The following is a 72,089-nucleotide window of genomic DNA, read 5'->3' on the forward strand; positions in this document are numbered from 1 at the left end:
TTGAGCAACATCACATATCACATCAAAACAATCCCTATCTTCCACGAGTGAAATTCTGGCGTCGTTACATAGAGGATGTCTTTATGATATGGAAGACACTGAGGACTCACTCAAACTATTTCTAGACTGGATAAATACTAGAGACACCTGCCTGAGATTCACATGCATATCAAGCAAAACACAACTTGACTTTCTTGACGTCACAATTTACACTGAAAACAACACCCTAATGACTAAAACCTACTACGAGCCAACGGCAAGGAACAGTATACTTTCCTATAACAGCTTCCATCCTCGTCCCTTGAGGGAAAACCTATCATATAGCCAGTTCCTACGCCTAAAAAGAAACTGTAACTCACTACAGGTTTACAAAGAACAAGCAAAAACTCGAACTGAGGGATTACCCAACAAGGATCATAAGGAAGTGCCAAAAGAGAGCCCGCAATCAACCTCGAGAATGTCTCCTAGAATCCAATCCACAAGAGACACCTAATGACCTCTTTACATGCGTAACAACATACTGCACTTCCTCAAATGCAGTGAAGAAAATCATTAACAGAAACTGGAGGATCCTACCATCCAATAATTTTGCAAACAAAAGAACTAAATATATTAAGGATCTCCTAGTACACACCAGACCTGCACCACATGTGACGAGAGATACTCTAACTGCGGCCTGTATTTTGAACCCAGTAACTGGCCACTATCCATGTGGCTCATGCTCAGTATGCAAACTAACTAAGGTGACCAAAACACTACAGCTCATACCTACGTTAATCTGGACCTTACGACAACACACTAATTGTAAAACCTCTCATGTGATCTATATGATTGCATGCCCCTGCAACATGAGATACGTTGAATGACATGTCGAAAAATAAAACAACGCATCTGTGAGCACAGAAGCAATGTAAACTGTAGAAGATCAACCACGAGAATGAGTAAGCACTACATAGAGAACAACCACAGTGCAGACGATCTCAACCGGGTGGTTTTGGAAACATTGCAATCAAAAAACGACAATGCAGAGCGGATCCTCTTTGAAAAAGAGCAACGTTGGATTCACAGTCTTAGGACGGACGCGGTAGGTTTGAATGATGACATTCCCTGACACACCCTAGCCTGATTGGACAATAGTAGAATAACCTACCAAATATGGACCACTCTCTGAGAGACCCTACCAGGTGAATTTCCAATTTAGACAAAACCACACTATGCGCCAAACACCATACCCTTCATAAACTATCCCCAACCCATTGATGCTGTATAGATAACCCAAAAGGAGAAGTCTTTCCACTATGTCCACCTTAATGCCAACCACTTGCTGCCAACTTCAGCCTCTTTAAAAACGAGCGATACCTCTCTATTTATGAACATTGTCCGACCACTCAGTTAACATCAGACAAATTGTCCAATAGCCCTTGCATGATCTAACAAAATTAACCAAAAGATCTAGCAAAAATACAGACCCCGACCATGACATCTTCCCTTTTCATTGTAAATCATACTGAATTACCACCCGTAAGATCTTATAACAATAAGGACTATGCTCTCGGCATTATACCATTTTTCAGTATGAATAACATCAATATTACCAACGATGACATATACGCAAGTCCTTTCTCTATTGCAAACAGGACCGCGTATGTAAATATGAGCTGGTAACGGGCCCGCGTCACCCGGGACACCATTGCCAGAGCAAGCACAAGTAGGTAGCCTGTGAAGAACCGGTGAGCAACCACGAGGCACGCCGGAATCTACGGGAAGAATTTCAAGTAAGATCTTACTAACTTCTTATTTCCATAGAATTCAGCTTTGACTAGCCAAACGGCGCCCGGATGAAAGCAGAGCACAACGAGCCAAAGGTAATAATCACGAGTCTCCTTTGGAGACAGTTATTGAACGGGAATGTTGCATGGGGCACGGCTTTACATATCTGGCCGACATCCACCATACATTAATTACTTGTGAAAGCTTTTCTCTCGACTACCTCTTTTCAAATAGTGAGAAACAATAATAACGAGAGACAGTTGCAATTTGCCCACTCGGCATCCTGTCGAATATTCAAGCATCTAAGGCATGTACGATATATCGCAAATATGCGTCTTTGATAATGAGACATCTATCATAACGATATTTACATGGAAATATACTCAATGACTAAGTTGTCCGACTACCACACAGGGCACATTTGAACAATGACTACACGACAAAACATGCAGTTTTAACACCGAGCATATCTCTTCTAGACATCTACAATTTCTCCAGCGCACAAACGCTGCCTCTTACAGTTCTGATAAAGGTAGTCACCATTATAGATAGCACTTCCTTCTGTTGCACTCTACACCTGGAGCACAACCTTTTGCTACATTATTTTTCTTAGTGTACCTTTTGTATTAAGTTCACAGGTGTAATAGAGCTCACACTCAATTATATAGATGAGTTCGCACACAAAGTAGATACCGGCCCTTGGAATAAAAACTTGTCCATTTGGACCCATTTCGATAATAGTACCAGTATGTATTTTCTCTTTTACCTACAGTTACAGATACACTAGATCTGGCCTCCCAACACACAGGTGGCGGACAGGCCATCTCTACAGGAGCCACAAAGCGTCTACCTATACACCTTTAGTCCTGAAGAAAGCCTCTAGACTCCAACACGAGGCTGAAACATGTCGACCCACACCAGTGAGGTGGGCTCATAATCAGATCCACCTACGCATGCCTTCTGTTTTTAATTACCCATATCACTGCTTCTTCCAGTAAAACCTAACGCTACAGTGATGTAGGGCCTTTTAATTTTACTTCACTGTCACCAAAGCACAAAAAAGCCCTCTTGTCAATGTTTTCATCTCTGGACACTACTGGTAAACCAGTTGGTCTTCCTCCAGGTGGAGGTTTAGCATACCTACAAGGATAACGACCCAATGATGATGCTTCTATAGTACCAATAGGCGGAGGAACAAGATATCCTGCCCACGCCAGTTGAGTACGTATGTGAGGGTTTTTATCAAACTTCCTAGAGAAGTCTAAGTCCCTGGTATGCATGACAAGTGATCGATCCTACCCCCCTTGATTTTTCTTATTAACCCTGGAAGCCGGATCGACAGTAACTTCTCTTACCCCCTTCTGATTGATATATACATCTGATTTTACTGCAATGTTGCAGAATGCAGCATTTAATTTTCTGTGTTGTCTGACCTTTGCACAGAAAACCGCAAGGACACTGAATGGCTTATATAACTCCAGATGAGTTTCAGTTTGTATGTTCTTTTAGGGTTTGGGTGTAGTTATTGTGTGTGAAGGTTTTGGTTTCATTAGTTAAGGGACACGCCTTGCAACTGCCACATTTGTAATGGCCCCTGATGGGAGCGATATTCCATAGATGTTTTCAGGCATTTGTCATCTTGACAGGTAGTAAGGATTTCACCAGTGTGTTCCTGAGGCTCTTGCCTTTCCGGAACGCATGCAGTGGAGGTTTAAGCATGTTAAGGTCGTCAGCGACTATGTGCCAGTGCCTGTTGATCGTTTTCTTGATTTGGTTACTCTTTGCGTAAAACGTAGTCACAGATGTGAGTCTATCTTGACTCCCATTGTCCTTCTCCCTGGGTGTCAAGAGGAATTCTCTGTGGTTGTACCAGGCTCTTTTACAGGCTTTTTTCAAAAGCCTGATGGGATACCCTCTGTCTTTCAGTCTATTCATTAAGTCAGTGGATTCAAAGAAATAGTCTTCCCTTTTGGAGCAATTACGCCATACCCTTAAAAATTGACCATAAGGCAAGTTGTCTCCTAGGCTCCGCGGGTGATGGCTCGAGTATCTTAAGAGAGTTTCGGCATACTCCCTTCGTTGAAGCGGACGCACCGCTGCTCTGCGGCGAGTAACTTGCAATGCCGTCCTACACTGTTACCGTGGCGACTGGAAGCCAGTGGTTTGCAGGCACCGATGACTACGTTTACATCACGCTCATCGGCACCGAGAGAAGCAGCAAAAAAAACCTTCTCGATAAAGCGATGTACAACGATTTCAAAAGAGGAGCGGTAGGTTACTCAATTTACAGGGGCATATTTCTACTTAGCAATGTCGGTTGTTTCTCCCTGTTAATGTTGTCGCTTGTCCGCCTCATAAATGCGATAATATATTTTAGAGCGGAGGTCAAATTGATATACAAAGTACCCCGCATGACGTTTATAGAAGAGGCGTGGTTTGTGTAACTGAGGGTGTGGCTGAAAAAATGTGGACAAATTCATAAATTAACCCTTCCCCGTAAAAAATACTAATATTAGTAACCAACAGCGTTATAAGCATATTTATCCCAGACAACATGTCATTGGTGACAGGTCTCAAGTTTCCCAGCTCTGTGATTGAGTAGCCGTTCAAGAGAAAAGCTTTACTATTAATGCTGGTATTTGTAGTCCTATTCATTCAGGGTACGAGTCCTAAGAAAAGAAGTGGATGGAGTTGGACTAACCAAGTTAGGCAGTATGCAAGTGACATCATGATGAGCTTATAGGGTGCTACATCACAGCACATCACATGTGGCTTTACAGGATGTGCCATCACAGGAAATGGTATAAAAGCCCATACCTTCACAGGAAGTGACACTGCAAAAAGTGACATCAGATCTTAAGACCTCACACCTATGTTTAGCAGGTCTATCATGAGTAAATTTGAGCCCATTAGTAGAATTAACAAGTGAGATTTTGCGTAGTGGTTGGGCCAAAAAAAGGGATGCACACTTGATGCAAAATCTGGGCATCAATTTATACATTTGTTTTTTAAGCTCTGCCACAAATAAATTGGCAACAAGGAGAAACGTGAGTTTGCTCTGCTTAATCGGTTGCAAAGTCTGCATTTTAAAATACCTTATAGGGTTAAGGCACCTGCTTCAGAGTTCTCGGCCTGTCCAGTAAATCTTAGAAAATAATAATAATGGTGAGATCTCTCGAGGTTTACACATTTGCTGGAGAGTTCTGTTTTGTCTAGTCTTAGTTTTGACTCAAAGAAGCATAGTGGATACATGTGTCTGCTGCAGAGCACATCATGTAACATGCACATGACAGATTTCGATTTAATATGTAGATAGGTGAGTGTGTTACTGCTGTTAACACAGAGATCTTTTGTTACTTGCAGTTGTTATTGTTATTGTTATTGTTATTATGGGTTTATATAGCGCCGGGTCACCTACAGGTCTCAGGGCGCTTTGACCACAGAACATAACATCCGAGAAAGGGTGGAGTGCCTAAGCTGGACTAAGTGCTGTTCGGAACAAGCTGGTCTTCAAGGCTTTCCTGAAGCTTTCCTCTAAAATAGCACAGTGAGGTATGAAGGGTATGAAGGGCTCCTACACCTTGTAACCCTTACTGTCTTATGCAAAACATCGTGTACATTGATTTACACACATATCCTTTATTGCCAATGTACATTGTGTATGTGTGATGTAAGGGCCTCTGACATCGTGCATTGGGATGAGTAGCGCTATAAAAGAAATACAACTACTGATATTTAAAATATTTGTGTCATACTGAGACAGGCCAGCACATCTGACATTCTTACTGTCCATGCATATTTGTTTTATACAGGGACTGAACAAAGCCAAAACCATGCCTCTCTTAAGTACTTGTGAAGTAATAACAAGCATTGCGCCTTTTTCCCCTCCATTAGAATAGCACAGGTGTGAGACTCCAGGTAGCTTCCGGCCAGGATACTCGAACACGGGTCCCATGGCTTCTTATCTCGGCCTTTCTTTTGGGCCCGGCTCAAATTTAACATAATAAAGCCCACCCCTGCGCATTGCTACTCCTAACAGAAGCAGGCCACGTCAAGGCACTGCTGAATCGGTCAGTTCAGCAGTATTTCAAGTGAGGCCTAACTTCTTGGCAGAATGGACCTCGTCCACCATGTGAAAATAGTGGGTGGATGCCATATACCCGCGTGTACCTCTGACATGTGCCCTATACATTTTCCATTATAATTTCAGAACTGATAGTGTCAAAGTGAAAAAAATATATAAATACTCATGCATGGACCTGAGAAACTAACCTTGCTGGGCTGACTGCGAGACAGTGATTTCCTGAACTGCAACAAATAAGTGGCACATATTAAGTTTGAGATGTACCTAATAAGCTGTTTGGGCAACACTTGTACAACACATCTAAAATTATTAACTTTAGACAAATAGACCATGCAACTTTGGGAAAGGCTTGTCTACTGTTTTACTGCGGATACTCTACAGATAATCCATCTTTTCTTTATAACTGTAAGTCAGGCAATGTCTTAAAGAAAATTTTGCATATGACACATGTTTTTGAGAAATGTCAAAGGCCTATCTACGCAGGGGGCATCAGGGGCTGGAACAGTAACCAGATCGAGGGCCCAAATTACCTCAGAACATGAACTAGTATCAGGGGTCTCAACTACCCACTCATTTGAAGAATAGTTTTTGAATAAATATTTCACTTTATGAATGTTTAAAAAAATCTTTAACATACAACATGCTATTTCCATGCTTTGGGGACAAGGTGTTCGAACCACCACATTCCTACCCCTGCAAACCATATTTTTCGTGACATTGCGAGGAAAGTCATAATTATGTTATACCTGGCACTACCCTCCTAATCTTACTCATCCAAAACGACTATTAGCGCTCTTAGACCTGTCTGGCTTTTTGGCGAAGTCCCTCCTAATTTTTATTTATTTTGTCCCCTTTTTGCCCCTCATACCCTTATTAATTTTTGTGTCTACTGACTTTTTGTAGGTGTTGGCCAGGGGGATAGGTGTTTTTTTTCCCCCCTCATAATCTTTTACCTCAGGCCCAGAGGCCTGTTCTGACAGGAAAGTTGGCACCACCTAAAATGGTGGCCACCAACTGCCCCAACTGTCACCAACAGAACTTGGCCATAGCCTAACATAGGGCATTCCAGAACCTTCTGGTCCATTCTGGACCACTGAAGGGCAGCCTATATAAGGCGGAATGCGGGGCAGCCATTTTGTCTACCTGTGGAAGTCAGCTGGAGGACAGGTGGTAGCTAAGGGTGGGAAAAGGTTGGACTTTGGATTGACCTCCTGGACTTGGAAGCTGTCTATTTGGTCCAGCCCACTACTCCCCTTTTAGTTATTTGTCTTGGCCCCGCTGTGGGAAGTTCCTGGAGACCCTGGGCGCCTAGCTTGCCCCTTTTCTAAGTCAGGGAGGGGAAGAATTAAGGAGAAGGAGACAGCAGCCTGCGGAGTGCGGTCCTCTGCCCAGCAAAGGATCCTAAAGAGATTGGTCCAGCAAGAGGATCCTAAAGAGACTGTTAGCACGAGTCCCAATTGGAGTGGGGCCAATCCTGGTGCCCCCTCCCCTTTTTGCTCAAGCTGTTCATCGGTAGCTGACCGACTCCTGGGAACCCCCCCTCTGCGCTACACCCCCTCTGTGGCCCTCTTGGTACCTGTGGCAGCGGAGCAAGGAGTCGCTCTGCGAAGGAGCCGGCGTGTGGAAGCTGAGGAGCGGAGGCGGCAAACTGACAGGCCGTTCTGCCCATTACCGGCGTGAGGCAAGTGGCGCCGTAACAGACTACAGCCTGAAGGTAAGGAGCGGAGCGGAGGAATCCCCGGACTGTTTCCGGGTAGGCGGAGAAAGGAAGAGGCGTCCCCTGCCCTGCGCGATCGCCGAGGAGAGACACTCTCTCACCGCGCATGCCAACTGGAGCCGCTGGGCGTGGTAAGGAGAGGCCGGCGGTGGAGGCGGGAGTAACCCGGCGCTTGCCTGCGCAGTACCGCTCGTCTGAGGAAACCCTCGGGAACGCGAGCGAGGGGCTGGGCGCCAGCAGCGGAGTGTCCCGTAATTAAGGATTGTCCCAATTGGAATTTCCCCACGCCAGCGCCGCGTCCCTAGAGCGGGGAGTGTTGTGGTTGAAGTTTCCCCACGCCAGCGCCCAGTCAGCAGTGTGCTGGGCGTGGAGTGGTGAGATCGGCGAATTGAACCCTTAAGAAGCCCCAGAACAGCAGCGACGCGTGGAGACTGGGAAAACATCGTCTCCACGCTACAGTAAGGAGAAGTGGGGGTAGACTTCTCTAAACAGTGCCTGCAGTGGTGTACAGGAGGAGGGGGGCCTGCTGAAGAGAACAAGGTTACATGTCATCCTAGTGAGTTAAGGTTCAAATGTGGCAGAGGGGATTACATCTGCAAATCTGGAATACTAGAGTCTGATCTAAAGTAAAGTGCTGGTATTGCCTCTTTGAAGAGTCATAGGAAGTCATAATTACAACAGGTTAAACAAGTACAGTGCTTAATGAGGTATACTGTTAATCCTGCTTAATGTGGATTTGATATAATTGAAAGTGTCATTATTGATTACCTGGCAAATGTAATGCACCTTAGAATTCAATCGATAAATTGCTTAGCAGTTTCAAAAGTAATTGCTGATCCTAAAGTACAGTATATACTGAGTGCAAAAGTGTGATAGGGGTTCAAGAATATAGTAACTGCTTTAAAGACAACGTGATAATCTGCTAGTAATTTAAAAAGTGTAACTGCTGATCCTAAAAGTGACTTGAAATGTTTTGAGCTATTTATATGTGAGCTACTTATATTCGACAACAAAGAGAATATTATTTTTATATAAAGCAGTACGTATTTTCATATAATTTTGGTGTAGTGTTTTCTTTTTGAGTGCTATTGCGTGGAATTACTTTTGGGTGGTCTGCAACCTTTACACTGTGCCTCTGATATGCTAGTCTTGCCCTAGGCCGGGCTACCTAATTCCAACAAGCGCCAAATGGGAGATGGATCTACACTCCATTCTGACAAAAAATCAGTGGTTATGGGCCAAATAACATGTGAAGGAGGTCTCTAGGAACCCAAGGTTCAGATACACGCAATTGATTTCTTCCACCGGACCTACCTGACTCCCAAACGTATCCTGCACATGTTTGTAGGGGCGTCCTCGGAGTGTCCTCGCTGCTGTATGCCGGACATCGGCTTTTTCGGTCAAGCTTACATCACGTGCGCTGTAGCGATCTGTTGCATGTTCTTGTGGGGTCTGACTCCTCCCACGCTTTTGGATTGGCTTTTGAATGTGTTGTGTAAAAATTGAAGACTGAAAATGGCTAATGGTGGGTGTATGTCTCACATTTTTTCAAACATTCACTCCCGTAGCGTATGTCCCCGCGAGCGAGCAGCGGCACGCAAGGTGAAGGCAGGAAGCACGCTTTGCTTCGATAGTGTATTTTTTCTTTGTATTTCAATTGGAGCTTTGCACCTCTACTTTTACTCTTTTGATGTGACGAAGCCCGTACTACTGATGTCCAGGTGTGGATCTGTGTGTGTGTAGCTGTGTGTGTGTAGCTGTGTGTGTGTAGCTGTGTGTGTGTGTGTGTGTGTGTGTACGTGTGCGTGTGTGGCTCTGTGTGTGTGTGTGTGGCTCTGTGTGTGTGTGTGTGGCTCTGCGTGCAATAGGTCTCACATTTGCAAGAGATTAAGCAAATGGCATTGTAAATGACAATGCCATTTATTTATCTGTTTTCAAAACCAACACATACATAAAAATTTGGTCATTAACAATGCCAATAGCTCTAACTTTTGCAAAGGTGAGACCGTTGCATTGTAAATGCTTGTTTTAAACTTGGATGAGCCCCTTTTCCGCCAGCGCACGGGAAGCAGGAGGTGTGTAGTTGACCTTCTCCATGGCCCGCATATTTCAATCTCCTCACTTAATCAGGTTATTTTCCACAATACATAATGGTACATACCTTTTACTTAACGCGATGTTGTTTTAAGTAATATATTCTCCTTCCACCTCGGTTGGACATGGTTTTTAATCACCTTCTTTCTATATTTCCATTGTAGAAAGTGGGCTCCCTTTAGTCTACAGTCGCTGATGACTAGGAGACAGGGTGTCTAAATCACTGTACACCTGAACAGCACGTAACCCCTGGTGATCTTGGGCCAGTTTATTCACTCATGGAATTATCACCTGTGTAGCCAGGACTGGCACCAGGTGGAGGTCAGTAGAGACACAACCCCTTTCTCCATCCAACTATGCATTCTACTCATAGGTTGCCACATACAGTCCTGATGAAGACTCGCAGCTGAGGCTACAATCCCCCTCCTTGCATCTGCCGAGTTGAAACGTCAACACTCCTGCCAACCAGACCTGACCATTTATCCATCTGTTATACCTTCAAAATGCATTGAGTGCATACTGTGATTTACAGAGTACATGCAAATGAAAGTCTAACAGTGGACAGGTCAACATGTCTGGTCTAGATTTACCAGTAATTTTCAAAGTATCTATCTGTTCCTTTTTAATCCTTGACTTGCACTTTCACAACCCATCACCACTACCCCACTACCATTTTCTCTTTCTGCGCTCAAACTATGTCTAACAATTGGATACATATTCAAAATAAATGTGATTTTTTTAAATATAATTGTGCAGAAATCTTTCTTTTCATCTGTGTGTTCTCCTGAAATGTGCATAAAGAGGTATTTAATGCATGCATGTGGAAACTTGTGAAGGTACTAGAGACCAGTGTTGTTAATTTGTACACAACACACATTGTAAAATTGAATTGAATTCCTTGAAAGCATTGGTCAGGGACCATTTTTTCATTCCCGTACTGTACCCAGGTCCGGTTGACTTTTGGGTTACCCCATTATCTATAATGTATATCTAATTTAGGTCTGGCGTGAAAATTCTGCTCATGGCATGAAATTACATGAAATATTCTGAATGATGTCTTGACAAACTCAAAATTAAAGTTTGGTGACGATGCAAATCGTAATGTCCTTGATTATACAGTACAGGTCACCAATATCCTTGACTCTATAGCTCCATCTAAAACGGTGGTACAAAGCTCTAATTTTTCATGAAAAGGAGAATTACTTCTTCACTAAGGTCACTTTAACTAAAAATTATTTCAAAGAACTTTTCAATTCAATAAAAGCTCTTATTAATCACTCTAATATTAACAGTAGTTTAATCACTCAATCTTTTTTCAATAAGTAAGCTGAGAACTTCCGAAATAAAGTGAACCTGGTCTATCAAGAAATTGAACCATATTGTCAAGGAAAAACTATGTTGTCAGCTATTCCAGAACCTTTGGATGAGCCTCCTTTCCTGCTTCAAAATGTCTCGAAACTTACTATAAATAAGATAAATAACGTGGTCTGTTTAATAAAATCAGGAGCCCTGTCCGATCCTGCCCCGCAAAATAATTTGCGTTTTGCACCTACAATTTCTGCAAGTAATCTCACTGTGATTTTTAACAATATAATCAGTATAGTCAGCTTTTCTAAAGCACAGAAATCATCAATGGTCATTTCTCTGGTGAAAAAGAAACCCCAGCCAGCCCACTGGATCCTAAAAATTGCCATTCCATTTCCCTTTTACCTAGCCAGTTGAAACCTTAGAGAAAGAGAAAAACCTGAAACTCACATTATATTTAAATAAGCATGAGCTCCTTGATCCAGCTACATTGAGATTTAGAAGCAACCCTAGTACAGAATCGTCACTTATCACTGCCATGGAAAAGAATCAGATGATGTAACGGAATCCGCATCTCAGATAAATCACTTATTAGACTGGGCTAAGGTGGATGTGCGCATATGCTCCCAGATCTGTTACTGGGGGTTAATGTTTTGCCAAAGTGCAACATTCCGTCCATCACCTTGTGTGTTTTACTGGGGGCATATTCTTTGCACACAGGCATTCTGCTGCAAAGGAATCTGCATCTAAGATAAAGTACTTAAGAGACTTGGCTCAGGTGGATGCGAGCATAGACCCTGCACCCAGGCATTCTGTTGCAGTGGAATCCGCATCTCAGATAAATCACTTATTAGACTGGGCTCAGGTGGATGTAAGCATAGACCCTGCATCCAGGCATTCTGTTGCAGTGGAATCCGCATCTCAGATAAATCACTTATTAGACTGGTCTCAGGTGGATGAGAGCATATACTCTGCACACAGGCATTCTGCTGCAACGAAATCCGCATCTAAGATAAAACACTTATTAGACTGGGCTCAGAAGGGTGAGAGCATACACCCTCCACCCAGGCATTCTGCTGCAACGGAATCTGCATCTAAGATAAAACACTTATTAGACTGGGCTCAGGTGGGTGCGAGCATAGACCCTACACCCGGGCCTTCTGGTGTAACAGAATCCACATCTAAGATAAAACACTTATTAGACTGGGCTCAGGTGGGTGCGAGCATAGACCCTACACCCGGGCATTCTGCTGCAACGGAATCTGCATCTAAGATAAAACACTTATTAGACTGGGCTCAGTTGGGTGCAAGCATAGACCCTGCACCCAGGCATTCTGCTGCAACGGAATCCGCATCTAAGATAAAGTACCTATTAGACTGGGCTCAGGTGGGTGCGAGCATAGACCCTGCAGCCAGGCATTCTGCTGCAACGGAATCCACATCTAAGATAAAACACTTCTTAAACTGGGCACAGGTGGGTGCGAGCATAGACCCTGCACCCAGGCATTCTGCTGCAACGGAATCCACATCTAAGATAAAACATTTATTAGACTGGGCTCAGGTGGGTGCGAACATAGACCCTCACGCACTCATTCTGCTGTAACGGAATCCACATCTAAGATAAAACACTTATTAGACTGGGCTCAGGTGGGTGCTAGCACAGACCCTGCACCCAGGCATTCTGCTGCAACGGAATCCACATCTAAGATAAAACACTTATTAGACTGGGCTCAGGTGGGTGCAAACATAGACCCTCACGCACTCATTCTGCTGCAACAGAATCCGCATCTAAGATAAAGCACTTATTAGACTGGGCTGAGGTGGATGCTAGCATAGACCCTGCACCCAGGCTTTCTGCTGCAACACAATCCGCATCTAAGATAAAGCACATATAAGAGTGGACTCAGGTGGGTGTTAGCCATAAATACCCCTAGACCTCACTCTGAAGGTAAGAGCATTATTCAAATGGTGGGACAGTTTCATTATGTTAAATAATATTAACCAATAATTAAGGTTAATGATGAAATTAGCATTCAGCACTGTGCCAGATAGACCTGCACATCATCTACACCTGGACACAAACCACTGCTGCTGCCCCTGATAGGAAAACTAAATGGTGGTCCTCAGGAAAGCGGGGGAGTGAGTGCGGGGAGGGGATGGGGCCCCTACAGACAGTGCACACACAGGAGCAGTCTACACAACTGAAAGAGCGTATTCTCAGCTCCTGAAGGAGAAGAAGGATGCAAGAGGTTTCGGAGCAGCCTGATGTACCCAAAACCATACATACCCATCACCTATCAGTTAATGTATGTGGGACAACACCTGAAACCTCTGGTACTGTCTCTAAGAGCAATCTCTGAACTCACTAACATTACCAGAGTGAAGACTTACCAATCGCGTCAGTCAAGAACAGTTCCAGCAGGAGTAAAAGTGCACAAAAGGCCCAGAGCACGAGGAAACATCTGAAGCATAAAATATCTGTAAGAGGAGAAAAAACATGTGGTCAGAGAAGAGACTGTTTACAGCGAGGAGGAAGAGTAAAAGTGCACATAGAGCAGAGGGCATGATAAACCAATGGGAGCATAACATCTCTGTAGGAGGAGGTACAAGTGTTCACAAGGTGCAGGGAACGGGACTCTAAGGTTGGGAGCAGGTGCAGGGCTTAGTTGGATATGCCATACTCACAGGGCCTGTAAGGAATCGAACCCATGACTTAGACCTGTAGTGCCTGGCATCACAGGTGATCTCAGAACACTTAAGACTTCTAGGCACTAGATAAATGGGCACCAAGCTGTTCTCAATAATGGTGGCACAAGGTGTGACACACAATATGAGGGATAGGAATGGGGTAGGCCCAGGGAGTAGCAGTCTTCAGCAGGGAGGATCCAGAGCAGGCACAGGGAGTGTAATTCTACAGGAGAGGTGGGAGCAAGTTCAAGGCTTATTCAGCAATCCTAGGAGGGATTCAGCTTTACATCTAGGCCCTCATTACATGCGGCCCATCTGAGGAGGTGATAGTCATCCCACCTTTACAGGTGACAAGCAGAGCTCTACAAATCAACCTTACATGACATTACCTTTTAAAATCCAACTCCAGGTCCTCGTATTTTAAAAGGTGCAACATGTATCCCTGAATACTAGTTATAGCCTTAAAAATGGGCATAAAAAGCAGATATTGGTGCTTTGTGCACCAAAATCCGTATGTACTGGTGTTCTCTTCCTTCATATCCGGGCCACTGTTAATGATGTTGGCTCAAGGACAAGCAGGGGTCATGCATGTGCACCATGACATAGGTCTGTCTCATTGTAATCCGGTCTAGTTAGACCTGGAGGGGCTTAGACCAACAAGAGTCACTGTTCCTATCAGAAAGGAAAAAAGGTTACTAGGGTCATCCTACTATTCTGTTTGTGGGGGGCAGTGTGTCCTAACCATGATGCCCTCACACCCCGAAGAATGTCATGCTTCATTATTGGTCAGCTGATCCTCGCTGGGCCGGCGCTGCAATGCCTTATGGGTCCCCCGAAGGGTCAATTTTTTGGAGATCTGTTGATAAAGCTGTGTGGGTGCGTAGGGATAAGAGGCAGTGAAGCTCAGTAATGAAACATGACCTCCTTCAGGGTGTGCGACGGCATCATGATTAGGACACACTGTCTCCCACAAACTCCGATAGGAATAGTAACTCTCGTTATAAGGTTCTCTTCGGGAGCATGAGTCACTAGACCTTTAATTAGCTACCTATGTCCCCCCTCTTCTTAATTGTGCATTTCTAGACCTGGAGAGGCACATCGACTGCAGTCCTCTTAATGATAGAGGTCTACGGATTTTATCAGGAGTTAAGTGAATATATTAATTTTGATTGCAGTGTATTAACCAAAACACACACATTACATGTGGGAAATGCTTTGCAATAACAGGTTTGATTAACATATTCATTAGTGATGTAAAACTCATGTTTAATCTATTTTGTGCATTTAAGTGCTATAATAATGCATGTTTTTGTTGTAATGTACATTGCATGCTGCTTTTCTGCTTCATTTTAATGGCTTGCAGTGTGATGCTTTTCTGCTAGGTAACAGTTTGAAAGGATAAATATTAGCACTGGTGGTTGGGGGGACAGAAAACACATATATTCTGTGTATTTACATTTTCTTTTTGTGTTTATCGTAGTTTTGGTTGGTTGCCAATTCTAAAATGGCTTCACTTTTCCCGGTTTTGTGAAGAGAGAACGCTAACATAATTTTGCTGAAAGAAACTCGTCCATGCTCTGTGCTACACTGACAACTTTGCAACCTCAGCTAACTATGATTCGAGGCCACTTGAGATGAACGCTGGTGAAGTGGCTGTGGGCCAAAATGATAACCACGAGAACAGCTGAATGTCTGCCAAGGACAAAAGTCAAGTGCCTTCAGAAAATGACCATGTGGAAACAGATGAATCACTGAAAATGAACATTTAAAAAGGCCTGATGAGGAACAGGAACTGTCAAATGTGTATTTATCAGTTTGTCAAACAAGGTTATTCACGGACATCCTGGAAGTTAAAGAATGCATGGACAGTCAAATTTGTATCTGTCAGCTTTTTAATCAGGAAGCTACTCATGGACATCCTGAAAGTTAAAAAATACATTGTTGATTAACGAACATCCTGAGGACTAATAATTACAATGTCATGACCAATCAGAGAAAGGAAAACGACAAGACTTGAAACATTTGAGGGCAGAGAGCCAGCAAATACAGTATAAATATCAAAGCAAAATTGGGGTTTAATGTCACAGGAGCTGAACGCAGAGAGAGATGCTGTTTGCACTGCAGCTGTTTGCAGAGATGCTGGGAGCCTGAAACTATGTAGGTTGGAGATTCGTAACGGGACACTAGGCCTGGGAAAGAGACTGCGTCCGAGGAGGCCTGGGTTAGTAAGTATAGTTGGGGTTTTAGTGCTGGGTAGGTAGGTTTTAGTGTAGAAATCTTTAGAATTAAATGCATGTTTTAACTATGGTTTCTCTAATTTTTTCCATGAAGAATTTCTCTTTTAGTTACATGAACAAGGATTGATTAATCTTTTTATTTAGGGAATAATGGAAATAATGTGAACCTGAATTTTCTCTTCATGTCTTTTATTAAACAGTTTTACTTGATTTATTGCCTGAATAAATAGCAATGCTCAGTGAGAATTAACAATGACAGAATAAATGCTAATTTTCTTTTATGCAAATTAATTACATACAATCTTTTAAATGATTTCAGGTGTATGTGATTCTATATAGTCAATTAATTATGCAAATCAATGTATTGTTGCAGTGAGGTTAAGCTGGTCTTGACAATCACAATCAACTTGCTCAACTAATTGGTCCATCACGCCGCTTTGCTCACTAGGCTTTCTGCGCGTTGCGCTCTATCAGGCGCGCTGCTGATATTTTAACTTACCTGTTATTTTATCTCTTTTGGACTTAGTTTCTTTCCCCTGTTTTTAACTGGGCTACATTCTCCCCCTCACTTGCAGCATAATTATTTGTGCACCGCTGCTTGGCGGGTCCGGTTCCTGGGACGGTGAAGTCAGGTGCCATCTTAGGGTGGTAGGGACACTTTGCGGGCGCCATTATGGAGCGGTCTAGCGCTCCGGCAGCCTCGCTGGACCCTTATCTAAGGCGACCTTTCCTGAGGGCAGTCTGGACGAGTTACCCTCACGCCTCTTTGCTCACTAGGCTTTCTGCGCGTTGCGCTCTATCAGGCGCGCTGCTGATATTTTAACTTACCTGCTATTTTATCTCTGTTGGACTTAGTTTCTTTCCCCTGTTTTTAACTGGGCTACATTCTCCCCCTCACTTGCAGCATAATTGTTTGTGCACCGCTGCTTAGCGGGTCCGGTTCCTGGGGCGGTGAAGTCAGGCGCCATCTTAGGGTGGTAGGAACACTTTGCGGGCGCCATTATCGAGCGATCTAGCGCTCCGGCAGCCTCGCGGGACGCTTATTTAAAGCTCCCCTCAACGTACAGCGGTTTTGCGCAGCGTGCGCGCCTTCCCTGCGCCTGAGTCGTGCCAGAGTCCTGCCCGTCTGCGCCCGTCAGCGCTAAGGAGGCGCGGGTTGCAGCAGGACTCTAAGCTCTAGCCTCATCACCATAATGTCGCCTACTATTACATATCAAAGGGAGGAACTGCTGGCCATCAGAAGTCGGGTTATTAACTGTAGCCATAGCCCTCTTGGCCCACTATGTGGTCCTTATCTGTGTACATACAGAGGCTGGTCCTTAGACACTACTGTCCCTATCCGAGTGGTGGAGACGCCTCTTTCGCACAAGAGCACGACAGGATTGCGCAAACTCAGCATCTGGAACCTAAATGTTAGATCGCTGGTTAAACATCATCAGGAGATATACGACCTTATTAAGGACGAGTCTCCTGATTTATTTTTCTTGACAGAAACCTGGCTGCAAGATACGGATACTTCCATCCTCAACCTGGCCTTCCCCCCGGAATATTCCATCTTCACGCTTAATCGTGCTACAAGGGGTGGAGGCATTGCGATGGCCATCAAGTCGTGTTATCCGTGCGAGTGGAAAGTCGTAAAACTCCCAGGATGTGAGAGTGCCCTCTTCAAAGTTTCGATTAGCCATAACTTCACCTTTTCTGGCATCTTGATTTATCGCCCTCCTGGCTGTGATTCTGCTTTTAGGGCAGCTCTCCCTGATTTAATTAGCACCTTGGCACTAGGATGTGCTAATTTCAGCATTCTCTGAGACACAATCTCCATTTTGACTGCCCAACCTCCCCTACTATCAGTAGTATTCTGGCCGAGTTAGAGGCCTTGCAACTTAGCCAGCTGGTCACATCTCCTACGCACAATGGAGGGCATATCCTTGACCCTTTTTTCACCAACCTAACAGGAGCTAGGGCTTTATGCCCTACTCAGATTGCCTGGACAGACCATATGTTGGTGAAAATGCTCTGCCCCACTCATGAGCATCCTTTTAAACCTCAGGAAAGAACAGTACCCATGCGACACTGGAACAAACTGAGATTGGAGGATCTTTACCATCTGCTGGAAGAGGCTCCGTTGGGCTCCATAATCGATGCGGAACACGGATATGATCTCTTCTGTGAGTTGATTACCCACCCCCTCGATTTATTGATCCCCATGGTTTGGTCTAAGTGTCGCACAAAAGAACCCAGCCCTTGGTATGATAGTTCTCTAGCTCTTCTGAAAAAAGCCTGCAGACAGGCGGAGAGGGAGTGGCGGAAATCGTTTGACCCTAGGAAAAAGGCATGCTACTTCGCCAAAATCAAAATCTACCACAGGGCGGTGTGTAGAACACGTGCAGCCTTTTATGCCCAAGAATTCTAAAATAGCTCCAATCCGTCAAAACTCATCTTTAAGGTGCTAAAGGACCTGATGGCTAAAAGGGCAAAAGCGGAAGAAATCTGTTCGGATTCCCACTGCGAGGACCTGGCCTCCTTTTTTCTCGAGAAAGTTCAAGCCATTTATCGAACCTTCCCGAATGGTACTCACACCTCGGAGCTGGTCAGCTGTAGTCTGGGTGGATGTGAGCTTCTTACTACCCTGTCCTTTCTATCAATTGAGGCCTTCAACACTTTGAGCCTTAAAATCAAATCAGGATCCCCTGCAGATCTGCTGAAACCGGCTCAGTTTAGGATTATGTCCCCGTTATGTCGTACTCCGGTGCTCTCTTTGATTAATTTGTCTTTCTCTTCAGGTGTAGTTCCCAGTAGGTGGAAACAGGCTGTAGTCACACCTATTCTGAAGAAGGCTACCCCTGACCCCCTCAAACCCGGGAACTACCGCCCTATTTCCCTGCTTCCTTTAGCTGTGAAAGTAGCCGAGGCCCATGTGAACGGAATTCTTTCTGACCATCTTACAAGGGCTAACATCCTCGATCCCACCCAGAATGGTTTCCGTGCGGGTCAAAGCACGGAGACGGCCCTACTCTCTATGGTCGAACATCTGCGTTCTGTGCTTGATGGGGGTCGGACGGCGGCACTCTTGCTATTAGATCCTAGTGCCGCGTTCGACACGATCTTGCACAGGATTTTGTTCAAGCGCCTGGAAGAAGTAGGTGTCACGGGCTCCGCCCTCTGTTGGTTTCGTTCCTTTCTAGCTGAACGGTCTTTCAAGGTTGCGATCCCGCCCGGCCAGTCTAAATCATATCCGTTGGAACTGGGTGTCCCGCAGGGCTCTTCGTTAAGTCCCACTCTATTCAACCTTTACGTGAGGCCGCTGGCTGCGGTCGTCAAGCAGTGGGGCTTGACAATGGTCTCATACGCAGACGCCATGCAGCTGGCGGTCACGTTGAGTGGGAACTCTGACATGGAGGCTCCCAGGTTCAGTGGCGGACTACGGGCAGTGGCCAACTGGATGAATACCAACTGTCTCCAGTTAAACGCCAAAAAGACCGAGGTCATGGTGGTCGGCAAGCTGGCGGAGCTATGGGGTGACTTGTGGTGGCCTCCTGAACTGGGTGTGACCCCTACCCCAGCATCGGAGATAAAAAATCTAGGGGTTTGGCTGGATCTGACCCTTAGTTTCATCTGCCACACTAAGAAGGTGGCGGCTACCTGCTATGGCATTATCCGAGGTCTAAGACCTATTCTGAAATGGTTCGATGCGCCCATCAGGCAGCTAGTGGTTCAGGCGTCAGTGTTGTCCCGGCTAGATTATGCTAGTTTGCTTTTGGTGGGAATCAATCAGTCGGAAGTCATCCGGCTGCAGCGAGTTCAAAATGCTGGAGCCAGAGTGGTGATTGGCCTGCCAAGGCAGTGGTCTGTTTCAAACACGCTGCGCTCTCTCCACTGGCTTCCTGTGAACCAGAGGATAAAATTCAAGGTACTTTGCCTTGCTTTTAAAATCCTCAAGGGTTCATCTCCTCAAATATTGGAGAATCTGCTGGTGCCATATCTACCCTCGCGAACCCTCAGATCCCTGGGCCAAAATCTGGCAGTTGTCCCGCGTTTTAGGTTGAGCAGAGTCGGTGGTCGTTCTTTTCGGGTGTTGGCGGCGAAGTTGTGGAACTCTCTCCCCCTCACACCCGGGCTCTCGAAGACCTCTTGCTGTTCAGACGCGCCATCAAGACTATTCTATTCGTTTAGCCTATACCTTTCTGCTTCACTGTTGTTCCATTTTCTGGCCTTCTAACTGAGTTGTGTGTTGTGTACCTTGCAAAGCGCCGGGATACCCCTTTGCTGGGGCAGCTGAGCGCGGTATAAGTGCAGATAACATAACATAACATAACATAACATCGACCTAATTGGCGGGGTACATTGATGCATAGATTAGTTTAGGAGGATTATTAAGGCAAACAAATGTTTGTGTTAAAATCTGTGCTTAAAAGGGATCCTGTCATAGGAGAGAATTCACTCAACCCATTTTGTTTATAGATATATTTGCAAGGGTCTGGAGTAAAGTGTGTGTGTGACTAGGTGTGTTGTACTTCAGTGTTATGGGCCCCACCGGATTGACCTTCAACCCTGAATTGGTGATATTTCTGGGTGAGCGGTGCATCAGATTACTTGGTAGCAGAGTAAAGGTTATTATTGACTAGTTTGGTGATTAGTGATGGTTATTTTTACTAGCTTAGTGTATATAAAACCCGTATATTCAAAGGTTAATGTATAAAGAGTTTGATGTACAGAATTATGACTAACATCTGTTGAGTTCGTATTACGTTACATGTGGTCCTGAAAAGGCTTCAGAGGATCGCGGGAAGCTCGTGCCTCTGTCTGCAGGCAGAGGAAGTGTGGCAAGTGAAGTCGCACAGTGCATTAGTCTGTTTCTAAGGGTAGTATCGTCGTATACTATGGTGGCATTTGCGCATATCACAAGTGGTGTTGTCGCACATCACAAGTTTAGGGACCTTAGATGTGAAAGGATAAATGTACATCGAAGGGCAGTCTATGAAATTTTAGCTTTCAAGTATAGGGATCATTGTGTATTCTGTTTTAAAACTTATCGCTGGGAGAGTAGTAGGACTTAACCCGTGCTTGGAAGAAGGGTAAAGTGGGTGTGCTACTTTACTAACGATAGAGGAATTCTGTGGTAGGGTAGACGTAAGCGCTGCCTACTGGAAATACAGAACTATTGTATGAATGAATAGGGATTTCTGTGTGAATGTGTGTAAATGAAATAGCAGTATGCCTTCTAGTGAAACTCTGGATTAGACTCTAAGGAGTATTGAAGTCCCTGTATGTGTCTTATTCCTAGAGAAACTGGTTTGTTTTTGCCTTACAGAAGGGTAAGGCAGAGGGTTGTGCTACTTTATTGATGAGTCTAAGATCTTGTGGAGGTAAGCTCGTCTACTCCAAATACGGTATACTTGTGCGATTGAAAATCTATCACTTTGTTTTAGCGAAACAGATGAATGGAATTGTTTTGTGAAAGTTACTAACAGATTCAGTTGTATATTTTGTAAATATGGCTTATCGATAAACCTTGTAAAGGAGGGGTTAGTCGGCTCTGCAGAAGCCGGAGCGCTGGTGACGTCAAAAGTGTCACGAAGGGATTGGTCCTTGTGACCAAGACAGAGTAAGGGCGAATTGGTGCATCAGTGAAAGCAGCAAAGTAATTGGTTAAGCACTAAGAAGACGTATCTTGTTCAAATTGGTACGCTAGTGTAAACCGTGCTGTGATAGGCTGGTGTTACGGAGCAGCAGCAGAAGAGTGCGCAAACCTTTACAAGACAGGAAATTAACGGAAAAATGTATTATATTGGTAAAGAGAGGAAAGTTTCACTGTTTGGAAAGGTAAAAAGATTGTGAAAGTCAAGTCTGTAGTAAAACAGGAGTGGAGACCAGTACCTCGAATTGCTAGATGACATTCTATATAACAGATCACCTCCATATCAAGGGGAGTTTGCAACAGTGGTGCCAAAGGTACCGCCAGCAGAAATTACAAAAGTTTTCCAAACTGTTCCAGTCCCCATAGAGAGTAATGCAATAAATAGACAGGAACCTGTTCAGATTAATAGTACAATAACCAAGGAAGAACTCCTTCCAATAAGTAGTTGGCAAGAAAGACAAGTGATAAATAGGTCAAATAATGAAGAAGAAGAAAATTAATTAGCAGTCAAAACACGAGAATTGTCTGAAAAACTAAAAGAACTGCCCATGAATATAGAAGCTTTAACAGTCCCAATGAATATAGATTCTGAAATTTCAGTTTGCAAAAGTGAGGTAGGGGAAGAACATTCACTGACCATAACGTTAAAGGAGGTAAAACCAGATCCTAAAAGAGAATTATTATCTGAAAGTGTCTGGAATAAACTGCCTAGTGCGTACGAATTAGATACAATGACAGATCTGACAAAAGCTCCGAGTTACACAAATGGAACTGAGATACTAGCTAAAAAGCAGACTGGATGGTTGCAGGGAATGGAACCTAGAGAAAGAGTAAATGAAGCCTCTTTGGGTTTGAAAAGGGAGGAATTGGGAGAGTGGGTAGAAAGTGGCTACAGAAAAGATGCAGCATTCCAACAGATAGATATTGTAGAATTAAAAGTAGACCTGGAGGAATTACATTCTGGAAAGGTAAGTATGAACAGATTAAAATGTTACCAGGATGAAGAGATACTCTTTAGGAGTAAAAACATTACCTGGAAAAATTTAAATTTTCAGGAAAATCTTGAAGAAGCTACTAGTGAGACAGGAGTAGATATTTCCAAATGTAGGAATTTGCAAAAACCATATAGATCAAACTTCACAGAGAAGGGCATAGAAAGTGTAAACAAAGCTGGAAGAAAAGCTAAAACTAAAGAATTTCTGAGAAAAAGAAAGAAAGTTGAAGAATAAAGAAGCAGTTGGAGAAAGAAAAAAAAAACGAATAGCTGATAGGGGATCCTTAGAAGTTCCTGCTGCTCACAAATGTGAAACTGACTAAATTACCAGAGGTAATTGGTTTGCAGATGAATTGGCAAAATATTGCACAAAACAAGATTGTTCTTTGAATCAAACATGGGCGAAGAAAGGCACTTTTTCCCAATATCACATGCTTACTAACACAGTAGAAACATGGAAAGAAGTAAAGAAAGTGCAGGATCAGGCAAGTGATGAGGAAAAGGAAACATGGGTAAGAGAAGGCTGCACACAAAAAGAAGAAAGTGATGTTCGGGCCTACCAAAATGAAAGAGCGGTTATGCCCAAAAGTATGTTTGCCCATTTTGCACACATGTATCATGGACAGACACACACAGATAGGGAAACTGATCTTGCCAACAAAGTTATCAATCTGATTTATGAAATACTAAGCACTAAAACGAAACTGCATTGTCCCTGTTGTCCAGAAGCTTCTGGAGTTGGTGAACAGGTGGTTGGCACAATGTAGATCGAATTAGCAAAAATGAGTGATTCCACTGTCTTGAACTGGCTGGATGTTTTGCCCCTAGATCTAATGACCATGAGAAATACAAATTTAAGAAGGACAGATTTAAATCTGTACAAGGTACTAATGGGACAGGGAATTTGAAAAGCACATATACCTGATCAGCAAGACAGGTCACTGAGAAATAGACTGCAGATTTCTGATACATGTTCAGAATCAGGTGCTAAGCAACCAGAAGCTGTTAACATAGGAGAAACAGATTGCATAACTTGTGATTTTAGACCAACAGACTGTGAGAGTGTACAGCATGGTGTAAGACTTAATGATTTTTCACCTGACAACAATTTAACAGACCTAGGACAACAGACACAGAGACTAAATCTGACGTACAAGTCACTGGAATGGACATATATGGCACTTCCTGATATACAAGAGGAAGCAGATAGCCAGGAAAGTCTGAGAATGACTGTACGAGAGGTGGTCAAGGAAAAATAAAATTTGAAAATACTGAGAGTTATGTTATCTGTCACTAGAAGAGGAAAAGATGATCAGAAAAATCTAAACAAAGACTTTGAACCTAGAGATAGGGAAGATTTCCACATGAATGTAGGGATTACTTAAGGTCACCTAACAGTGTTACAGAAAACATTTCTGGGTTTTAGCACACAAGACGAAGACAATTTTTGATGAACAATTTCTAGGTAGTTAAAATAAAAGAAGGGGCAAAGGACTGAAAGTCATTGAAGTCTGGAAACACACTTTGTATATACCGTGCATATGTAGTACATTTCAGATTTAGAACTAAAGATAACATTTTTGTCAAGAACAAGGGAAAGGAGAAAGAATTTGCTGAACTAACAAAAATTATTGAGAAGAAGTGTCTGATCGAATAAAATTTAGTGAAATGTATGGGTGGTTTTGGGTTTTGGTGATGATTCACACATTGTTTAAGGTATTCAGGATTTGTGATCATCAAAGGAGGGAAATTGATGGAGCGAGGTACAGAAGATTTTGTGTGTACCCCATTCAGATCAATCACCCCCATAACAAAGTAAATATATTAATTTTGATTGCTGTGTACTAACCAAAACACACACATTACATGTGGGAAATGCTTTGCACTAACAGGTTTGATTAACATATTCATTAGTGAAGTAAAAAGGCATGTTTAATCTATTTTGTGCATTTAAGTGGTATAATAATGCATGTTTTTGTTGTAATTTACATTGTGCACTGCATGCTGCTTTTCTGCTTCATTTTATTGGCTTGCAGTGTGATTCTTTTCTGCTAGGTAACAGTTTTAAAGGATACATATTAGCACTGGTGGTTGGGGGGACAGAAAACACATATACTCTGTATTTACATTTTCTTTTTGTGTTTATCGTAGTTTTGGTTGGTTGCCAATTCTAAAATGGCTTTGCTTTTCCCGGTTCTGCGCAGTAGAGAAAGCTTACATCATATTGCTGAGAGGAACTCGTCCATGATCTGTGCTATACTGACTACTTTGCAACCTCAGCTAACTATGATTTGAGGCCACTTGATATGAACGCTGCTGAAGAACGAGAACAGCTGAATGTCTGCCAAGGACAAAAGTCAAGTGCCTTCAGAAAATGACCATGTGGAAACAGATGAATCACTGAAAATGAACATTTAAAAAGGCCTGATGAGGAACAGGAACTGTCAAATGTGTGTTTATCAGTTTGTCAAACAAAGTTATTAACGGGCATCCTGGAAGTTAAAGAATGCATGGACAGTCAAATTTGTATCTGTCACCTTTTAAACAGGAAGCTACTCATGGACATCCTGAAAGTTACAAAATATATTGTCGATTAACGAACATCCTGAGGACTATTAATTGCAATGTCATGACCAATCAGAGAAAGGAAAACGACAAAACTTGAAACATTTGAGGGTAGAGAGCCAGCCAATACAGTATAAATATCTGAGCAAAATTGGGGTTTAATGTCAAAGGAGCTGAACACAGAGAGAGATGCTGTTTGCACTGCAGCTGTTTGAAGAGATGCTGGGAGCCTGAAACTATGCCAGAAGGCTCACTGATAAACCCCTGTAGGTTGGAGATTCATAATGGGACACTAGGCCTTGGAAAGAGACTGCATCCGAGGAGGCCTGGGTTAGTAAGTATAGTTGGGGTTTTAGTGCTGTGTAGGTAGGTTTTAGTGTAGAAATCTTTAGAATTAAATGCATGTTTTAACTATGGTTTCTCTGATTTTTTCCATGAAGAATTACTCTTTAAGTTACATGACCAAGGACTGATTAATCTTTTTATTTAGGGAATAATGGAATTAATGTGAACCTGAATGTTCTCTTCATGTCTTTTATTAAACAGTTTTACTTGATTTATTGCCTGAATAAATAGCAATGCTCAGTGAGACTTAACAATGACAGTATAAATGCTAATTTTCTTTTATGCAAATTAATTACATACAATCTTTTAAATGATTTTAGGTGTATATGATTCTATAGAGTCAATTAATTATGCAAATCAATGTATTGTTGTAGTGAAGTTAGTCTTGAAAATCACCATCAACTTGCTCAACTAATTGGTCCATCGACCTAATTGTCAGGGTACATTGATGCATAGATTAGTTTAGTAGGATTATTGAGGCAAACAAATGTTGGTGTTAACATCTGTGCTTTAAAGGTATTCTGTCATAGGAGAGAATACACTCAACCCATTTTGTTTATAGATATATTTGCAAGGGTCTGGAGTAAAGTGTGTGTGTGACTAGGTGTGTTGTACTTCGGTGTTATGGGCCCCACCGGAGTGGCCTGGATCCTGTGTTGGTGATATTTCTGGGTGAGCGCTGCATCACTGACATTGCTGATGGTGGGTTGGAGACATGCATACTGGAGGAGGGGAACCAGAGCATCCTCCCTTGCACATCAAAGGTCTCTTTGTTTCCAGGCAGAGTTTCTGGACAGTGCGGCCTGGGCTCATTGCCAGGGACGTGGTGGGTCTGATAAGGATGGAACTGTAGGACCAGGGAATGATGAAAGAGGGGAAGGCTTAGGCCTTTGAACCATTGTGAGGCATATTTCAGTGGAGGGTGACCGCCAGGTGTGATCCCCGGTTACTCCCTTTGCCTGTATTGTGTAATAATCAGATTTTGAGCCACTCCTTCTCTGGCAGACTGTTCCTTTGACAAAAAACCAGGCAGAAGAGAGCGAGTACCTCAAAAAGAGCTGACAACCCTAATTACAAAGGATCAGACACTAAATCACATTTATGTCTGGAGAAATAAAGTTGGGAGCATTTTTCATCAGGAGACGGAAGAGCACCAAGACTTCTAGCTGATGGAATTAAGGCTGGGACGAGGTCTGCCATTCACCCGGCTGGGTGAGCCGCCATCACACAGTAAATCAAGGCCACTTGCCCTGAGCCCGGAGCACCAGCCTTCTGCCTGTCTGCCAAGGCTAGTGTGTCCTGTGAGAAAAAGAGAACCTTAATGGTGAGAGACCCAACTTGGACCTTGGGGAGTGGACCCCAGTGAGCAAAGTGTTAGATGTGTGTTCCAGTTGGGACCATGGGAGGAGCGCGGCTATCCGCCCGATATTTCTAATGTCAGCGATACCGTGTTGCCTGGAAAGGTGGAAGGCTTGAAGTGTGGGACTGTGCCTGAGGGTGTGTTCCAGTTAGTGCTCCCATGTGTGTTCAAGTCGGGGACCCCAGTGTTGCCTGGAGGGGTGCTGTATAACAAGAACTGCTAAATGGTCGACATGTTTCACGCCTTAAATGTCCACTGCTGGATCAGTGGAGTTTCTTCAGGACCTAGAGTGAAGTGAGATAGTGCAGGTGGGTGGCTGGGTTTCAAAAAGAGGAGGTAACCCAGTAAAGTTAAAGGTACTGAAGGGTCAATTCAATTTTCAATTCAAAAATACTTTATTCGGATTTCAACAAATCCATAAAAGCAGCACATTTAAAAATACATTTAAAAGAGTTACAAAACTTTCACAAGTAATTAAAGACTGTAAAAAGGAGCATACAAGCATTGATGTAAACAATCAGTGTAATCCAATTACTAGAATGCAATCCAATTACTAAAGTGCAAAGGCATTGGCAGCTGTGCAGCGCATAAGCGTTTCAAGGAGATTCCATCGATTTGCGTGCAAGAGATATAACTTTCAGAAATGAACTTACACGGAAAATCAATTCATCATTTTCTAGTTTTAAAAGCATAGAGTAGGATTGGGTCAGGGAAACTGGTCTGTGTTTTTTAAAATATGGGGCTAAAAACCATTTGATATATTTCATATAAAATTTCCAGTTAAAAAAGAAATGTAAATCATTTTGTCTACTGAATCCATCGCAGGGACAGGGGCATGGCGTATTTCCAGAATTCATCATTCTTTGGCCCATAGGAAAGCAAAGTGAGTATTTTATAGTCCCAGCTCTCAAGCGATTTTAATAACGATCTTTCCCAATTAGTCAATGGAAGTCTTAAGTATAAAGGAATTTGTTGTAGAGTTAGGTCATTGTTTACGTTATTCACATTTGACTTAACAGTTTGTTTTTGCAATTCTTCCTCCAACCTATTTTCCCTAAAAAGGTCGTAGAGTTCGAATTGTACATCCTTTTTATCCGTACTCTTGATCTGGGAGGGATCGTTAAAAAGATGGACTTTGCCTATGCTGTTTAGGCTTTCCTGTGTCGCCCGAAGCCACGGGATACTCATGCCTTTATCACAGGCTAAGCACTCCGTCACTCCGTCACTATATCCTGTGTTAAGGTAGCGCGATCATTGGCCCAAATAGCCAGCCAGAATAATGCAGGCCTTGTGGCGATGAAGTCAGTTATGTAGGGCAAGTTGAGTTCAGCATGGCAGATGTACCCGGATGAGGAGATTGGGGCTCCCAGTAGTTTCCTGCATAACCGGTTCTCTTCTGTCTGCAGGCTGGGTGTTTTCGCTATCCCCCAAATCTCGGCGCCATAGGTTGCTACCGGGGCACACTGCAGTCTGTATATCTTCAAAATTGCGTTAGTTGTTTCAGTCCTCTTTGGCCGTGGGAGGGAAAGGATTGAGTTTATGGCCTTTGAGAACTTGCCTGTGGCGTGGGCGAGATGCCCAATCCACAGGCCGTTCGCAGCAAAGACCATACCTAAGTACGGAAATGATTTTGTAGAATACAGCTTATCTTGTCCTATAGAAATGGAATTAAGATGTTTGGCCCGCAAGTCATAATAAATGATTTTTTAAAATTCACTTTAAGATCCAGATTCCCCATATAATGTGCAAAATTCTTGACCAGGGCACGTAGGGCGTTTGGTGTTAAGCCCATAATCACCGCGTCGTCGGCGTACAGAAGTGCGGGTAACGATCTCCCTTGGATTCTCGGGGCATCAGTGGTAGTCTTTTTCAAAGAGTCGCTCAGTCCGTTTATATAAATGATGAACAGCAGGGGTGCTAAAACGCACCCCTGTCGGACGCCTCTTTCAACCTTGATTGCCCCTGAGATCTCACCCTCCATACCAATCCGTACCTGTGCTTTAGTGTCTGCATGTAGATAAGCCAGGAAATGCACCAATGGTTCGTCTAGGCCATAGGAGAGGAGGGTCGCCCACAGTTTTGACCTATTCACTAAGTCGAATGCGGACGATAAGTCCATAAATGCTAGGTAAATAGGTGAAGTCCTAGCTATGGTGTATTTGCCAATTATAAGGTTAAGGTTCAAGCATTGTTCAGTTGTCCCGACCTTGCTTCTAAAGCCCATTTGGCATCTGTCCACCACCCCTGCTTCCTCGGCCCAGTCATTCACTCTGTTATACAACACCCGGCCCAAGATTTTCAGGGTGTTGTTTAAGAGCGAAATGGGCCTATAATTTGCAGGGTCAGATCTTTCACCTTTTTTGTAGATAGGGACTATTATGCTTGTTGAGCAGGTGTCAGGAATAGGGACCAGCGGCAAGCAATTGAAGACATTAACCAGAATGGGGCCCCGAAATTCCGACTTGTATTTAATTAGGTCGATTGGAAAGCCATCCGGCCCAGGCGCCTTGTTCCCGAGGCTTTGATTAATAGCCACGATGACCTCCCCCTGAGTTATGTCTAGTGATTTCAATTTGTCAGGGCTATAATCATCTGTGGCGGCGACAGGGTTGGTGTATATTTTGGAGAAGTGTTGTTCCCATTGTTGGCTTGAAATGGTACAGCTTATTAGTGATAACTGCTTTCCCAAGTCCCGCATCTTCCTTACTGCAGGCCAAAAGGTAGCGCTATTTCCCACGGCAGCGGAAACAGTTAATTACTTCCAATGTTCTTCCACTATAGCAGCCTTCCTTATCCCTATAGTTGTTTTATAGGTTTGTCTAGCAGTCCGTACTTCTATTTGGCTTCTGGGTTTGGAATTTAGAGCCCTACGAAGGGCCTTATTTGCCGCTGAACAGCGACTGTCGAACCACCTCGGCTCATAATTGTGTTTTTTATTGGGGACAGTTAGAAGAGTCTTTATAACATTGCAAAGATTTGCAAAGTCTTTGACTATCCTTTGGTGATTCCCATCAGTAAGTGAGCACGAATCAACTATTGGTTGGTGGTTATTTATAATTGTGTTCATAATGCAGCCACTGTCCACCCCTTTCCACTTCAGCCTTAAGTTATTAGTTGAAGGCATGATGTCCCTGGCTCCGAGAGTGCGAGCAAGTACTTGGGAAGGTCCTAGTCTTATGGTGACTTCCAGTGCATTATGGTCACCAAAGGCTGTTTCTAGAACTCTAGCCTGGGCGACTCTGTCTAGTAGATCTACAGACATAAAAATATAGTCCACCGTGCTTGAAAAGTCTCTGCCTCTAAAGGTTGGAATATATGCGGATTCACTAGTTTTACTTGTCTCCATAATATCCATTAGGGTATGCGCATTGATGGAACTTTCTAATTCCTTTCCACGTTTAGTGGCCCTATCTGATTGAGTGACACCTTCTTTAGTTCTGGCCAGTTTAGCATTAAAATCCCCAACTAAGATAATCCTGTTGTTCACGCAGTTGTTAAGGGATTCAGTTATTTTCGCTATATTTCTGAATAGTTCTATATAATTCTTGTTGGGAATCGAATGAAAGTCATTATTATAGAAGTTAATCAGGTATAGCGGGAACCTACGTGTGAACTCAATTATTTGAATGTTTGGGCTTTTGGTGGGTATTAATTTAATAGCCCCCCCTAAAGTTATCCTGAATCCAATCAAGAGACCTCCCATAGGGCGTCCAAAAACTGGCTTCTGTGCGTTAATGCTGTGGCATTCGAAGCCTTCTATAGCTGTTGCAGAGGTAGCCCAAGTCTCTTGTAGCATTATTATATCTTTGTCGGATATAAATTTTAACCATTCCAAGTCCAACACCCGCTGTTGGAGTCCAGTGACGTTCCAGCTAATGATCCTTAGTTCGTTGTTAGATTGTTTATTCGGGTATTGTTTCCCGTGGATCATATGTGTATCAGAGACTTTTTGGGGGCTACGGGGATCTCGGAGTTCAGATGGTACAGGCCCATTAATGTTACCACCTGCTTGCTCTTCTCTTGTCGATGACAACCTTAGACTAATTTGAGCTAAGTGTGTACTGGGGATCTCCTTATCATGTACCTCTTTGATTTTTATGGTCTCAATGGGGCAGCCCTGTTTAACCCCCTCCAGTTCAATGTTCCGCGGCCGGGATGGTGATAAGAGTCAGTCAACCATCTCTAGGCTGCTGAATCTATTGAAAACTGGAATTCCCCAGTAGGCATCCCTACTTGTTATATTTCTCTGAGGGGGTCTATAGTTGTCTCGCCCCCACTCACCCCAGTTATTCCCCACGTCCCTTAGCCCCACCCGACACCAGCCTCCATCAAAGGCCTGGTCGTGGTGATTGAACATATCATGATTCCTGGATGGATAGAAGAAAGAGAGGTGCCTTGTCTCTATGCCTTCGCTATACCCCTCACTTCTCCAGGAGCAGATGTATTCTACCGTGCGTGGGTCCTCGAAATTAATAATCACACAATCGCCATGTGTTTTCTTTCTCTCGTGGCCCACCCACGGTACTCTCCTGACTGTTAGAATTTTACTCCTGCAGTATGGGGGTAGAGGTCTGTTGTTGTTTAACCAATAACTGACTTTATTTGTTAAGGACCAAGTGGGTTCGTCCGTATTATCTGGTATCTCGGGGACTCCCGTCATCACCACTACATAAGGGCTTGATCCAGGGGGCAGGTTGGCGGCAAATCTTTCTTGATTTCCTTTGTTCCTGTCCTTGTGGTTGATGGTACTTCCCCCCTTTGGTTGTGACGGGTTAGATTGTTTCCCTTGCGGGTTTGTGTTTATAGTGGGCGGGGTCGGTTTTTTCGCAGCACCCTTAGAGGGTGAAGTTAATTTGGGTGTGTTATTAGAAGCTGCAACGGGTTTTTTCGCGAGTTAGCCCTGGGGTTGTTGGATGTGCGGTTTAGCTGCCACTAGATTGGTTGTTCCTTTTATGGGAGGAGTTTTGACTAGGGTGGTTAGTTCATTTAGTTGTTTTTCTATGTTCCCTAGTCTCTTGTCTATGGTTGCTAGATGGGCACTTATAAGTTCCCCGACCTTCGTTATGAGTTGGTTGGTCGAGGTACAGTCTTTACATAATGACTCCATGATAGACGAGTCCCCTTTATGATCCAGTTACACAGCTGTGCTCTGGCAACTACAATAAGGTGTCACAAAATTTAGTACAATGACCAATATGATTCAATGAACAGAAGCAGATTCTTTAGTGTGTTTCTTGTCACAGCAAGATGATGGTTTATTGTATCCAGACTTGAGGAATGTCACAGTAAGCCTACTGTGACATTCCTCAAGTCTGGATACAATAAACCATCATCTTGCTGTGACAAGAAACACACTAAAGAATCTGCTTCTGTTCATTGAATCATATTGGTCATTGTACTAAATTTTGTGACACCTTATTGTAGTTGCGAGAGCACAGCTGTGTAATTGTTGTATAGTCTTTGACTTTTTCAGACGGTTAAGGGTGTTTTTCCGTCTGCTCTTTACGCACTACACATCGACTATTCACACAACACACCGTAACGTAGAAATTGAGGCAGTGCGCCCTTGATATCTGAATTATCTTAAAAACCCCAGAGCAGTTCCCTTTATGATCCAGCCCTGTATTAGATTTCTTATTGCCCTTTTTTAAGATGTTAGATGGGCCTTTCCCCTGCTTTCTCTGAGGTAGAGGATTCCCCTTAGGTATAAATGTATTTAAGCCTTTGGGCTGTTTCTGTATGGCTCCCTCCCTTAAACCTCGCAGTGCTCTTGAATTAGGAGTTGAGTCCTCCAAGGTGTGTGTAGTGACCGATTATGGGGGGGGGATAGGTTAGTGGCCATCAAGTCAGAATCTATAATCAGAATCGAGTCAGTAGCAGGAGGACATGTGGTGTCTATTGTCGGAATAAAGGGTAACTGGGACTCCATGATAGGCGTTGTGACGAAGTTCTCAGCAGAACTCACAGCTGGGATAGAGTTGGTAACAAAATCTAGTTGTTTGTTAAAATTATCAGTCACATCTAGGTTTGGAGATTTTTCCAAACTCCGTAGTGAATCTGATAATAGCTGTGTTGCTGATAGGTTCACAGTGTTAGGCATAGTGTGGATCTCTGCTCTAGCTCTAACTACGGGGGTGCCGTCAGCAGGATTGTCCCTGTTCGGGGTGTTAACTGAGGCAAGTAGTCCCAATGAAGAGCGTTTGGCTTGTGCCAATTCCAAGGAGACTCTGCGCTCCAAGAGTGATATTCCGTGGTCAATTGCTTCATTGGCCCTGGAGATGAAATTGTCGATTGGGCCAGTGACCTTACCTGCTCCTGCTGCAGTCTTGCTGCGACTGCCCCTTGTGGACATGGCAGTAAATGTAAGGAATGGTCGCCTAGTGAAGGCGAGGTGCAAATAAGTGAGTCGTGTGTAAAGGTCTTACTTGTGGATTTTTCAAGTAGCGTGGAGATAAGTGGGGTGGCCCGTCCCGTCCTACGTCGTCCTCGGACGGCCTCAGACGGCCCGCCCTTTGCCCGGGCTTATCTCCGGGCGTCCCGCTTGCGTCCCGCGGAGCTGGGGGCGTGCTCTATTTATCGCCCCTCCTGGCGCCTTCAACTCGCGTCAGGGAACGCGCCTCCGCCGCTAAGGCTGCCGGGATTTGGAGTCCTAGAGCGGCGGTGGCGTGCCTGGCGGTGGCGGTCTCTGGCAGTGTTTCGCCCGCTAAACTCCTCTTGTGGCTCTGTCCTTGACCTCAAATCTCCGTGGCAGGTACTGTGGCAACTGCAACTTTGCTTGTGCTCCCCCCGCTCCACTGAGGGCGTGCTCGATTTATCGCCCCTCCTGGCGCCTTCAACTCGCGTCAGGGAACGCGCCTCCGCCGCTAAGGCTGCTGGGATTTGGAGTCCCGGAGCGGCGGTGCCGTGCCTGGCGGTGGCGGTCTCTGGCAGTGTTTCGCCCGCTACATTCCTCTTGTGGCTCTGTCCTTGACCTCAAATCTCCGTGGCAGGTACTGTGGCAACTGCAACTTTGCTTGTGCTCCCCCCGCTCCACCGAGGGCGTGCTCGATTTATCGCCCCTCCTAGCGCCTTCAACTCGCGTCAGGGAACGCACCTCCGCCTCTAAGGCTGCTGGGGTTTTGGAGTCCCGGAGCGGCGGTGGCGTGCCTGGCGGTGGCGGTCTCTGGCAGTGTTTCGCCCGCTAAACTCCTCTTGTGGCTCTGTCCTTGACCTCAAATCTCCGTGGCAGGTACTGTGGCAACTGCAACTTTGCTTGTGCTCCCCCCGCTCCACCGAGGGCGTGCTCAATTTATCGCCCCTCCTGGCGCCTTCAACTCGCGTCAGGGAACGCGCCTCCGCTGCTAAGGCTGCCGGGATTTGGAGTCCCGGAGCGGCGGTGGCGTGCCTGGCAGTGGCGGTCTCTGGCAGCGTTTCGCCCGCTAAACTCCTCTTGTGTCTCTGTCCTTGACCTCAAATCTCCGTGGCAGGTACTGTGGCAACTGCAACTTTGCTTGTGCTACTGAAGGGTCAACCACATGGCTGGCATTGGAGCCATGGTGGTTGAAATCTCAAATTGTAGATAATCCATAATGAAAGAGAAAGTACCCTCAATGGGGGGTAATAGCATCCCGAGGCAAGTCCTAGCTGATGGCTCGCACCCTAGTACGGTTGAGATAGGTGCTCGATCAGTTGCACCTACCCTGCATCAGTGGCTGACGGTAAGTAAGTACATTTTTTTATTGTATATAGTTAATTAAAACCTTTACAATATGGTTACATAAAAACACATGTTTTAAGAATAAAATGTACGACTTTAGCTGATCTTTAAAAGAGAAAACAGAAAGATAACTTGCGAAAATGTCTATATTTTTTGTATATTTGTAAGAGGGAATTCAAAGTCTGTTCGTAACCCTTCGGGCATTCATGTTCGAGCGTTCAGTGATCTTTTTTCTCAGTCTTCGCTACTAGCAGCAATGCCTTTTGGCAGAATCTGGCGGCCCTACAAGCTGTCTGCAGATGGTGACTATTCAGGGCTAGCATGACAGCTGGGCGGCATGATCTAATCTGAAAAAGTCGAAATACATGCAGTAGATAATAACGTCTCAAAATGTTCAAGGATGGGCAGATGCACAATATGTGCAACATTGATTCTTCCATTTGCCGACATAGTCTGCAGACAGGGGATGGCCATGTTTGCTTCCATGGAGGTGTATGATCTTTTAAAATGGTGATGCCCAGCCGTAATTGTAATAGTATTTTTTGGGCGGCATTGGATATGTGATTTACTAAGTACGGTTGAGGCTCCATTTTCACATACGTGGCGAGGACTGTCCAACTGTGTTTTTTCTGTGCTGTTGCGGCTTTGTCAGTTAGCCACAATCTTTGCTTTGCTGCTCCATTGGTTACTTTTTTGAAAGCCGCGAAGGTTAGATTTGTATTCCAAGCCTTCTCCAACTTAAGACTTGCAAGGGCGTTCTCCCATACTGGTTTTCAAGCGTGTTTTGACTTGGTCTGGTTGTTCATCTCAAGCCAACAGAGGCCCATGAGCGTGTCTGCTTGGGCTGCTCTTAGTTTCCAACATGTTTTTAGAATGGCCGCTTGTCTGACTTGATACTGATTTGATAGACCAAATTCCAGTCGAATCAGAGATTGAGATACAAACGTCGGTATCTTAAAGATATATTTGAACAGCTCTGATTGCTGTGTGTTCAAAAAATTTGCATCTTTACCCCTATACAATTCCGAACCATACGTGAGCGAGGGTAAGAACTTGGCGGCTATCACCTTCAACAGGTGCGCTTTGGATGGACAGTTCAATTTCGTTTTTAATATGTTTAGGGCAAAACGAAGTTCATTTGCCTGTGCCTTTCTAAACAGTTGATGATCTTTCAGAGTCCACCTGGAGTCTACAACTACTCCCAGATATTTGTACGAGCAGGTCTGCTCTATTTTGTTGCCTGCGATGTGCCATTTGAAAGATTTCCTCCCTGGACGAGAAGCAAAACAGACGATCTTCGTCTTTTTATAATTAATTTGCAGGCCCTGCGCACTGATGTACTCGTGGAGCTTCATGATGGAACGTTGTAAGCCCAACGGGGTCTGACTGCAGAGTACAATGTCATCTGCATACTAAATGCTCCTGATTTTATGATGGGCTAGCTTTGGCGGATCACTTTCTGTCTCTGCAATGTGCTTGTCTAGGTCCGCTGTAAAGATATTGAAAAGAGTTGGGGCCAATACACAGCCCTGCTTGAGGCCCACATGGGTGTAAATTTTTCGTGTAGTTCGGTCGCCATTGCCTAATTTTATTCGAACCCATGTGGATGAATACAAATTCATGATGGCCCGCAGCAGCTTTGATGGTATTCCCCAAGTGGCCATTTTATTCCATAGAGCCTCCCTCAGGACTGTATAGAACGCAGCTTTTAGGTCGACAAAGCACGTGTACAGCTTGGTTGACTTTTCCCTTGCTTTGTCCACCAGGAGGTTTAACGCCAGCAGGTTACATGAGGTATTGGTTCCGGGCCTAAAGCCAGTCTGCGTGATTGGCAAGATCTTGTTCGCACAGACCCAGTCTTCCAAGGCCATCGAAAGATTTGAGGCGTATATTTTAGCCTCGACATCTATGAGTGCGATGAGGCGGTAATTGGCTGGATCGGTTCTTTGGCCTGCCTTAAAGATCGGATGAAAAATACTGCCTCTCCATGACTGGGGAATGCTTCCAGTCTGGAGTGCACTGTTGAATAGTGGGGAGAGATGATCTGCCCAGAATTGTTGGTCTTGTTTGAACAGACCATTCAGTAAACCGTTTGGACCAGGGGCTCCCTTAGATCTCAAGTTTTTAATACCTTTTCTACCTGGGATGGCGTTATCCTGTTTTCATCCGAAAGCTGGACTGCTTCGTGATTGTTTTCTGATTGCAGAGTCTGCAACGCTGGGCTCCCCACTGGCTAGTTGTTGATTTGAGTTTGCTCTAAGTGCTGTATCCAGTCATCCTCCAGAATATTGGCGCTGAAAACCTGTGCCGTCCCGTTTGCAACTTTATTGATTTCAGCCCAAAATTTCCCGTTGTTATTTGATTGACTGGATGCTAATAGTGATTGCCAGATGTTGGTTTGGTATTTTGATTTTTCTAACCACACTTCTTTTTTTAATTTTGCCTTAAACTATAAATTTGAGTGGTTATATCATCACCCTTTGACTGTTGCTTGCAGCTTCCTGATTTCTTGATTAAGGGTCCTTTTCTTGCGCACTATATTGCCCAAAGACGCATGAGGATTGTTACTTGGTTTCTTTATGTTGCAGTGGTTGCCGAATCTCTCGGTTAGAGATGAGGTCAGTCTTTCCCAATTTTCCCGATGTGCGGATGGCTCTTCTCCGATCACTTCAGTATCGATGTTTTTCACGAATATCATTATGTCTTTGATGTTATTGCCGTTCCATACCAGTCTCTTAAGGTTGTAGAGGCTTGGGGGTTCTGTCAGGTCTTTGGTCGGTGTCGCCCTTTTATGTTGGATGTTGATTTCAAATGATTGCAGGCTGTGGTCACTCTCCAATTTGTGGATGATTTTGTAACTAACGATTGTTTGCAGAACATCTAGATCCACAATGGTATAGTCCAGCACTGATTGGGCCTGTTTAGATATTCTAGTTGAAGATGCTGGTTGGTCTTGTGGAAAGCGGCCATTCAATGCGATCATCCCGACCTCAGCGAACATGCGTGCAGACTGTTGACCGATCTTATCCCTTTTTTGATGATTTGTAATAATGCTTGGGATTGGTCCGCCAATCCATTTGTGTTGATTCATAAGTTGGGCGTAGTCTGAAGCAAGAACATGTTCAGGTCGCCAGACACGACCAGCCCCGCCTGTGGGTACATGGTTTGTATTGATTTTATAAAGGCTTTTAAGGTCAAGATTTTCTCCACTTTGTTCTTGGGGTTTGGGTGAAGATAGGTGTTACAGATTATTATTGACGAGGTGTTATGGGCCCACTGCCTGCCATTGCCAGGAACTTGCGTCAACTCAATTTTGATACACTGGATCCATTTTTGTCCTGTGTCGATGTTATCATATGACCAAGTGATCCCAGTTTTCAGATAGATTGAAAGGCCTCCGGCAACCCTTCCTGAAGGGCCTCTTTTGATCGCTTCTAATTGGATTTCCTTAAAACCGTCAATATGCTGGGAAGCCGTTGACTAGGTTTCTTGAAATAGGATAATGTCAAAAAGTTTTAAAAATGACATTAATTCTGCATCATTGGTTTTGACCCCCAGGCCATTGATATTCCACGAGCAGACTTTCAGAGTCGGTTTTCATGCCTCAGCCATCCTTGCTGTGGATGTGTTTTGAATTGGTTGTAAAATTTTCCGACATTCTTTGTCTACCCCCCACTGGCCTTGGTGAATGATGCGTAAGTTGGCCCAACCCCCCTTGTTGATGTCCATGCCCCCGACGGCGCCCCGAAGAATTCCACCTTCTGGTTTTGATCTTTCTTCCGCCAGCATGGATAGTGGGCCTGGGTATCTTTCTGGCGACACTGGTCTTATTTCAATTCCCCAGTTGGCGAAATCTTCTCTGTAATGCCAAATTTCTTTGGCTATTTCCGGGTCCTTCCATGTTGCCACAGTCATTTCTCTCCCATTTGTGTTGGGAATTGTTATAAGTTTGATTCTGTCTATGTGAGTTGTGTTCACATATTTTAACGTCTCGAAGTGGTTGGTGAGTTTTAGAATGGCACTCCGGTTAAGAATATTGTGATATCCCCTTGAGTTATAGTGCGGTATTATTTCCTGCACTAGTGATCCCACCGGATAAGTTATATCTAGCTTCTCATTCTGATTTAATAAACGGATATGATCATTTAGTTTGGGTTGTCTAGAAGTACTCCCCTGTTTTGGGGCGATCAACTGAGATCCTGGTTCGATATCGGAGACCGCCTGCTTTGAGCTTGAGTCCGCTAAAACTTGCGGTGTGAAAATCTGTTGTTGCTCTGTTACGGGGCGGTTTTCTTTGAGTGCCATCACCATTTTCGGGAAGTAGTGCGAAATATCCTTCTTTTCTCCCTGCCGCTTCAGTGCGGGAGGGCCGTCCGCCTGTTGCATTGTGATTTGGGCTTGTGTTGTATTTAAAGCACTTAGTGACATTGTGTCAGCTTTTGGTTTGGCTTCCGGGGGCTGATTCGCTGCTAACAGAGTCATCCCGCAGTCCAATTGCTTTGTCAGGTTCTCCTTTGGCGACTCTTTGTGGTTCTAGTCTTGCGCTGTTGTTCCTATGTTTGTATCCGGCTTAGTGATTCTTGTGGAATCTTTTTTCCCTGATGTTTGTTTCTTGCTTTCCTTAGTCGCTTTCGTTCGCGCTTTGTGAGATGGAGTGTCTGTTTTATTTGCCCGTTTTGTGTTGTTCCCAGCTCTTCTCTACTCACATATTCTGGTTCTTCCATGAGTATGTGGGATTGGTTCCCGTTATTTTGCGATTGCCGGGAGCATCTTTCCCTGTGTTGGCTGTATCCAAAATGCCTTTTTGAGGGGATATTAAGTCTTTGGAGATTAACATCTGGGAGGCCTGGGGGAGAGGTATTGTACTACCTTCCATTTTGACTGGCCTTGTGTCCTCGCTATATGAAGTGGGACTGCTGACTGAGCTTGTCGTGTCTGTGGGCGAGCTTTCAGTCCCAATGGTTTCAGAGGAGTTATGGACCTCATTGGATTTATTCTGTACCTCTACCAGGATGTCTGTTAGAATTGCTGGTAATACTTTGAGTTGGTCAATTGTTTCAGAGCACTGACATTCATGGTATGTTGTACGCGGGTCTTTCTCTGCCCGTTCGATGAAAGAATTAAGCTCGAGAATCTTTTTATCTATCCCCGCCACATGTGAGGCTAAAATTTGCAAGATGTCTATCTGGGACTCTAACTTTTCTGAGTGTTGAAGGAGGGCTGAGGAGATTGTTTCCATCATGTTTATGAACGGAGGCCACAGTGGAGCATGGAATGGTAATCTGTCATCTGCTAGGTGTCTTGGGTCTTGAGGGCTGCTACAGGCTTTGTCCCTTGTTTTGGATCTTATTACGCCCGAGGCTCGTAGGTCTCCAGAATCTGGTAGGTCTCGTTGGTCTCCACCCCGACCCTTGTCAGGGGTGGGCTGGTAGGATGTTCTAATCCTCTGCTCTTGGCCCTTGAAATAAATTGTTCAACTTGGTGAAACGATGTTGAAGTGGAGCGGAAATAGCCCTGACGGATGATTTGCGTTCATTTGGCTGGTAGGAGTGGTGCCAACGTTGGTCGGGCTGTAGAGCTCCTGCGCGTTTTTACCTGTGGTGAAATTGGGAGTGATATGATGATTAATTTGTGCATCTGTGCCTGACGGGTCATCCTTTGGCTGTGTTGGGCCATAGGATGTCATCCTTGCGCTTGGGGATTGGACCTTAGTATCGGTTTCTTTGGTGTCCTTAACCGGAATGTCCAATGAGGCCTTGTTATCCTTTCTCAAAACTGTTCTCTTAACGACCCCGAGGTCATTTTCATTAACCCTTGGGCCGAAATAAGATCCTAAACTTAGTAAGCGTTGCTTTTCTGGGATGGTGGGATCCATTTGAGGATCCTTTGTGTACTCCATGCGCTTGTTACTTGGCGTAATGTCTGGGTTGGTGTCACTAGCTTCCTCCCTTGTATTGATTTGGGCGTTCACTGTGTGTTGATTTGTCGTCTTGTTTGGATTCTTTTGGGGAGTATCCCAGGGATAATGTGTGTTCTTATATGTTTTATTGCTTTGAGCGTTGTTGTGGGTGTGCAAAGCTTTGGTTAGAGAGGATACTGATTGAGACATTCTTTTGATACTGAGTGCTGTCTTTATGTTCTGTTCCTGCAAGGCTGGCGGAGCGGATAATGGAGCCGAGAGTAGAAAGTCTGTGATCTTTGTGTTTCTTAGGCATGCGGTCTTCAGAGGTGTTTTAACCGTCAGGGCCCTGAGAGTAATGTCTTTTGCCTCTAGAGTGTCCTCTGTTATGTCCTCTTCAGATGAGTGGATGGGCTCTTCACTCTTTTTCCGGCATGTGAGTTGTTTACTTTTACTTGATTTAACTATGGGGTCTGTTCTGAGTCTCCCTGATCTCATGGTGAGGCTGCGATGTGGTTTTTGGAGGGGCTTGCCCCCTGCTCCTTGCGGCCTTTCAGACACCCAATTGCTTCGCCACCACCAAGATGGTAGGGTTTCGGCTCGTAGTACTCCAACAAACTCTTGCCTTTTATTGTTTTATCTTCTCTTGGGGAGTCCTCTTAGTACGGGTAGCTGTGGAATTAAGTTGTTTTTCCGTGGTCAATGGAGTGGACGAGGAGTTGTACCGTTGTTATCAGGGTACTCGGCTACCACACTGGACAAGATTCCCTTGATGTGGTCTTTTGATTTAGTTTTGGTACTTTGTTACTCTCTGTTCTATTCTGCTCGGGGCTCTACTCTGTGCGCTCTGATTTAAGCTCGGTGATGCTTAGCCTTGTAACAATGAGCTCAATTCCAGTTCCAACTCCCAGACTCCCGATGCTGCCAAGGAAAACCTCCCCACCTGCTTGTCGCTAGTCTGCACTCCAGGGGTCCGCCCCCTTCTTCCTTACAATGCACTCCTGCTGGCGCTGCCTGCAGTATTGCTGTATTGCTGTTTCTGTTTTTTTTGTAGGCACACTGGCAAGTATGGACCGGTATGAGTGTAGGTGCCGGCAGAGCCAAGCCAGGATGAGCAGGATGTGCAGGATGAGAGCAAGGACCGGGACCGGGGCGCCACGGGCAGGTGAGGGGGAGGGGGGGGGGGGGGGGAGGGTGGTTGCACCAACCTGCTTTATTGCTGCTTTATGCTGCGTGCAAGACCCTGCTGCCTGCTACCAAACTGCTGGGCACAATGAAGTTGCTTCTGCTTCTGGCAGGTCTCTCCTCATGGGCTGGGGCAGAGGGAGATGCACGGGTGGGTTTTCACAGCTGTGTTTACCTCTCTTCGGCGCTGGACTGCAGAAGTAGTTGGTTCCCTCCTGCTCAGGGCTGGTGCTGGAGAAGCAGGAATTTAAAATTACTGCGGTTTTCCTCTACGGGTGTTTTCGGCCGCATAAGCAGAGCCCTCCGGTGCGATTGCCGCCTCTGTTGCCTGCTGCCTCCGTCTCCACTCCCTTGCAGGTCCAGAGCTCCATCTGGCCGCCACGGACCCCCGCGGCTTCTTTTGGTGCTCTTTCGGTGCTCATCGCACGGAGCGCACACGGAGCTCGAGGCTCGTGGCAACCCGAATTTTTCTGTCCGTCAGCTTTTGAAGGCTTTTGAAAGCCTTTGCGGATCACGCAGCTCCTCTGCTGCTCCTCTGCTCCTCAACTCCGGCGAAAAATGCCCAACTGAAAGCGCCAAACTGCTCACCACTGCTCTCTGCTGCCACCTGCTGACCATAGAACTATTGGCTGTTCAAGCTGTTTAGGGTACTTTCTCTTTCATTAAGGTTTAGGTACAATTCAAGATTTCAACCGCCATGGCTCCAATGCCAGCGATGTGGTTGACCCTTCAGTACCTTTAACTTTACTGGGTTACCACCTCTTTTTGGAAGCAAGCCACCCGAAAAAGAAGTGTACAACTAAGGCATGAAACATGCCGATCATTTAGCAGTTACTTGTGCACATTGAGCCCCAGAGTTACCCGCCAAACGTTGTGTTTTTTTAACTAACGAAGGTTACCACGCTATTAAAAAACTCGCAGCGGATACCCTTAGGTATTTTAATATTTGTACATATTTTCACAGGACGTAGTTCATTCCCTTTACCCCAGGTCCTAGCCCGCATACCCGCACTCACCTGTCGGCTTTTCTCTTAGAAGAACTCATTGAAAGTGACCCTTTCAATAGGTGTCCCGTCAGGCATTGCAGCGCCGGCCCGACGAGGTGCATAAGCCCAGTGATGAAACATGACTCCCTTCGGGAAGTGTGAGGGCTAACAAAAATAGGCAAGACCTTACCCTCCCCTTTGGGACTAGTTCCTTGAGACTGGGGATGTACATCTGCCACTCTTTCTCTCTCCTTCTCTTCACCTTCTTTCTTCAACCTTTCTTCTCACCCCTTCTCTCCCCTTCTCTCCCCTTTTTTGATGAGTGGGTGATCATTTACACACTACTCTTGAAACAGTGTCCTCTCTTGTTATACAGTCGACTTCTGGAGCACAGACACTGGACCGTAATAGACTCATGGTTCCTCCCCCTCTTTTTGACATAGCCTGAATGGGGGGCTACAATGAAGGCACAGGCACTGTGGCTTCATTCCAGTGCTTCAAATAGCTAGGCCTTCCCCTGGTTGTCATGCGTTTTTGCAGGTTCTCAGCCTCACACTAAACAGGCTCAGCCTCAGCACGGCCTCTTAATATTTATTGACAGTACAGATCCCTGACTGCTGCTTTCCTCTTATCCTAATTACCAGCAGCTGCCAAATGTACATTCCAAATCGAATGCATCTATGGAATGACATTGAATCGTTACATTTCTCCCCTCCCCCTTTTCAAAATAAATGAAAATAAAAATAAACATCTCAAAGTAAAAGGGAAAATAAACTGGTTAGAGGCGGCAGACCCGGAAGCAGAGAACGGCCCGGGACCAGGGTTCAATTCCCGACGCGGCAGGGTCGTGGACCAGGGTCAGCGGACTCGATAATTCTCGCCTCAGTGCCTACTCTAACCAGGGATAAGCTTGCCTCATCTCTACAACGATTCAGAAAAGGGGGTGGTGATGGACAGAGTATCTGAATTAAGCAGACCGCTCCTACCCAGTCCAAAGATCAGGGCTTGATCCATCACCGTTTTTAAGCTCACTGCACCATCCCAGCTCAGAACCTGGCTACATGCAAATTAGTCTGTCCCTGGCCCAGTGCATCATGGGAATAGGGCAGACCAAACTACCAAGCCAATTCTTTTACTGGAAAGGAAACAAGCTTCCGGGGACTGGTTTCTGGCATTACAGCCATCTTGGGCCCGGCTTGCTTGAATCCTGATGGTGCAGTGAGCAAGGGACTCACATCTGAGCATACCCTTCCACGCTTATGGTGGACAAAACAATTCAGAAAAGGGGGTGGTGATGGACAGAGTATCTGAATTAAGCAGACCACTCCTACCAAGTCCAAAGATCAGGGCTTGATCCATCACCGTTTTTTAGCTCACTGCCCCATCCTAGCTCAGAACCTGGCTACATGCAAATTAGTCTGTCCCTGGCCCAGTGCATGATGGGAACAGGGCAGACCAAACTACCAAGCCAATTCTTTCACTGGGAAGGAAACAAGCTTCCGGGGACCGGTTTCTGGCATTAAAGCCGTCTTCGGCCCGCGTTGCTTGAATACTGATGGTGCAGTGAGCAAGGGACACATCTGAGCATACCCTTCCACGCTTATGGTGGACAAAACGATTCAGAAAAGGGGGGGTTCCCCAGCGGTCTACAGCGCCACGACGCCTCAGGGCAGCAGTGCACTTTACAAGACGCATTACATTACATAAAAAGAAAAAGGAAAAAAAGAAAAGAGAATGGAAAAATATTATTCTGAATGACATTACAATTAATTATTTAACAATGTTCAATCAATCAATGTGGTTTCCATGAAACATAGATTTTCTGAGCAAAGTATCATGTTATGTATGTTGAGTATCCATCTGTATAATTTCTTGCTCATTAACTCCCACTTTAAATATTTTTAAGAAAGTGTTTTTCTTTGTTACTACTCTGCTTTCACCTCTTGCTGTAACCGCTGTTCCAAGAACTTTTGTCACTTCCAAAGGAGAAGGGTGAAGTCTGCATTGCGACTTCCCTATTTGTTGTTGTTTCACTAACAACAAATCTCCTACTTGGTAACATTCATCTTGAGTATTTGTCTTGAAATCTGCAGAATGCTTCATTTTTTCTTTAACCTCTTTATCTCTCTTCACAATTTTAGCATGGTCCTTTGGCAGACTTGTTGGGAGATGTGGCAAACAAGTTTGCCGAGACTAGCTGAACATCACTTCAGAGGTACATTTTCCTGTAGATACCTGAGTGTTTCGATAAGCACGCTAAACATGACATAATGTTTCCCTGATAGAGATCTGAGAAAGTTTTGTTCTCTGTGTAGCTTTTTTATTAGTGGTCAATAACCTTTCTCTATTCCATTTGCCTTAGACCACATTGGTGTTATTCTTCTACAACTTATTCCTGAATAGCCCATAAACATTGTAAACTCATTTGCCCCGAATGGTGGCCCATTATCTGTTTCCAACACACCTGGTAACCCCCGCCCCCCCCGCCAGTCGAACAAGCCTCATTCAAGAACAGGAAGCACAGCTGATGCTGTAGTCGATGGTATTACCTTTACAACTGGAAATCTAGAATATTCATCAATAATTACTAGCAGCTACTCCCCAGAATCCAATGGCCCCTATAAACCTGTTGTCACATTAGATAAGGCTGCATCTGGTAGTTTAGACGTGGAATTCTTCCACAATTCATTCTTTGACAGTTCACTGACATAAATGGCACGTTTGAACGATATCCTCTACTTTCCTACCGCATCTGGGAAACCACATTTTTCTTCCCCAAAAAATCTTTCTTGCTGAGGCGCTTCTGGGACTCATTGGCCAGATCAATTACACGGCTTTGAAGCTCAACGGAATAACTAATTTGTTTCCTCTCAAAAGTACACCAGATGAGGCCACGGATAAATCAGATTGAATGTTCTTGGAAGCCAGAATGTCACTTGTCATGTTTGACTGAAATAGAGTTGCACTATTGTTACATCCGGCTATTTAATTTATGTACATGATACACATGTGTATTTCCCTTTATCTTAAGGCATGAGACTTGTTATGTTCTGTATTGGGTCTGCATTCCAAACAGAGTTTTAGTGGTGTAGCATACCGCTCTTTGAAGGCAGTTGTATCCTGTTGCCACACTGTGAGCATTCATGCTGTGCTGATCTTCAATAAACATTTTAAAAAGATTTGGATTTGTTTCTTACAAATTTTGGTGACGAGGACCCATTTACTCCTGCCATTCTCAGCACAGAAGCAGAGTATCTATTTGAACCCATTGGATTTTACATCTATTTCATCCCATTTGTTTCTATTTCATAAGGCCTTCCTTTCATCTCAAGGTACTGTGTATTGTATTTTTTCCACAATATTTTCCGCCTTTAATTTTGACAATTTCTACAAGTTTTATCGTCCTATTTGGATTTTGGACCTGTCAATAACTTTGTTTCTCTATTTTCATTTGCCTACATTGGATTATTTTGTCTGTGGCAGCGTGGGAACCTCCTTTCATTTGTTTACCTGTTAAATTCCGCCGTGGTACCTGTATTTCCGTGAACACTTGTTTTCATTTCAGCCAAGTGCAACGTTAAACTTGTTGTGTGGAGCTTGCATCTTTTGAAGTGCCATCGTGAAGATAACGCATGCATTTTTCCTTACATTCACCTCTCCCGAATGCGTCTTTCTCTTCAGCTCTTCATTACGCTGATCTGAAGGAATACGTCACAACAAAGACGTCCAATTACGCTGTTTGAGAGCCTAGCAACCACACGGACGTAACCAACGATTGGTTAGCAACGCTTGGGTTATGCTTATTCACACGAAAATACGGAAACATTTCTCGGCTGTTTAACTACTCTTGGATGGCATTGATTTATACTGAAGCAGTCATTTGAAAGCATAGTCACATCAGGGCCACATGAACCCCCGCCCCACATGCCCAAACCCGCAAATAACACAAAGACACAAGAGTTAGGTTTTGGGAAAAATTGCTGCAGGTTTATTACATACAACATATGTAATGACGGTGGGTTAGCTTACGGGCGATCCTAGGGCAGGCCGCATTCTCGCCACCTGCCCGCCTGTTGAGCCAAACAGCACAGTGGCGAACCACCCAACTGTTGTAAAATTACCATAATTATACTGACACGCCCATTGCGGGGCGTGACTAGGCAAACCCCCGGTTGCACAGGCCCACAACCGCCCGAAGGACTACTGGGGCGCCGACACGAATTCCTGCACCTCCCATGAGGTTACAGGTTAGGCTCTGAGGTTATGCTCTGGCACCCCTATGTGCCCGCTGACGTCCAGCGTTTGCACCTCTCTTCTTCCGGATCGCCCCGTAACTCCGCCTGCAACGAAAAAAGAAACACATTACAAGCTCCCCCCGGAGCCCCCTTCAGCAGACACTCTGGGTTCGAGGAAGGGCGGGAAAAGAGTGTCCCAACATGGAACTGCGGCGTCCGGGGCGGCAAAGAGGCCTCCCCAGCGGGGCAGAGGTCTGATGTACTCCAGACGGCTCCTCCCAACCGCCCCGGACGTGCATCACTTCCCAGTCTCCACCAACCAGGGGAGACTGCTTCAGGTGAGGAACTACTACGTCATGCGGGGGCGGGACAGCCCTCCGTGACTAGGAGCCCGCCCTCCTTATGGCCACTGCGTGGCCTCGGGCAGGCGCATTTCACACGGAGGTACTTTCAGCAAGCAGCATTTAACTCGTCATTTGAAAGCATTTCACACTGAGGTACTTTCAGCATGCAGAATTTAACTTGCTATCAAAGGGAAGTTTTCTGGATTACCTGACATCTATTTAAACACATTGAACCACTCGTTTTGGAGTTGGGCTTTAAGAGACTTTCTTTGTGGAATATCATTTTTTTGCAGTAATTCTGGTGTTATAAAACATTATTTACAGTTCTTAAACAATTCTGTGATATATATAAGTATTTTACTGTATTTGACTATATTGTATTCACACTTTTATCCTTCCTTTTATTTATTTTGCGCATATTTAATTTCATTTACTCATATTTTGAGTAGATAATTTTTTTTTTCATTTATTAAGGTTTTTTTTTTTTTTTTAAATGCAGTTCGATCCCCCAGCGAAATTTTTGCAAAACATGGGTGATCCTCCTATGCCATGGTCCAGATGGAAGGAGGAGTTCTTTAATTACATGAAATCTATTGATGGGGAGCGCATGGGTGCTGAAAGAAAGAAAAGCATTTTACTTCATTGTCTTGGTTCGGAGGGTCAGGACATTTTCAGAACTTTACCTCCGTGCACTTCACGTCCTGGTGAAGGTGATGGTTTAAATGTTTATGATGAAGCTTTATCTAGGCTTGAAAAAAGATTTAAACCAACGGCCAATCTTGCTTTAAACAGGTTTACATTTTTCACCAGGGCACAAAAAATGGATGAATCCTTTGATGACTTTCTCACTGCACTTAGGTCTCTTAGTCTACACTGTAATTTTGGAATAATGTGTGACGAAATGCTTCGGGATCAAATCATCGTCCATGTTAAAAATAAAAAAATCCAAGAGAAGCTCTGGTGCATGGGAGATCCCAATTTAGAAGAAACTATTGATGTAGCCAAGTCCACTGAAATGTCAGAGAAATGGATGGATGCTGTCAAGCTAAATTCTAATCCTGGCAAACTTACATCTGAAGAGGAAGTTTGTATGGTTAAATCCAAAATTGATAACAAGTTTCCTAATTTCACACAAGGAAAGAATAAAGGAAATTTCAATAATTTTTCATATAAAAGACAAGATAGTTATAACAATTCTGTTTCCTTTCATAGGTGTGGTAGTAGGTCACACATTGCTTATTTTCAAGGATGTCCAGCGATTAACGAGGAGTGCAAAATTTGTGGGAGAATAGGGCATTTTAGTAATGTTTGTAGGGATAAACGGTTTAACTAAACACGCATTTCTTCCAACAGGTTGGATCCTACAAAAGTTTCTTGTATTAATGATGGTACAGAGGTTAGTTATGTTATGTTATGTTATGTTAGTGCTATTTGTATTGCGCACGGCTGCTCCAGCGAAGGAGCGTCCCGGCGCACCGACAAGGTGGCGAACACAACACAACTGGGGAACAGAAATAATTATTAAGAAATTGGGGAGTGAAGGATTTAACAAAGCTCAGAAAATAAATGAGTTTTAGCGGCCTTGCGGAAGGAGAGCAGGTCACCAGAGGTCCGGAGTTTCAAAGGGAGAGCGTTCCAGAGTGCGGCTGCCCGCACCTTAAAAGAGCAACCCCCCACCCGACTGAGTTTGAACCGAGGGGCTACCGCCAATTCTTGGTCTAGCGAGCGCAGAGTGCGGCCCGGGATGTAAGGGCGCAAGAGTTGGTGCAGTAAGGGAGGTGATAGGCCCTTCAGAATTTTGAAGGAAAGGCACAAAACTTTAAAGTGGATCCGCTGCCTAACGGGTAACCAATGCAAGGCTCGCAAAGATGGACCGGCCGAGCAAAACCTAGGAAGACCTACGATCACTCTGGCCGCAGCGTTCTGCACTCTTTGAAGTCGGGTTAACTCAGCCTGGTTTAATCCTATAAAAAGGGAGCTGGCATAGTCCAACCGCGCCAAAACCGTTGCTTGCACCACCAATTGACGAGTTGCGGCATCGAAGTATTTAAGGGCAGGGCGCAGATTGCGCAGGATGCCAAAGCAGCAAGCCGCCGTCCTTTTGGTGTGGCCAACGAAGTTGAGGGAAGGGTCCAGCCAAACACCAAGGTTTTTGATCTCCGCAACCGGAGTGGGGGTCGGCCCCAGCTCAGAGGGCCACCAAGTATCTCCCCATAGGTCCGTCCACTTCTCAAAGATCATCACCTCCGTTTTTTTGGCGTTTAGTTGGAGACAGTTGGACGTCATCCAACCAGCCACCGCCCTGAGTCCTTCTCTGAACCTTGGGGCATCCACCCCAGAGTCCCCGCTGATTGTGACCGCTAGCTGGGTGTCATCTGCGTACGACACCATGGTCATACCACAGAGCTTCACAACCTCAGCCAGCAGCCTCACGTAGATGTTAAACAACGTGGGGCTCAGTAAGGAACCCTGTGGGACCCCAAGAGACAGAGGATGACATTTGGACTGGTAGGGCGGGGACGCCACACAGAAGGAACGATCCCTGAGAAACGAACGGAACCACTGGTGTGCAGTGCCGATCACCCCTATCTCCTCAAGACGTTGCAGGAGAATGTCATGGGAGACCGTGTCAAAGGCGGCGCTTAGGTCTAACAAAACAAGCGCCGCCGTTTGACCTGCATCCAGAACTACCCGAAGGTGCTCGACCATAGATAACAGTGCTGTCTCCGTACTGTGGCCAGCCCGAAAACCATTCTGGGTGTCGTCCAGAATGTTGGCACGCGACAGATGACCAGTGAGGGCGGTGTTGACATGCGCCTCCGCGAGTTTGGCTGGCCACGGGAGAAGCGAAATCGGGCGGTAGTTCTCCGATTTTGTAGGGTCGAGAGATGTTTTTTTCAAAATGGGCATTACTACCGCATGCTTCCATTTCAAAGGCACCTGGCCTGATGATAGCGACGTGTTGATTAAGTCGCAAACCGGGCGAGCAAAAACCTGGTCTCTGAACATAGGTGGCTTGAGCGGGTCATCCGGCGACCCCTACTTAACTCGGAGAGCCAAGGCCGTGTAAGACTCCAAAGAGAGAGAGGGGAGAGAGTCTAGCACCACCTGATCCAACCGGATGGGAGGCCCCATACTGGTTTGTGCAGTGGAGGAGGGGAAGGCCCTATATATGGTCTGGACCTTCTCCAGGAAGAAAGCCGCCAGCGCTTCACAATGAGTATTGGAGCTGATGGAGTTACCGGCCGGCTTCCTTGCCACAAGGTCTTTAAGGGCCTTAAAGATGGTTTTAACAGGATTCCCACTATTGCGAAACTCCAGAGCGTAGTATTCAGCCCGGGTTCTACAAACCGCGCGGTGATAAGACTTGACCGCAGCCATATACAGGGTTTTTTTGCTGCTGTCATACCTCTTCCTCCAGTCTCTCTCTGCACGTCTGCAGACACTTTTCAGAGCCCTCAGATTGCCATCATACCAGGGACTGGGGGCGCGGGAGCCACACTTACTGGAAACCATCGGGATAAGGGAGTCGAGGGCCCTGGTTACCCATCCGCAGAAATGGTCATAACCAGACTCCACGTTCTCCACTGCACCCAGTGGGTCGTCAGTGAGAAGGCGGTGGAGAACTTCCGCCTTTAATTTGCTCCAGCGCCGTCTGGGCATGGCTCGCAGTGGCACCTTAAGTGGGGCTTCATCAAGAGGACAGTGAATGGTCACGAGTGAGTGGTCTGACCAGGTCAGGGGGAGGGGGGGCCACTGTAACCCCTTCTAAGTTAGAAAAAAAGGGGTCCAGAGTGTGGCCACCACTATGAGTGGGGTCCGAGACCAGCTGGAACAATTGAAGGGCCTCAAGGTCCGCCACCATCCCTCCCACAGAAGAAAGACACAAACTGTCAAAATGGAGATTCAAGTCACCAATGATAGAAAAATTGGCAGACCCTACTGCTAGTGAACTAACCGCCTCAGGGAGAGCCTCTCGAAATGCCACTGAGCTACAAGGTGGACGGTAAATCAGCAATCCTGACAAGGTAAAGTGCGGAGTAACCGCAACCTTGAACAGGGCGCTTTCGCAGCCCGTGATGTTCTGCACACTCCAGGCGCAAGAATAGCACGATTTAACAGCAAGAGCGACGCCACCCCCTCTCGAAGAGCGGTTGAGCGTGTAGATGGAATACTCAACGGGGAATGCCAGATTCAATACCGTAGAATCGGTGTCTTGCAGCCATGTCTCTCTCAGACAAAAGATGTCAGGGGGGTCATTGTCCACAAGATCAGCAATATCCTGATAATGCGTGACCGCCGATCTGACGTTTAAATTCCAGATGGTGAGAAGTCGCGAAGAGACCTTACTGCTTATGGCAGGCTGCACTATACAAGACCCCAAACAGGAAGGGGCTTTGAGTAGCCAGCGGCCACAAGCACAGCGATGGGGCCCACACAAAGGGTCAACGCGGACTTCGGCGCAGGGAGGCAGACAGGTGTTAAATGCCAGGAGACTATCCCTGGTATACATAAGCATGGTTAGAGATGCACCTGATGTGAATATCGCCGCGAAGCCAGCGCAACCGAGCGCAGGCGGGCGCAGACGGGCAGGACTCTGGCACGACTCCGGCCACGCGAGGACACGCCCGCTGCGCAATCCCGCTGCGCTGGGGGAGGAGCCTTAAATAGGTGTTCCCAGGCGTCACATGTGCATTCAAGCGCTGTCAGCTGGAAAAGCCTTAATCCACTCACCCCTCTCCAAGATGTCTGCCAAAAACGAACCAGGCACCCAACCCAGGACCAGACCCGCCAAAACGGCGGTGAAGGGGCACAATTTATGGTGTAGGTAAGGGGCAATTTAAAAAAGGGTCAAAATGACCAAAACAAACAAAAAGAATATATAACGTTTTTAAAACAGCAGTTTTACTGCAAAAACGCGCAAGCGCTCTCGCAGCAGCAGCTACCTTGTCAGGGGCTGAAAGCAGGAGGGACTCACCCTAAATAGGTGTTCCCAGGCGTCACATGTGCATTCAAGCGCTGTCAGCTGGAAAGGCCTCACTCCACTAACCCCACTCCAAGATGTCTGCCAAAAACGAACCAGGCACCCACCCCAGGACCAGACCCGCCCAAACGGCGGTGAAGGGGCACAATTTATGGTGCAGGTAAGGGGCAATTTAAAAAAGGGTCAAAATGACCAAAACAAACAAAAAGAATATATAACGTTTTTAAAACAGCAGTTTTACTGCAAAAACGCGCAAGCGCTCTCGCAGCAGCAGCTACCTTGTCAGGGGCTAAAAGCAGGAGGGACTCGCCCTAAATAGGTGTTCCCAGGCGTCACATGTGCATTCAAGCGCTGTCAGCTGGAAAAGCCTCACTCCACTCACCCCACTCCAAGATGTCTGCCAAAAACGAACCAGGCACCCACCCCAGGACCAGACCCGCCAAAACGGCGGTGAAGGGGCACAATTTATGGTGCAGGTAAGGGGCAATTTAAAAAAGGGTCAAAATTACCAAAACAAACAAAAAGAATATATAACGTTTTTAAAACAGCAGTTTTACTGCAAAAACGCGCAAGCGCTCTCGCAGCAGCAGCTACCTTGTCAGAGGCTGAAAGCAGGAGGGACTCGCCCTAAATAGGTGTTCCCAGGCGTCACATGTGCATTCAAGCGCTGTCAGCTGGAAAGGCCTCACTCCACTCACCCACTCCAAGATGTCTGCCAAAAACGAACCAGGCACCCACCCCAGGACCAGACCCGCCCAAACGGCGGTGAAGGGGCACAATTTATGGTGCAGGTAAGGGGCAATTTAAAAAAGGGTCAAAATGACCAAAACAAACAAAAAGAATATATAACGTTTTTAAAACAGCAGTTTTACTGCAAAAACGCGCAAGCGCTCTCGCAGCAGCAGCTACCTTGTCAGGGGCTGAAAGCAGGAGGGACTCGCCCTAAATAGGTGTTCCCAGGCGTCACATGTGCATTCAAGCGCTGTCAGCTGGAAAAGCCTCACTCCACTCACCCCATTCCAAGATGTCTGCCAAAAACGAACCAGGCACCCACCCCAGGACCAGACCCGCCAAAACGGCGGTGAAGGGCCACAATTTATGGTGCAGGTAAGGGGCAATTTAAAAAAGGGTCAAAATGACCAAAACAAACAAAAAGAATATATAACGTTTTTAAAACAGCAGTTTTACTGCAAAAACGTGCAAGCGCTCTCGCAGCAGCAGCTACCTTGTCAGGGGCTGAAAGCAGGAGGGACTCGCCCTAAATAGGTGTTCCCAGGCGTCACATGTGCATTCAAGCGCTGTCAGCTGGAAAAGCCTCACTCCACTCACCCCACTCCAAGATGTCTGCCAAAACGAACCAGGCACCCACCCCAGGACCAGACCCGCCAAAACGGCGGTGAAGGGGCACAATTTATGGTGCAGGTAAGGGGCAATTTAAAAAAGGGTCAAAATGACCAAAACAAACAAAAAGAATATATAACGTTTTTAAAACAGCAGTTTTAGTGCAAAAACGCGCAAGCGCTCTCGCAGCAGCAGCTACCTTGTCAGGGGCTGAAAGCAGGAGGGACTCGCCCTAAATAGGTGTTCCCAGGCGTCACATGTGCATTCAAGCGCTGTCAGCTGGAAAGGCCTCACTCCACTCACCCCACTCCAAGATGTCTGCCAAAAACGTACCAGGCACCCACCCCAGGACCAGACCCGCCCAAACGGCGGTGAAGGGGCACAATTTATGGTGCAGGTAAGGGGCAATTTAAAAAAGGGTCAAAATGACCAAAACAAACAAAAAGAATATAGAACGTTTTTAAAACAGCAGTTTTACTGCAAAAACGCGCAAGCGCTCTCGCAGCAGCAGCTACCTTGTCAGGGGCTGAAAGCAAGAGGGACTCGCCCTAAATAGGTGTTCCCAGGCGCCACATGTGCATTCAAGCGCTGTCAGCTGGAAAAGCCTCACTCCACTCACCCCACTCCAAGATGTCTGCCAAAAACGAACCAGGCACCCACCCCAGGACTAGACCCGCCAAAACGGCTGTGAAGGGGCACAATTTATGGTGCAGGTAAGGGGCAATTTAAAAAAGGGTCAAAATGACCAAAACAAACAAAAAGAATATATAACGTTTTTAAAACAGCAGTTTTACTGCAAAAACGCGCAAGCGCTCTCGCAGCAGCAGCTACCTTGTCAGGGGCTGAAAGCAGGAGGGACTCGCCCTAAATAGGTGTTCCCAGGCGTCACATGTGCATTCAAGCGCTGTCAGCTGGAAAAGCCTCACTCCACTCACCCCACTCCAAGATGTCTGCCAAAAACGAATCAGGCACCCACCGCAGGACCAGACCCGCCAAAACGGCGGTGAAGGGGCACAATTTATGGTGCAGGTAAGGGGCAATTTAAAAAAGGGTCAAAATGACCAAAACAAACAAAAAGAATATATAACGTTTTTAAACAGCAGTTTTACTGCAAAAACGCGCAAGCGCTCTCGCAGCAGCAGCTACCTTGTCAAGTTCAGGAGCCCAACAAAGGTTTTGTTGTATCTATTGTACAAAGGGGTTGTGTCGGTATAGGAAGTATGAGGTCTCCTAAATGTTCCTTTTATGTTTATAGTAAAGAAATAGAACTTATGGATGATTCGGGATCGCCATGGACGATCATTACTAAATAATATTTTAGTGAAAAGTTGGTGGATGTATGTAATATTACAACTCTTCTACCTTCTGACATTATGGCCGAAAGCTATAATGGATCTATGATTGATATTGAGGGTTTCTTCAATGTACCTCTCTCCTTTAGAAACAGGACTGCAATGATTAAGTTATATATTGCTCTTAAAGGGTTTAATGTGTTAGGATTGCACGATCAATATGAGTTGGGCATTATGCTCAACCCACGTTCCAAAGATCCAGTATCTTTGTGTAGTGATAAAGACATGGTAAGTACCACAAGCCATGATTGTGTGGGAAAAAAAGGTATGAAGGAAAGCATGAATTTTTGGAGTGATACATTTTGCAAAGTTTTCTGTGATGATTTGGGAAGGTTAAAAAACTTTGCTCACAAAATTGTTTTAAAAAATGATGCAATTCCTGTTAAACTAAAATTGAGAAGTGTTCCACTTAATGTGAGAGATGAGTTAAAAGAAATGTTGAATGATCTTCTTAAGGAGGACATAATAGAACCTATTGACTCCTCAGAATGGGTTTCTCCCATTGTACTGGTGCGGAAACCTGATCCAAAATTACGCGTGTGCATTGATTTAAGGGCTTTGAATTCCAACATCATAATTGATTGCCATCCCCTTCCCAACATCAATGAGCTTGTGGTGATTTGATGGTGCGCATATCTTCACCACCCTTGATCTCAGATCAGCGTACCATCAAATCGAACTGACTGAGGAATCCCAGAAATACACCGCATTTATCACACCTATGGGTCTTTTCCAGTATACAAGGATGCCATTTGGATTGGCCTCAGCGGCTTCTGTTTTTCAGAGGGTGATGTTTCAAATTTTTAGAGATTTGGATTCTTTCGTCAAGTGTTTCCAGGACAAAATTTAGTCTTTTTTAAGAACGAACAAGAGCATGTGTCACATTTAGATTTAGTTTGCAAAAGATTGGAAGATAGCGGGCTCACTTTGAACGACATTAATGTAAATTGTTCTGTAAATCGGTTGAATACTTAGGACCTACTTTATCAGGTGAGGGTTTAGTCCCAAAGAAATCTAATGTAGAAGCTATTCTTAAGGCGCCAGCTCCAGTCAACAGAGAACAACTTCTTTCTTTCTCAGGTATGTGCGAATATTACAGTAAGTTTGTAGAAAATTTTGCAACCAAAATGGAACCGTTAAGGAAATTGTTGAGACAGAAAGTTACATTTGAGTGGAAAGATGAACAAAATAAGGCCTTTGTGGATATTAAAAATATGCTCATGGAACATCAATGGCCTGGCTTCCAAAATAACTGACTCAGATTTTATGAATTACATCAGAAAATTTGATATAGTGGCACTCCAAGAGACATGGCTCGCAGACCCCCCCAACCTCCATGGCTACTTACGTTTTTACGCAGCTGCAAGTAGGACGGCTAAATATGGGCATTCCAAAGGCGGCCTAGTAACCTATATACTGGTTACAAGTGTACTGACAGCAATAGAAGATGGACCATCCTCTATAGCCGCCCTGGCTGTAAAAATCCGCTTGCCACAACTCAAACAAGGCATTACTGAAACCGACTTCCTTCTAATAAATGCCTACATTAACCCAAGAAGGAAAGGGAAAGCAACTAAAGACCTCTGTAGCCTCATGGATACACATATAAGGGAAAGACCCACACCAAATGTTGTTCTTACCGGGGACTTTAACCTTAACCTCATGGGCGAGACGCAGGAAGATGAACAACTAATACAAAACGCAATTTGGGACATCCCAACACAAGTAACCTCACAGTTATCCAAAAAAACCAAACTAGGTAACAGGACACTAGAAGACCTGGAAAACTTTAACATTAGGGCCCTCAACGGTAGGTCCTTTGGAGATAATCCCCCAGTCGCAACCTTTCACTCAACAAAAACAAGCAGTATTCTAGACTATACTTTTATATCATTACCCTTTTTCCAGTCCTTAATATCATACCGGATTGGCTGTAGCGGGGAAAGTGATCACTGTCCCCAAGAAATTATCATCAAGATCATAAAGCCGAATTTTGAGCGATAAAAAGCGCCTAAAGAGTCAATCCAAACCATCAACTTTAAAAAAAATCAAATATTCATTCATCAGCAATGGATGGAACGCTAGTGGAAAGGGCAAAACAGCACTTCGAGAGTCGCTCTGGGGATAGTGAAATAACAAAATGGGAACATTTTACAAGTACCATGTCTATTTATGGTACAAGACCCAAGTTTCAGTCACAATTGGGGGATGCAAGTTTCTGCAAATTCTCTCGAGAAGACCAAGGGAAAATTAAAGACATAAAGACTCTAATCTACCGTACAATGAGAGAACTCCAACGGAAACCCATGGATACCGTAAAGCAAAACCATCTACGAGAACTAAAATCAACACTAAAAAAACTAAAATGGGAAGCAAACAAATCAGCTGAGGACAATTTATGGGCGAGACTTCACTCCGATATCAAACGGAATGATGGAGCAAGATTCTGGAAATCAATAAATGCATTCATAAGACCCGCGCATCACGGGGTTTCTTCAAACATCTCAGAGGAAATCTGGGCAAGCTTTCTCGGCACCCATTTTAGTCAGACTGAAGGGAACAACCAACATTACGAGCCTGTCATTTATAAAAATTATACATCAATTACTGACACAAGGCCCACAGAATGCTTTACTACAAATGATATTGTGAACTTGCCGAACTTACAAAGCACCATCCAGCGCCAAATCAAAAAAGGAAGAAAGGAGGGAGCACCAGGGCCAAATGGCATACCTCCTATTCTCTACAAACAAGATGTGCCAGGCTGGACAGCAGCCCTGGAACCCCTCTTTCTGGAAATACGACAATTCAACACCATTCCAAGGTCCTGGAGGGGCTCCATCATCTCCCCAATCTATAAGGCAGGAGATAAGGCTTCCCCACGTAACTACCGACTGGTGACTTTAATTGATAACGAGGCAAAATACTTTGCAGGTACCCTACTTGAAGAGCTGATATCCTGGGCTACAGAGAGATCCTTAATCCCTGCCAATCAGACAGGCTTCGCTAAGTCAGTAGGCACGATGACGAACATCCTGAGCATGGGTATGCTCATAGACAAAGCAGAATCTAACAAAATGCCCATCCATTTCTGCTTCATCGACTACAAGGCCGCTTTCGATAACGTGAATCGGAAGCTTTTGTGGTCTTAATTGAACGACTGGGGGATCTCGAGACCCCTGCTGGACCTGCTCATCAACCTGCACACAGAGACCTGGGTACAGATAAAAATAGGGGATGGATCTGCCTTGTCAAGGCCCATACAGACTAATAAGGGCCTAAAGCAAGGCTGCGTCCTGGCCCCCACGCTTTTTAACCTATTCCTAGGTGACCTTGTCCCAATACTAAATGGCTGCAATTCCCACGCCCCTAAACTAGGAGGGCTCCAGCTACCTTGTCTACTATACGGAGACGATATCGTCTTAATAAGCCACACTAAGGTAAGACTTCAACATCTTTTAGACGCAACACAAAGGTACTCAAGTAAGATTGATCTTACAATAAATCTGGGGAAAACCCAAACAATGACCATCAGCAGGAAAAAAAGAAAACCAACATCATGACATTGGAACACGACAAGAATCGAAGAAACTCCAACATACAAATATCTAGGAGTGAAGATCGACAACGGTGGGCAGTTCTCGGTTCAGAGAACAAGCATACGAGGGAAAGGTCTTTCGTTAGCGATTTCGTTGAAGGCGCTAAATCACAAACTCTCCGGCCCATCCCTGTTACCCCTGACGCAAGTAATTTGTGCTAAACTTCTTCCAACAATTACTTACGGGAGTGAGGCACTCAGAGGAAGGGATGCTAAGATCCTTGACAATACTATAACAGCAGCTTACAGAATTATTTTCAGTCTACCCAAGCAAACCTCACCCGCTCAAATCAGGCTCGAATTTGGCATCGACCAACAGCTCCTGGCAAGGAAGGGAGCCTACGTGATTGCCTGGGACAAAGTGAGGAAATCAAAACAAGGAACCCTGAATGAACACTGTAGTACATTACTAGTACTTTGTTGGTTGTCTTTCTAGTCTTTTTAAGAATACTTATTCCTCATATTCCATATTCCATGTTCTACTATATGTTCTCTCTGTATGTTCCACACTGTGGCAGTTTACCGGTTGCTGCTGAGGTGGATGGTCTGCTCTTACTCTACCTCCTATCTACAATAAAGAAACCTACTAAAGTCAACTGCTGTCTCCAGGTGTTCTTTACTACAATATTTTGGCGACGTTTCCTTGAACTCCTCGACTTTACCGCCACCTCGTGAATCAAGAGTGAATCAAGAGCAGACCAATTTGAGTTGAATCCTCTTCTGTTCCTTCTACACGGCTACAGCCCACCCATGAAGAGCTGACGGCTTCACACAGGACTTCTTAACGGAATCGGCAAGTTTTTACCTTCTTCCTTCTCCGTTTTCCACTTTGTCATCTCACTGTCTCTTCTGTGGCTGTCTCCTGCTCCTGCTGCGTCTCTCCACAAATGATGACGCATTAGAATGTTCATCAGGAGTTAGCGATTGTGCCTGTGACGTCTGCCTGCGCTTCTGTCTCTCTGCGTGACTCTTTGCACGACGCGCAGCGTTTCTGAGACAATCAACGTATTGGAGCACCTACGTCATCACGCTGGGCGCCATTTTGGGTTACTGTGGTAACTGATTCAACTCCAGCAACGCAACGACGATGGGCTCGTCTTTTGGGCATTCACAACAAGTAAATCTTTATTTCAATTGCCGTTTTCAACGATTGCTTTGCGATATGTTGCATTGACTTATTTCTGACTTCCTTAGACATTTTATTTCGGATTTTTTTGCGCACTCATTATATTACTGTTTCTTTTTCTGTCTCTCACCACAACTTACAACATGTCTGAACAAGTGGCCTCGCACACTGGCTCAGTTGTTCTACCTCCCAGTTTTCTTTCCTCCCCTGGTCAACCCAGCATAACATGGGAAGACTAGTTTCCCATGTTTGAAAACTATCTGGATGCATTGGATGCCCAGGAGTTCTCCGCTAAGCGCAAGAAGGCCCTTCTTTTGGGTTCCCTTGGTAAGGAGGGACAGCGTGTTTTCAGGTTCTTGCCGCAAGTTCTTTTAGCTGGTGATCAGGCTCCTTTGGACGAGTACAAAGAGGCTGTTTCTCGTCTTGAGGTCAGATATGCCAAGGAGGAAAATCTTGTCCTGAACAGATATAAATTTTACACAAAAAGTCAGAAAACTGGTGAGAGCATAGATGATTTTGCTTCTAGATTGCGCGAGATGTCTGTGAAGTGCAAATTTGGCAACATGACTGATGAGCTGATCAGAGATCAGCTTATTGTACAATGTAACAACAAAAAAATCCAGGAACGTCTTTGGGCAGCAAAGAATCCCAATCTTCAAGCGGCAATTGATTTGGCAAAGGTGGTTGAACAATCTGAGGGTGGCATGAAAGAACTAGAGAAGAGAGCTACTTCAAGTGACGTTGGTGAGGTGTCTTGTCATTCGAACATGTTTCCAAATCAGGAAGATGATGACCAAGACGATATTGCTCTTCTTAAGCAGAGGAAGTTTTTCAACAAAAAAACAGTTAATGTGAAGAGTAATAGCTATGTTAAACCTCTTCCTTCTAGGCAATGTATGAGATGTGGTAGTTTTGCTCATGCTTCCGATTCTAAATTTTGCTTTGCAGCTAAGCAAGAATGCATGAAATGTGGTAAGTTGGGGCATTATGCTCGTGTCTGCAGGGGCAAAGCTCGTTTCTGTCTCATGTGTTGGTGATATTTCAGATGTTTATGATGACACAGATAAGATTTTGGTGGTTGGTAATGACTGTGGCCTTCAGCGCGAAGACCACAAACGCAAAAACAGACCCAAGGCTCTTTTCATTATAAATGATAAGAATGTTTACTTGATGGTGGACACTGGTTTGCGTTACACCATTATCCCCAACTCCCTCTTTGTCGATGTGTGGGGTATGGGTCCTCTCTTTCCTAAGGACATTTCTCCTGGGCGATATCAGGGTGAACCTTTAAACATACTTGGGTACTTTGAGGCTAACATCATTTTTTCTACAAGACAAATTTTTGGGAAAGTTTATGTCTCTGAATCAGGTCCAGCTATCCTTGGTTGGATACACCAATACGACCTCTCTATTGTAGTGAATCCCCGAGCTGACCCTCAGGTCATGGTTGTGGAGGACACTGAGTTCTTTTCTTTACTCACCAAGTATAAGGATGTTTTCGGTGAGAGTCTGGGTCGGCTCAAGGGATATTCACATAAGATAATACTCAAACCCAATTTAATTCCCGTCCAACACAAGGTCAGACGTATTCCCATTATCATTAGGGACGAGGTCAAGGGTCTCCTTGATGACATGTTAGGTTCTGGGGTCATTGAACCTGTAGAGGCCTCCCCTTGGGTTTCGCCCATTGTTGTCACCAAGAAATCTGACGGCAAGCTCCGTTTCTGTGTCGACCTCAGGTCCCTTAACCACTGTGTTGTTGCTGACACTTTCCCGCTACCTAATATATCTGAGTTGGTTACCACTCTTAATGGAGCAAAATTCTTCTCAAAATTGGACCTCAGGAGTGCATACCATCAAATTGACTTACATAAGGACTCCAAATGTTTAACTGCTTTCATCACTCCTTGGGGTACCTATCAGTTTACCCGTCTGCCTTTTGGCCTCAAGTCAGCGGCTAGCGTTTTTCAACGCATGGTATCTGGTATTTTCGAAGGTGTGCCCAAGGTGGTCTATTTTCAGGACGACATCCTGATTTATGGCCTTACTGAATGCCAGCACAATTCCACTCTCAGTGTTGTCCTTGAAAAGTTATCTGATGCAGGTCTTACTCTACGCAAGGACAAATGTTTGTTTGGGGTGGACGAGGTGGACTATTTGGGCTACACTATCACTTCCTCTGACATCAAGCCCAAGAAAGACTTGTGTGAAGCCATTCGTTCTGCGCCTCCACCTTGTGACAAAGATCAGCTACGTTCCTTCATGGGATTAATAGAGTACTATTCTAAGTTCGTTAAGAATTTTTCTGATAAGACTGTTTGCATAAGATCTTTGCTTAAATGGGGTGTGGGTTTCTCTTGGGGAGCTGAACAGCAAGAGTGTTTTGTAAATATCACAAATGAGATTTGTGAGGCAAAGATGTTATCTCCCTTTGATGTACACAATAAGTCAATTGTCACTGTTGATGCTAGCGCGCATGGTCTGGGGGCTATGCTGTCTCAATTTAAAGGGGGGTCAGAAGTCACCATTGCTTTTGCCTCCAGGACCCTTACTGATACAGAAAAAAATTATTCTGTTATCGAAAGGGAGGCACTAGCTGCCTCTTGGGCGGTTAAATACTTCCGCACATATTTGTGGGGCATGAAGTTCACTCTGCGGTCTGACCACAAGCCCCTTATCAAAGTCCTTTCTCCTGGTGGGGCGGGAAAGGGTTCGGCCCGTCTTATGAAGCTGGCGGCCAGGTTACAGGAATTTCAATACTCCATGAAATACATCCCAGGTTGGAGAAATGTTCAAGCCGATTGTCTTTCGAGACTGTCTATGGACTGGCGTTCTCCTCACAATTCTGTTGTACCTTTAGACTTGGACGATGTTGCTGTAGCTTCAGTTGAAGATGCTGTGTTTGTAGGTGAAGGTGTTTTTTTCCTCTAGTGATTGGTCCAGGGAGATGTCTGTTGATGTCACTCTTCAAGAGGTCATCAAGCTTATCAGATTGGGGTCTAGACGTGAGAGCTCTGTCTCTGTTTCTGTTCGGCCTTACATTAAGGTCTTAGACGAACTTTCCATTGTTGGGGATATTCTTTTTAAAGGTGAGAAATGTATACCCCCCTTTGGGTTGAGGACAAAGTTATTGGCTTTGGCACATGAGGGGCACATGGGCCAGACCCTCACTCAAAGACGCATTAAAGACCACTTTTGGTGGCCTGGGGTTGACTCCCAAGTTGTTGATTGGATTGAAAATTGTTCTCTTTGCAGGGAAGGGGAGAAGCGGTTGAAGACTGGTCCTAAGGTGGTTGCTGATGCGCACATTGTTTCTCCAAATTTGCCCTGGCATACTATATCTCTTGACTTCATTGGTCCAATGGGTGAGTTAGGTGAAAGTGACAGATTTGCCATTGTTGTTGTCGATGTCTTCACCAAGTGGTTGGCTTTTCATTTCACAAATGATATCACTGCTCCCAATACCATCAGGTTCTTGGGAAACCTTTTTAAGGATGAGGGCTTGCCTTCTGTTCTAATCACAGATAATGGTCCTCAACTTACGTCCAAGGATATGCAAATTTTTCTGAAAGAGTGTGGTGTCTCCCATCACCGTACGTCCTTATACAATCCTCAGGGCAATGCTGTTTGCAAAAGGGCCAACAAAGTTGTCAAGGGCATTATACAGATGGCATCCAGTGGTGGTCATATCATTAGGAAGATGGTGAATGAAATGTTATGGGCCTATCGTACTACCCCTTTGGCTTGTGGAGATTTGTCTCCATTTCAGTTGATGGGAGGACGTGATCCTGGTTTGAAGTTGTTTCCCACCTGGATGAGGGATGTCGTCACTCTACAGGCTCAGGGTAATGTTCCGGGTAATGTCCAAACCAGTGTTGCTGAGTTTTCTTCAAGGACCATTTCTTCTCCTCCTTTTCTTGTAGGTGATCTAGTCAAGATCAAATTGGGGAGGTTGCAGAAAGGTTTGTCAAAGTTTAAGGGTCCATTTAAGGTCAAGAAGGTCCTCAACCATTGCGTCATTCTCAATAATGGCGAATGCTGGAACTTCAGGAGAGTTGCCCTTTACAAGAGGCAAAAGCCTTCTGTTTCTTTGTCTCCTTTGCATAATGATGGTTCCATTTCTCCCACCCCTTGTGCTGATGACTCGGTTACCAGTGGTTACTTGTTGGCTAATGACTCGAGTGGTCATTTGGTTTCCAATGGTGCGTCACCTCATTCTCATGTTCAACATGAAGTCAATGTTTCTGGTGGGGGTGATGCTCCTGTTCCCTTGCAGGGTCTTGCCCCTGTTCGAAGTGCTTCTGGTTCTGCACGTCCTCTTAGGCCTCGGCGGCCTCCTGCTTACCTACAAGATTTTATTTGTTAAGTTTCAATTATTTTTTATTTTATTTTTTTTCTCTCTCAAACAACAGAAAGGGAGAAGATGTGTAGTACATTACTAGTACTTTGTTGGTTGTCTTTCTAGTCTTTTTAAGAATACTTATTCCTCATATTCCATATTCCATGTTCTACTCTATGTTCTCTCTGTATGTTCCACACTGTGGCAGTTTACCGGTTGCTGCTGCGGTGGATGGTCTGCTCTTACTCTACCTCCTATCTACAATAAAGAAACCTACTAAAGTCAACTGCTGTCTCCAGGTGTTCTTTACTACAAACACCTGTGGAAGGAGTTAGAACAGCATCCTTCCTCAGCAGCAGCTAAGTACCTCACGGGCAGCCTGACGAATACAGGTCTAGAACAGCTCTGGAATACTCCAACAAGTCATACAAATTTCAAAAAACTGGTAAAAAAATCAATCAAATTACAATCATGGTTGCAAGACAAGGAAACCCTCTCGAAGAGAACACATGGCTGGTTGACTCTGAATTCGTACACAACTAAAGCACAACAGCGCTATCTGGCCGAGGGCTACTCCAAAAGTGTCAAGATGTGCTTTCTAAGGCACAGGTTGGGCCTGCTACCTTGTACTCAAAATCTCCCACGCTGGCTCAAAATCAAAGCTGACCCCCTCTGTCGGCTATGCGGCTTAGCACAAGAGGACATGCTGCATTTGAAATGCTCTTGTGAAAAACTACGGGACGAACGGAAATGCTGGCTAAAACACCACTTCAATCGGCAAGGGATCCGCACTAGAAGGGCGGCGGTCCTTGCATGTTTTCACCCTAATGACCCTGGCTTGAACTGCAGCTTTGTAAAATTCCTGAAGGCAGTTGAAAAAAAGATGCCAAAAAACTCAATCCATAACTGCCCCAATTCAACCGACTTGACATCACTTCGCTGTCTGTTTCACCGACTTCATGAGCTCATGAGGACACTGAGCAATAACTTACAAATATTAAGTCCAAATACAAGCACATCGGTCATAATAAAATGTGAACATTTTCAATTTTAAATTTTTGAGTCTTTTAAAACTGTAGTTTTATCCTTTCTGTTCTTAATTCATTTTTATATTGCAATGGTTTTAAGTAACTATGCTAAATAAAGATTACTTACTTACTTACTTACATTGTGTGCTCCTACTTTAAAACTGTTTAGGATGGGTTATAAGTGCATTATAACTACTGATGCCAGCTTGTATGGTTTGGGTTGTGTTTTGTCCCAACGAGATGGAGATACTGAGTGGAATGTTGCGTTTTCATCTAGAACACTTAATGAGACAGAACGCCGATATGCAGTCATTGAAAAAGAGATGCTCGCATGTGTGTGGGTGGTGTAACATTTTAGAATTTATGTTTGGGGAAGCAACTTTGTGCTTAGGACAAACCATAATCCCCTCATACACATATTATCTGTTGGGGGAGGTTGTAATTCTACAGCGAGAATTGCACGTCTGGCATCTAAATTGCAAGAATATAACTTTTCTGTAGAGTATATTCCTGGGAAGAAAAACGTTACTGCGGACTTTCTTTCACGTCTTCCTTGCAATGATTGTTCAGACAAAGTAAATGTAACTAAAGATATTGATTTTGTGTTGGGAATTACAGACGTAGTTCCTTCTCAATGTTTAGATATTACTGAGGAAAAATGGAAAGAGGCAGAAGATGCGGATGAAGTGTATGTGAGTCTTAAAAAGTATGTGCTGGAAGGCTGGCCTAGCAAAAATAGTGTTAGTTCAGATTTGTTACCATTTTTCCATATTGCTGATGAATTGTTTTTTGAAGGTGATTTCATATTTAAATCTGGAAAATGCATTCCACCGCAGGGTATACGAGAATTAATTTTGAATCTGGCACACAAAACCCATCCTGGGATTTCTGCAATGAAACGGTTGGTAAGGTTGCATTTTTGGTGGCCAGGCATGGACAGATTCATTGATCGCACTGTCAGAGAGTCTAATGAATGTTGTGATAAGGATAAAATGTTAAGAGTTCATATACTTTCACTTAAACCAGTTGGTTGACCACAAGTTCCTTGGAACAAGGTGGCTTTTGACATCTCTGGCTCTTTTTCTATTTTACCTGAATCGTCTAGGTTTGCTCTTGTCATCATCGACTACCACTCCAAATAGCCTGAGGTGAAACTTGTAGCCAAGGCCACTACGAGTGCTGTCATTAGTTTTTTTAGAGAAGTTTTTGCGCGGGAAGGTTGTCCTGCCACTTTGATTTCAGATAATGGAGTGCAATTAGTTTCTGCAGAGATGGAAGATTTCTTCAGTGTTTGTCAGATTAAACTTATTCGCACATCACTGCATGAACCCCATGAGAATGGGCAGGTTGAGCGCTTTAACCGGGGGTTGAAATAGTTTATAACTGATGCTGTTAAGGCAAAAGGTGATTGGTTGAATGTTATTAGGGAAAAATTATGGACTTATCGCATCACTCCACACAATACCACGGAGGTTAGTCCTTTTAAATTACTTAAAGGTAGAGAGCCAGCCTCAACTATCTGCCCTTGGTGGTTTAAGGAAAAATGTAAAAATGTTGTAGAGAACAAGGTTGATATTCAGGAAGTTGCTGATAAAGTGGTTTGTAAACAAGACAAAGTTTCATCGTGGTATAACAACAAATGGAATACAAAAGAACATAATTTGGAAGTGGGTGATTGGGTCAGAATTCTCAAACCTTTTCTAGTTGGTAAGGGTATGAGTAAATATGGTAGACCCATTCAAATTAAAAAAGTTTTTAGCAACACTGTTATTACCCAAGATGGTAAAGTTTGGAAGTCAAGGAAGGTGGCTAAGTGTCCTGTACAAAATGTCAACCGGTATCAGGAAAACTTTATGCATGACAATAAGTTTTGTCATGAACCAAAATGTGATTCTGTAGCATCTAGAATCAAAAATAATGTTCGGGTCAGGAACAGGCCCATTGCTTTACAAGATTTTGGATAGTTCTCATGTTGCTTATTTGTTTTGTTTTTATATAAGGGAGATGTGTTACATCCTGGTATTTAATTTATGTACATTATACACATGTGTATTTCCCTTTATCTTAAGGCATGAGACTTGTTATGTTCTGTATTGAGTCTGCATTCCAAATAGAGTTTTAGTAATTTAGCATTCCACTCTTTGAAGGCAGTTGTATCCTGTTGCCACACTGTGAGCATTCATGCTGTGCTGACTTCAATAAACATTTTTAAAAGATTTGGATTTGATTCTTACAACTATTTATCAACGACCAGACATTTGCAATTTTAATTAATTTTATTTTTTAATTTTTACATCTTTTTATGAAGCTTCAATTAGTTCTTTCTCGGAAACAACTCCTGGCAAGGTTCATCTGATTATAAAACATATACACTCTTCAGCTTCAGACTGTTTTATTTAATTTTCAGATGTGTGTCTAGATAAATAATCTACTGGATTATATATTCCGTTCATGGAATAAGAACAATTTTAAAGGTATTGTCCATTAATCTTAATCCCCATCTCTCAATTCATGGGGCCATTTTTATTTTTCAATTTTCAAAACTAGAAGTCAGTGCCTAATGATCTGTTATTATGACAAATAAGTTGCCATACAGAATATCATGGTAATGTTCACAAGCTCATACCAGAGATAAACTTTTTATTTCATGTTGAGAGTACCTTCTTTCTATGTTGGATAAACTTTATCTGGCAAGTGATATCACATCAATCAATCAATCAGGGGTTTATAAACCGCGCTACTCACCCGTGAGGGTCTCAAAGCGCTGGGGGGGAGGAGAGGAGCTGCCTCGGAGCACTCAAAGAGCCAGGTCCTGAGGTCATTCCCAAACGGCTTCATGGTCAGGAAGCATCTGATTTTCACAGGGAGCTCGTTCCATTTCTTTGCTGCGATGTAGGAGAAGGCTTTCCCACCTGTTCTGTTTCTGCACATGTGGGGGACCTCTGCCAGGGCGTGGTCAGCGGAGCGGAGGTTCCTCTTGGGTACTTGGAATGACATTCTCTCGCTGAGGTATTTGAGTCCAATGTTGTTGAGGGATTTAAAGGCATGGGTGAGGAGTTTGAATGTGACCCTCTTCCTGACTGGTAGCCAGTGGAGGTCATGTATGTGATGGGCCCTGTGTTCAGAACACGGTGTCCCAAGGATGAGTCTGGCTGCTGCGTTCTGGATGGTTTGGAGCTTGTGCAGAAGAGTTCTGTTTATTCCGGCGTATAGGGCGTTGCCGTAGTCCAGTCTGCTGGTTATGAGCGCATGAGTGACGGTCCTTCTGCAGTCAGAGGGGATCCACTTGATGGTCTTGCGGAGGATGCGCAGCAATTTGAAACTGGTGGAGGCAACAGCGTTGATCTGGTGGTTCATGGAGAGGGAGGAGGTGAGGATGATGCTGAGGTCTCGTGTGTGGTCTGTAGGGTTGGGTGGATTCCCGAGGGCTTCCAGGTGTTGTCCCAGCCAGAGGTGGTGGGCCCGGGCATGAGGACTTCAGCCTTCTATGAGTTGAGTTTCAAACAGCTGTTCTTCCTCCAGGCTGCCACGTTCTTCATTACTTCCTGGAAACAGAGTCTGGTGTCTTTGGGATTCTTTGTGAGTGAGAGGATGAGCTGGGTGTCATCGGCGTAGGATATAATGCTGAGTCCATGCTGTCTCACGATGGCAGCGAGAGGGGCCATGTAGATGTTGAAGAGCAGGGGGCTGAGCGATAATCCTTGGTGTACTCCGTAGTTGATATCTGTGGGTTTGAGAGGAAATCTGATCCTTTGGGTTTGGCCGGGGAGAAAGGATTGGATCCAGTCGAGGTTGGCCCATTTTATCTCCGCTTTGTGAAGTCTGGCTGCGAGTGTGCGATGTGAAATGGTGTTGTAGGCTGCAGAGAGGTCCTGAAGGATGAGGGTCGCAGTGTGTCCCTGGTTGAGTAGCATGTGGATGTCATCAGTGGCAGCGAGGAGGGCGGTCTCGGTGCTCTGGTTGTGGCGGGGAGGAATCCAGGATGGAGTTCTCTTTGATGAAGGCGGTCAGTTGGCTGTTTACAAGTCTCTTGGTGACTTTGGCCGCAAAGGGGAGGAGAGAGACGGGCTGCTAGTTTTTCAGGTCTTTTGGGTCTGCCGTTGGTTTCTTGGGGAGCTGTTTAAGCTCCACCCGCTTCCTGTCATCAGGGAAGATACCAGACAAGAAGGAAGCATTGAAGGTCCGTCCTAGTTTGGGTGAGATGGCATCAGCGTTGTGGAATATGTGCGGAGGGCAGGGTTCCATTGGGGCTCCTGAGTCGGGTTTCTTCATGGTCGCAGTGATGTGTTCGACGGTGGCGGGGTTGCAGGTCATGATGTATGGCTTATTGGTGGCATGGAGGGGGGGTGGTGTCCGGCATTTGTTCGCTGAAGTTGTCGTAGAGGACCTTGATCATCAGGTGAGAGTAGGAGCTGAGCTTGTTGCAGAGTTCCTGGGAAGATGTGACGTCCGTGGCTTCGCTGGGGGTTTTTGAGAACTGCTGGATGACGTTGAATAGTTCCTTGGTGGTTGTCATGTTAGTCTGGTTTTTGTCCCTTGTGGAGGTCCGTTTGGTGTTTCTTAATTGTTGGTAGTATTCCTTCAGGGCACTCCTGTGGTTGTTCCTTGCTTTTCTGGTTTTGCCAGGTTTTCTCTAGACGTCTGTAAGAGCATCTGGCTTCTTGTAGTTCTGTAGTGAACCAGGCGTCCTTCAGAGGACGTTGATTGGCAGGGTGGTGGAGGGGTGCAAGCTTGTCGGCGCAGCGGGAGATTTAGAAGTGTAATTCTAAGGCTGCGGAGTTGGTGTCGGTCGTGGCACGGGGGGGTTTTGGAGGAGGGTGGTGTTGAGGTGTTCCTCTATGACCTTGCTCCAGTTCCTCTGTGGCGGCTGTGGGCGGGGGGGGAGGGGGGGGTCCAGTATCATGGTGGTGTTGAAGGTGAAGTGGACGCAGTGGTGGTCCATCCAGAGGGTTGGGTGGTGTGGCTGAAGCGTATTTCCTCCCACGAAGATTGGGTCGAGGGTGTTTCCGGCTTTGCGAGTGGGCGTGTTGACCAGCTGCTTCATTCCGAGGTTGGCGAGGAGAATAGAGGTGTCGGGGTCGTTGCTATTGTTGAGGTAGAAATTCAAGTCCCCGAGTAGGATGTAGTCCATGGAGGTGATCAGCAAAACAAACAAGATGATGGACGGAATGTTGCACAATGGCAAAACATTCACCCCCAGTCACAGATCTGGGTTTAATCCATCACCATTCTTTAGCTCACTCCGCCTCCCTAGTTCAGACCTGGCCATATGCAAATCAGTGTGACCCTGTGCCTCATGGTAACAGTCCAGCCCGAACTGCCAAGCCATGTCTTCCCTGGACCGGAAAAAAGCATCATGGGACCAGTTTCGGATTCATACTCCTCATCAGCCAGGCTATCTTGAATCCAGTGGTAGAGTGAGCAAGGGACTCATGTCTGTGCATATCCTGCCAGCTTAGGGCAAACAAAGCGATACCAAAGGGCATGATGGACAGAGCGTTTGAGCAAATCAAACACTCACCCCCAGTCAAGTAATCTGGGTTTAATCCATCACTGGAGTCAAGCTATCCTGGCTGAAGATGGCTGATAGCCAGAAACCGGTCCTACGATGCTTGTTTCCGGTCCAGGGAATACATGTCTTGGCAGTTCGGGCTGGACTGTTCCCATGAGGCACAGGGGCAAGACTGATTTGCATATGGCCATGTCTGAACTGGAGTAGCTTGGTGAGCAAAATAACAATGGATTAAACCCAGATCTGTGACTGGGGGTGAATGTTTTGCCATTGTGTAACATTCCATCCATCATCTTGTGTGTTGTGCTGTTCACCCTATGTGGGAAGGGTATGCCCAGACGTGGGTCCCGTGCTTACTACGCCACTGGAGTCAAGCTATCCTGGCCGAAGACAGCTGATAGCCAGAAACTGGTCCTAGGATGCTTGATTCCGGTCCAGGGAAGACATGGCTTGACAGTTCGGGCTGGACTATTCCCATGAGGCACAGGGTCAAGACTGATTTGCATATGGCCATGTCTGAACTGGGGTGGCTTGGTGAGCAAAATAACGATGGATTAAACCCAGATCTGTGACTGGGGGTAAATGTTTTGCCATAGTGGAACATTCCATCCATCCCCTTGTGTGTTTTGCTGTCCGTGGAGGTGATGGAATGGGGTGCGGCGAGCTTGGTGATGGTAGTTGCCGACTGGGTGCGAGGTCCCTGCAGTCTCTAGAAGAGGGTGCCACGTAGCGTGGTCCTGGGGCTTGTCTGGATCTGAAAGTGGAGGTGTTGGAGTGGAGGTAGCTCGTGCTGGCTGTGGAGAGTCGGAGGGGGGGTCTTGTGTGCGATGGCGAGTCCTTCTCCTGGGCGGTGGGTCCTTTCTCTGGATCTTGTAGCCGTCAGGGATGGCCATGGCGATGTCGGGCCGGAGGTGGCATTGGCAAAGGTTTCCATGAAGAAGGAGACATCGGGGGAGAGGGTGTTGATCAGGTCCCAACTCTCTACGGTTTGTCGGTGCAGGAAGCGCACATTGAGGATAATGCATGAGTAGGTTTTGGAGGTGCGTGCCTCAGGTGGGCCTTCAGTGGTTATGGTGGTTTTATCGATGGTGAAGGATTGGCTTCAGAGTCTGCATGAGAACTGTCCATGGGTGGTGTTGGGCGAGGATCTTTCGCAGTTGGTGTGTCTTCTGGGCTTGAGTTCATGGAGTGCGGCTGAGTTGTATCAGTAGTGTCCCGGGGATCCAGGGTTCCAGGCCTTGGTCAGGTCATGGACGGGCACAGACGGGCTTGCTCCAGGGGAGGGGGAGAGCCGTGCAGCAGGGGAGCGTGTGTGCCTAGGACCGAGGTTGGAGGTCTCACTAGCGCTCCCCCGGGGCGGCCACCATTATGTAGTGGAGGGGGAGGGCCGTGCAGCTGAGAGGCGGGAGTAGGGCGGTCAGGGGTTGGGGTCACGGGCGATGTGGCGGCAGGAAGAACAAAGGGAAAACAAAACAGCACAATACAATACAATAAGGCACAAAGACAAAAAACTGAAGTACCAGAGAGCAACAATAAGGGGTGAGCAAAGGAAAAGAAAAACCAGACTCAGAATACCAGATGCAGCCCAAAGGGCACGAGGCGCAGGGCAGTCTTGAACCCTGCAAATGAATAGGCTTACAGGCAGAGCAGAGCTGCATGGACGAGCC

This window comes from Lissotriton vulgaris, chromosome 4_1, assembly GCF_964263255.1.
Source record: "Lissotriton vulgaris chromosome 4_1, aLisVul1.2, whole genome shotgun sequence".
Classification (NCBI taxonomy): domain Eukaryota; kingdom Metazoa; phylum Chordata; class Amphibia; order Caudata; family Salamandridae; genus Lissotriton; species Lissotriton vulgaris.